General features: G+C 32.9%; 2 long non-coding RNA genes and 1 pseudogene across 2 annotated transcripts; 1 reads left to right on the top strand and 2 right to left on the bottom strand.

Annotated features, from left to right (window-relative positions):
- Nucleotides 1–20,897: 20,897 nt before the first annotated feature.
- Nucleotides 20,898–21,711, bottom strand: LOC18587260 (uncharacterized). The gene is made up of 2 exons (XR_016023115.1): nt 21,481–21,711; nt 20,898–21,145 (listed from the first exon to the last, which is right to left on the bottom strand). It is a non-coding gene; the product is annotated as an uncharacterized LOC18587260 (long non-coding RNA).
- A 6,923-nt stretch (nt 21,712–28,634) lies between these two features.
- LOC148760529 (uncharacterized) lies at nt 28,635–32,602 on the top strand. Its single transcript, XR_016023109.1, has 2 exons — nt 28,635–28,778; nt 32,168–32,602. It is a non-coding gene; the product is annotated as an uncharacterized LOC148760529 (long non-coding RNA).
- Nucleotides 32,603–39,039: 6,437 nt separating this feature from the next.
- Nucleotides 39,040–59,876, bottom strand: LOC148760528 (26S proteasome regulatory subunit 7-like; annotated as a pseudogene).
- Between the last annotated feature and the right edge of the window lie 12,213 nt (nt 59,877–72,089).

Here is a 72,089-nt window from a genome sequence, read left to right as displayed (position 1 = left end):
CACAGTTCAGGGATGACTCAAAATAGTAATTCGTAGTTCGAGGATCAATTTGGAGTCAAATCGAAATTTTCACTATCTAGGGGTAAAATGGTCATTTGTCACTTGAGGATAAAATGAAAATTTTTAGAAAAGATTTTTTTGGTCCATTTGACTTATTAGAGTATGATTTGAGGTTTAGAAGTGAAAAAGTTTAATTCTGATGATTTCTGGAGTGTAGGGGTAAAATCATATTTTTTCCAATCGCGGACAAAATTTGAGATTTTGAGAGAATTTAGATTACATTTGACAAATTGGAGAATGATATGAGTATAAGGGATGAAAAATATGTCTATAGGCAATTTTTCAGTTTTTGAGGTAAAAATGTAATTTTTCATTTTACGGGGGCAAAAGTGTAATTTTTAAAAATTTACTCCACCAAAACTTTGAAAAAGTCTAGAAATTTCATGGAAGACATGGATAAGTGAAGAGGATTGAGTGGTAGGAAAAGAAAGTCAAAAAGATGGCTAGAAAAAAATAAAATAATAAAATATTCAAAAGGTAAATAAAATAATAATATTTTATTAAGCCTATTACAAGGCTTGAAAATTCCAGAATTCTTCATTGGGATGGTTAGCCAAAACCAGCAGGAGAGAGAGAGAAATAAGAACAAACCCTAGAGTGAGAAAATTCAAAGAAAAAGTGTGATTTTTCAAGGAATCAAGTGTTTAAAGGTATGATTTTTCAAGCTTAGCTTAGGATTTATCATTTCCATGGTTGAATCATGTGATTTGAGGATGAATTCAATTCTGAAAAAATGGGTTAGGAGAGAGAAACTTGTTAGATTAATTTGAATTTAAGTTATGTTAGTGTTTTAAGTTAGTTTAGTATATTTAGGAACAAAACAACAAGAAAATAATTTATTTTCCTCCATTACCATTATTGGCCGAATTTTCTAGGGAAATATTGGCTGATGATCTTGATGTTTATTTGAGGAATTATGATGAATAATGATGAATTATGAGTCTAGAAAAATAATGGAAATTTTCGGAGTAAAAATACGAATTTTTACCCATTAGGTGTATTTTCGTAATTTACTATCGGGACTGATAATTTGCACCACACTGAGGGATATTAAGTCAATTTGGGTGCAATTGAGGTATAGAACAGAAAAAAATTAATTTGGAGTTTAAACAGACGCGTATATCGATTTAATCGGGTAATAGGCCGAATTAGGTCAGCACCGCATTTAAACAGTAGTCGGATAAGTTGCATGTCATATCATGCATATATACCGAGCCTGAATTGATTTTATAATGGTCAAGCATTGATGTGGTGAATTATGTATTGTACATTATGGATAGGTGGTGAGCAAATTACACTGGTAAAAGTACAGAGATTGTAATTGAAGACTGGGATTAGGAGTACATCGACTCCTAGAACTGTGAGTGGACAATTTATTGTCTTAAATATCTAGAGTAATTATACTTATTTGATGCTTTTATTAAATGGTGAGTTTAAATTATAAAATATTATGTTTTCCAATTAAAATATTTTTTTTAATAAAAATTAGATTTATACTGGTTTTGAAATCAAATATTGTTTTGGGAAAAATTGAGTATATGGAGACTGTGTTGAAATTTATGATTTTATATGTTATTGAAATTGTGGCTTATGACACTATGGTAGCATGATGGCTAAATTTTTTAGGTTGGCATGAAATATATGAACAGTTTTGGCTTGGTCTCGGTAGACTGGATTACATTTTATTCGCCATATTATGCTACTGAAATTTTTATGGGTCTGGTGGTATATTAAACGGTCACTGCAGTGGTAGGGGTTTCCGTGGACTGCCTATGAGAGGGGCACGGTAACTCAATTATATACTTACCTCCGGGGGGAGATGTTGGGTGAAGTATCTCCTGAGGTATGATTTGAGTGCACCTCACGTTCAAGCCACCACGTGAGAGTGAGACTCAGCCAACGCCAAGGAACGACTGTGTGTCAGATGTGAAAACATGTTTATGGGTATGGGTCATTGAACAGCCTTGGCGGTCTCAGTGGGATACATTGATGAAGGTACCCACGAGAATGATTCTGGCAAGAGCCAAGTTTAAGAAATTCATAAGCCGGGAAATTTTGATGAAAATAAATTGTTTGGTATAGATTGAAACAAATTTTGCGTTATGAACATTATTGATATATAATGTTTTTATATTGTCTCCATCTACTTGGCTTTAGATGCTTTTGATGGTAATTGTTTACTCACTGGGATTATTTAATCTCACCCCTCTTCCTATCCATTTTTCAGGCTCAGGACAGTTTGTTGATAGTTGATTAAGACGAGAATTAATCTCGGAGTTACATCATAGGAAGTAAGGGTTCGTAGCTCTACACCTTCTTGGTTAGTTGGGGGCCCACGTGTCACTGTAAACGAAATTTCATACTTTAATTATCTTTATTACTATATGAATAAATTTATTTTACTCTTACGCTACAAAAGTTATTTTAGGAAGACTTTAAAAATATTGTGTTTTAAGAAAATAGAATATTTTATTTAATGTTTTTATTATATTCAAATAGCTATAATTTTACTTTGAACGAATGTTTTAGACTTCAAAATTTAATTTAAATCATGAAATATGTGTTTCCACTTACATATTACATTTTTACAAATTTTGAAATTTCAAAAAAAAAATGACGAAAATGCCCCTATGAGCTAAAAAATAATATTTTATTATTTTGAGTTGGAAACAACTTATGATTTCTTGAAATACGAGATTTAATAACTGTTGCTCACCGGGGAGATGTGGAAGTTGATGCTAAGCCTTGCGGGGTTTCGATCGGCATTCGGGGTAATGAGTGCTTATCGAGACGTCGCGGCGGTTGTCACGGGTTCGATAGGAGTTCCAGGTCCTGACAATATGATTGTAAAAGCTCGCAAAACAGAGGATCATGCAACCAATCTTGAAAGATTATTCAAGAGGTTACGAAAATTTCAGTTCAGATTAAATCCAGTAAAGTACACTTTTGAAGTCACTTCAGGAAAGCTACTGGGTTTCATCGTCAGTGAAAGAGGAATAGAAGTTGACTCGGATAAGGTTCAAGCGATTCGTGATTTGCCTCCTCCCAAAACGCAAAAAGAAGTTAGAGGATTTTTGGGAAGATTAAATTATATAGCTCGGTTCATATCACAGCTCACACTCAAATGTGACCCGATCTTCGAACTCTTTTGCAAACATAATCCTGAGACGTGGAATGAGGAGTGCCAAGTTGCTTTTGACAAGGTTAAAGAATATCTGTTGAGTCCGCCAGTATTGGTACCACCTGTGGTCGGGAAACCCCTCCTTTTATACCTGACGGTAAATGAAGGATCCATGGGATGTGTGTTAGGACAACATGATGAAACTGGTAAGAAAGAAAGGGCAGTTTACTACTTGAGTAAAAAGTTCACTGAATACGAGTCCAAGTACTCCTTGTTGGAAAAGATGTGTTGTGCTTTAGCACGGACGGCGCATCGACTCAAGCAGTACATGCTATATCATACCACTTGGCTCATTGCGAAGTTGGATCCTATTAAATACATCTTCAAGAAACCTTCCTTATCAGGTAGAGTGGCAAGATGGCAAGTGTTATTGTCTAAATATGATATTGTATATGTGTCCCAAAAAGCTATCAAAGGAAGTGCAATCGCGGATTTTCTCACAGAAAGGGTGGAAAAGGATTATGAACCAATGGAGTTTGAGTTTTCGGATGAGGACTTGATGTCAATATGCCAAACAAGTGGGGAGAAATCAGAGAAAGAGAATTGGAAGATGTTTTTCGATGGAGCTTCGAATGCCTTGGGGCATGGCATAGGGGTCGTGTTAGTGTCACCAGAAGGAGATCATTATCCCGTCATAGCTAAACTCAACTTCTATTGCACCAATAATGTGGCTGAATATGAAGCTTGTGTCATGGGTCTTCAGGCAGCAATCGAGAGAAAAATTCACCTTTTGGAAGTGTATGGGGACTCTGCATTGGTTATTTATTAGTTGCGAGGAGAATGGGAGACACGTGACTCGAAGTTAGTCCGATATCACAAGTATGTTTCAAAGCTAATTGAAAATTTTGATAAGATTTGCTTTAACCATTTGCCCCGAGAGGAGAACCAAATGGCCGATGCATTAGCCACGCTGGCGGTAATGTTCAAAGTTGGTACCAATGTCAAGATTCAACCCATCATGATTAATCTTCGAGAGTCCCCTGCACACTGCTCCAGTGTAGAAGAAGAAATAGACGGGAAACCGTGGTACCATGATATTTTGCATTACCTCAAGTTTCAGTAGTACTTGGATCAAAACTTAGAAAATGATAAGAAAACCATTAGAAGGTTGGCAATGAATTTCTTCTTGGATGGGAACATCTTATATAAGAGAAGTAGGGATCAAACGCTTTTGAGATGCGTGGATTCAACCGAAGCTCGGAGAATAGTTGAGGAAGTTCACGAAGGAATTTGTGGAGCACATGCAAGTGGACATAAGTTGGCAAGACAGGTCATGAGAGCAGGGTATTACTGGCTCACGTTGGAAACATATTGTATAGATTTCGCTCGAAAGTGTCACAAGTGTCAGATATATGCGGACAGAATCCACACCCCTGCTAATTCACTACATGTATTGACATCACCATGGCCATTCTCAATGTGGGGCATGGATGTGATTGGGTTGATAACCCCGAAGGCATCAAATGGGCATCGGTTTATTCTGGTGGCAATTGACTACTTCAGTAGGTGGGTAGAAGCAGCATCTTATGCCAATGTGACCTAGAAAGTGGTATGTAAGTTCATCCAAAAAGAAATAATATGCCGCTATGGTCTCCCGGAAAAGATCATCACGGATAACGCTAGTAACCTTAATGGTTCGATGATGAAAGAGGTTTGTGCCAAGTTCAAGATCAAGCATCACAATTCAACGCCTTATCGCCCAAAGATGAATGGAGCGGTAGAAGCAGCCAACAAGAACATTAAAAAGATAATTGAAAAGATGACAGATGAAATACCCCATACTTTGATATGGTGATAAATAAAGTTGATCGAATGCAAATTGAGGTCAATTAAAATGTTTAAAAGTGATAAAAGATGAAAGGAATAGTTTAGGATAAAATATTCCGAAAGTGAGAAAATAACAATAAAATAATAATAATTTTATCGGAGGAGAATTTGTGAAATAAAAGGCTATTTGGAAGTCAAGTGAGGCATAATAAGATATTTTGGATACCAAGGAGACAAGATAAAATTTTTAAAATAAAATAATATTTTATTAATAAAATAATATTAAAATATTAATATTTAGCCGTATGTCGAAGTCAATCAAGAAGAAAGATCATATGGTTGATCCAAGTGGGGGAGAAGATGACAAGCCCGACTCTATAAAATATTTGTCATGACATACATGTGATGGATAGCATGTTTGCATGCTAAGAGAGTCTCGAAAAATTTACAAAAGTCGGTATTGTACCTAGACGTACAACAAAGTTGATTTAAGCCTCGAACTAGATCAAATAGAGAATTCACGATGAAATTAAAAATTTTAAAGTCCCAAAATGGTTTAATATGGTGATTCGAAGTTCAAGGATCAATTTGGAGTCAAACCGAAATTTTCGCTATCTAGGGGCAAAATGGTCATTTGCCACTTAAGGACAAAATGGGAATTTTAGAAAAGATTTTTTGTCCCCATTTGACTTATTGGAGTATAATTTGACTTATTGGAGTAAGATTTAAGGTTTAGAAGTGAAAAATTTTAATTTCGGTATAATTTAGAGTAAAAAGGTCAAATGATAATTTTGCCACCGCAGGGGCAAAATTGTAATTTTCCACCACCAGGACATTTTTTCAGCACATGGTCTTCCTTTATCCTCATTTTGACCATTGACTAATTGTGTGGTGGAGATAAAAAGGATTAAAAGTTTTAAAGTTTTAAAAACGGGCCAATGACATGATGCCACATGTCATGCCTTTATTAATTTATTATTTTCCTTTTTAAAAGGCACAAAAATCAGCTCATCTTCCACCCCATGGCCGGCCAAACCAGCAAGAAGAGAGAGAAAACAAAAACAAAACTCTAGAGAGAGAAAATCAAAGAAAAAGTGTGAATTTTCAAGAAAATTAAGTGAAAAAGGTGAGATTTTTTCTATTAAGCTTGAGTTTTCTTATTCCCAAGCATTTCTCTTTATTTTTCATGATTAAATTACATGTTTTCATGATGAATTCAATTCTGAAAAAATGGGTTAGGAGAGAGAAACTTGTTAGATTAATTTGATTTTAAGTTATGTTAGTGTTTTTAGTTAGTTTAGCATATTTAGGACCAAAACAATAAGAAAAGAATTTATTTTCCTCCATTACCATTATTGGCCGAATTTTCTAGGTGAATATTGGCTGATGATCTTGATGTTTATTTGAGGAATTATGATGAATAATGATGAATTATGAGCCTAGAAAAATAATGGAAATTTTCGGAGCAAAAATACGATTTTTACCCACTAGGGGTATTTCCGTAATTTGCTACTGAGATTGATAAATTGAATCTCATTCAAAGTCGTGGAGGTAATTTAGTTATAATTGGAGTGTAGAAAGTGAGAAGAATTGATTTAGAGTTAAATTGAAGATAATAGGTCGAATTAGGTCAACACCGCATTTAAGCGGTAGTCGGATAAGTTGTATATCCTATCATGCATATATACCGAACCTGAATTGATTTTATAATGGTCAAGCATTGATGTGATGAATTATGTATTGTACATTGTGGATAGGTGATGAGCAAAGTACACTGGTAAAAGTACAGAGATTGTGCTTGGAGATTGGGATTAGGAGTATATCGACTCCTAGAACTGTGAGTAAACTTATTATCGTCTTAATTATCTAGAGTAGATTTATACAATTGTGTGATTTTATGGAAAATGGGTTTAAAATGGTAAATTGCTATGTTTTAAGAGAAATTGTGATTTTATAAAATGATTTTATAAATTTTCTAGAAAATCAAATACTGATTTTGAAAATAAAGTAATTGGAGACTTCCTGCTTGTGTTGTAAATTTGTGGTTTTAAATTGAATGGCTTATGACAATAAATGAGCATGAATGGCTAAACTGATTTTGGTGTTAGAATTATTTATACTATGTATTCAGCCTTGAGAGGCTAGGTTGCGATAAATTGCCATGTCATGCTAGAATGAATTTTATTGATTGGCGGATTATATATTAATTATTTACTGCAGAGGGGGTTCCGTGAACCAACCTATTAGAGGGGCACGGTAAACTCCATTATATTATTACCTCGAACGGAGAGGCGCGTAGAGTATCTCCTGGGGTAAAGCTTAGGGTTCACTTCACGCCAAACCACCACGTGAAGGGGAACTCAGCCAACGCCAAGGAACGACTGTATTTTTCTCAAACTAAAAATATATTTTAAGTGTATACAAAAATTTTAATAGCCTTGGCGAACTCGGTTGGATGCCCTGCTCAAGGTATCACCGAGTATGAGTTTTGGCACGAGCCAAAGTTTTAAGAAATTCATAAGCCAAGTTGATTACTCGATTTTTATGGATTGATTTTATTTGGTTGAAATGAGTTGAAAGGTAATGAAATTACAGTATGATGATTTATTTTAATTGTCTCCATTTACTCGATTTTAGATAGTTTAGATGGTATCTGTTTACTCACTGGGATTTTATAATCTCACCACCCTAATTTCCTCATATTTCAGGCTTGGGGAATTCCATAGTTAACTGACTTTGACAAGGACCTTCATTTGGACTCGAATCGGTAAAAGCTGTAGGTTTCCAGCTTCCGATGCATTTTGGATAGATGTGGGCCCACGTGTCACTGTAAAAGAGATTTTATACTTTGGTTATTTGCTTTATAGTATATATAAATATAATTAACTTTTACGCTATAAGAATTATGTACCGATAGTTTTATGAAAATTATTTTATAAGAAAATAGTTTATTTTATTGAATATTTTTATTATATTCAAATGGTCAAATTTTCACTTCAAATGAACATTTTAGATATTTAATTTGTTTTTAAATCATTAAATATATATTTTCTGCTTACCTACTATATTTTTAGCAAGTTTCGAGATTTTTGACAAAAATGACGAAAATGCCTTTATGAGCTAGAAAACAATATGTTATGTTCTGATTTGAAAATGATTTGTAATCCCTTGAATTTTGATATTTGATAACTATTGCTCACCGGGGAAGTGCGAAAGTTGATACAAGAGCCTTGCGAGGTTTCGATTGACATTTGAGGTGAAGAATGTTTATCGAGGCCTCGCGGCGGTTGTCACGGGCCCGATGGGGAGTTCCGGGTCATGACAACAGATGTATATAAAGATTGGCATGAGAAGTTACCTTTTGCTTTGCATGCTTACCGCACAATAGTCCGAACTTCCACGGGAGCTACACCGTTCTCTTTAGTATATGGGATGGAAGCAGTTTTGCCAATTGAAGTAGAAATCCCTTCCCTTCGGGTCCTTAAAGAAGTACAGTTGGAAGAAGCCGAATGGGTTAATGCTCGTTATGAGCAATTGAATCTCATAGAAGAAAAAAGGTTGACGGTAATTTGCCATGGGCAGTTATATCAAAAGAGAATGATGAGGGCATATGAGAAGAAGGCACATCCTCAACAGTTCCGAGAAGGAGAATTAGTATTGAAAAGAATTCTCCTGAACCAACATGATCCTCGCAAGAAATGGACACCGAATTGGGAAGGACCATTTGTGGTAAAGAAAGCTTTTTCCAAGAGGAGCACTAATTTTGGCGAAGATGGACGGAAGAGAGTTTTCCAACCCGGTGAATGCCGATGCAGTCAAGAAATATTTTGCATAAAAAAAAAAGAAGAAGAAAATTTTCAAGTTGAAAACCTGAAAAGGCGGCTTGAATTTGGGAGATGTGTTTAGGGTGAAAACCCGAAAGGGCGGTCTCGATACGAAGGAGGTCCAAGTACTACAAAAGCTTAACACAGAAAGGGTGAAGATCATGATCCGAGATGTTCATACAAAAGACAAAAGAGCTGACAAACGTGCCTGTTTCAGAATAAAATTTCGAGACTATTGTTAATATCTATCGGAACAGTCATTAAGAAAGAACTATATCCCTTTTGTATTAATTAGTTTTCCCCTGATCCTTGTTATTATGCTTGATTGTAGAAACTTTTTTTAATGAAAAATAGCCTTTCTGCTCCCAACATTGTTATCATTCCCATTCTGCCAAGAGAGGAGATATGAGTACATTGCATTGCATTTGTCATAAAATCGGAATGATACTTAATAAAGAGCATGATAAAGTAAGAAATGTTTGCAATATTTTGAAAAAAGATCATAATTGACAGGGAATGAAATGGAGTCTGGTAATGTAAAAAAGAAAGAGAAAAGACTAAGAAAAGAGAGAAAGAAATGGAAATAGCAATAGAATGGAGCACAGTAAAAATGTGAAGGATGATTGGACCATGCATATGATAGAGAAAGAAAACAGTTGTGAGCAATGAATTGGGGAAGACGAGAGATCGGAAGCGTGATCGGTTCATCCCCCATTGATCAAAGTGAAGGCTCTAAAACACCCAAAAAAGGAAACCGATGAAGATGAATTGCCATATTCAAAATTTTAAAACAATTCAAAAAGAGGGAAATTCATCTTTAAAATCATAGAACCCCAGATGAGGAGTTGATTATTTTTCATCATTTCAAAAAAGGAAAAAAAGGTTTCGTTGCCTCAATTTTGAGGAATTCATTTTTAAAGGTACGTTGCCTCAGCTTTGAGGAGCTCATTTTTAAAAGTTCTCGTTGCCTCAGTTTTGAGGAGTTCATTTTTAAAGTCTTGGTGCCTTAGTTTTGAGGAGTTCATTTTTAAGTCTCGTTGCCTCAGTTTTGAGGAGTTCATTTTAAAGTCTCGGTGCCTCAATCTTGAGGAGTTCATTTTAAAGTCTTGGTGCCTCAAATTTGAGGAGTTCATTTTTTAAAATCTCGTTGCCTCAGTTTTTAGGAGTTCATTTTTAAAAGTCTCATTGCCTCAGTTTTGAGGAGTTCATTTTTAAAGTCTCGTTGCCTCAATTTTGAGAAGTTCATTTTTAAAGTCTTGTTGCCTCAGTTTTGAGAAGTTCATTTTTAAAAGTCTCGTTATCTCAGCTTCGAGGAGTTTATTTTTAATAGTCACATTGCCTCAGTTTTGAGGAATCCATTTTTAAAAGTTTCGTTGCCTCAGCTTTGAGGAATCTCCAAAAAAATATATATATAAAAAAAATAATAAAAATAAAAAGAGAAGAACCTTAGTAAGAGAATTAAAGAATTTAGTTAAAAATAGTGTCTAAGTCTTTGCACTATTTCAGATTTTCGAAATGCACAAAGAGGGGCAGCTGTAGACAGTAAAAAATAAATAAAATATATAAATAATTAAAAAAAATGAAAGATGAGTTTTGGCAGGGTAGTGGAGCGTGCCCCCTGCTAGTACCCAGACACCTCCCTCACCTTACCAGATGCGAAAAATCCACGTCTGGCAAGGTAGTGGAGCGTGCCCCCTCTAGAGCCCAAGAATCGGGTATAAAGGGGAGGGGGCATTGTAGCATTTGGGGGGATCCGGCAAGCCAAAGCAACAAGGCACAACCTGCAAGCCAAAGAAATTGAAACCAAAAAAACCCAAAAGAAATCCTAATCTCTAGCAACCAACAAATTCCTAGCCACAAGAACAAGCAATAAAAAAATCCCTAGCAAGCTTCCTAACAATCGAAAATCCACAATCAATACTGAAAAATCAACCAAAAAAAATAGGAGAAATAGGAATTGATTTTTTAGAGTGTGTTTTTTGATTTTTAAGGGAAGATCTAGATTTTTAGGAGAGGTTTTGAGTAACTGGAAGTGTTTCAGTTTTGGGTGAGATGTTGCCGGCTAGAAAGGAGGGGATGAGTTGGGTTTTTAGGGGAGAGCAAGGCTCGGTTATCACAGACAAGTAGAGAGAGGATCAGGTTCCCTAGCCTACGTCACCGGCGTGAATACCAGCTGCAGATTGGCGCCAATTATCTGCTGCCGGCGCAAAGGGAAAGAAGAGCTGAGCGGAGGAATAGAGAGAGGAGCGACTGCCAGCGTAAGGGAAGGAAGAGTGAGCCTAGTGCCGTGGCATCAGATTCGGTGAAAGGCGGACGGCAAGAGCCTTGGATCCCATCGCCGGTGGGGGTAGAGAGAAGAAAGAGAGCATGAGAGAACAAATGGAGATTATTTTTTAGAAAGAGGGCAACATAATAGTCAGGAACAAGAGAAATAGAGAGGAAAGGATGAAAACCATACCTCAGTGCAAAAAGAGGCTCCAAACGACACCGTTCAAGAGAGGATAAAGTCATTTCTTCAGCTACCCATGGTGCGCATGGCAAAAGGGTGCAGTGGGTTGTGATCCTTCCACCCGGGCTGCCATCTAATTCCAAGTGAGGTAAAAAAAAATCATATTTCTTTCATAATTTATTGTGTTTGGTATGAATTGGGTTTATTGTGGTGATTGATGATGTCACGACCCGGAACCTCCCTCAGGCCCATGACAATCGCCGCGACATCCCGATTGACACTCATTATCCGGAATGCCAACCGGAACCCCGCAAGGCTTACATATTAGTTTCTTTCCTTTCCTGTGAGCAATCATTGTTAAATATCGAGTTTTTAGAGAATATATACTATTTTAGATCAAAAACAAAAAAAATAAAATTTTCGCCGCATAGGGGTATTTTGGTAATTTTTTTCTCAAAAATTTCAAAACTGGCTAAAACGTAATATACAAGTACAAAATATATAATCATATTCAAAATGAGTTTAAAAGTCTAAAATCTTCATTTAAAACGAAATTACGGTTATTTGAATATAATAAGAAAATAAAAGAAATATTAAGGGAAATATTCTATTTTCTTATAAAACAATATTTATAGAGTTATACGTGAATAATTTTTATAGCGTAAAAGCTAAATAAATTTATACATACTGAAATACAGTAAGCCAAAATATTTAATTTAATTTACAATAACAAGAGGGCCCCCGAATAAACAAAAGTAAAGAGGACTGTGAACCTACGGTTTGGAAAATGCAGATCTAATGGTAGTCCTCGATGAGATCAGCTATCTACAGTCTATACTGAACCTGAAATGGGTGGAAAGGAGTTCGGTGAGATTTTGCAATCCCAATGAGTAAACAGACATTATCATAAATATGTAAAGGCGAGTGAAATGGAGGCAAGTTTAAACAACAAATTTCAACCCATTTCATAATGTTTTCAATTTATTTCTTAAACCATAAAATATTTTTAATTTACCAAAATAGTTGTTAAGGCTTATGTCTTTTATTAAAACAAGGCTCAAGCCAAAACTAATCCTCGGGGATACCTTGGCCGAGGCATCTAACCGAGTCCGCCAAGGGTGTTAAAATATTCACACGTGAAACACATTTTTATTTTTAAAACCAGCCGTTCCTTGACGTTGGCCGAGTTACACATTCACGTGGGGGTTCGACGTGAAGTGAGCTCTAATACTACCCCGGGAGTTACCCTCCTCACCTCTACAATCGAAGTAACTATATAACTGGATTTACCGTGCCCCTCTAATAGGCAGTCCACGGAAACCAGTCACTGCAGTGACTAACCCACCAATTTTAATAAAATTTCGACAGTATAACGTGGCTTTTATTTATTTATCCAGCCTGCATAGTAAAATCAACTTACATAAATTTCCCAAATGCACTCACAAAATATAGCCACATATACTCATTTCTCATAAGCCATTCCTAGGAAAATATATATTTTTCAAGTTAATTTGCAGCCTCCAATTACTCAATTTCATAATCAATACAATATATTTTTATTTATCACATTTATTCTTAAAACATTAAAAATCTCGTTTTAATCTCGTTTTCATTTCATAAAATACATAAAGGGCATTTAAAAATAAACTCTAGATAATTTACAATAATAATAAGTTTACTCACCGTTTGTACAAACTAAAAGCTTTCTAAGCGCCCCGATCACTACTCGTCGGGTACGACTTCTTTGCCTTTTTCGGAAGGCTCTCCTCCTAGACACATTACAAAAATTTACACAATTCATCACATTGATGCTAAATCACTATATAATTAACTTAAATCCTATACTAATGCATGGTATGAAATGCAATAGCCTAAAACGGCTTAAACGCGATATTAACCTATTTTTGGCACTTTGCCTGATAAATTGCTAACGCGTTCCATTTTAGCTCTAAATCATCCCATTCTCTCTCCAACATTTCTAACCATTAAATATCAGCCAATAACCTTCTAAAAACAACAAAATCAGCTCACTCCCTTCCTTGAAAAATTCGGCCAAAAATGGGACATTAAGTCGGTTAATTTTCTACTTTGTTTTTCTATCACGTTTAATCGTTTTTCATCATTTTCTCTTCATTTTCCTTAGAATAAAATCAATTCATCATCATTGTACAGCATTGAGCATCCAGCCAAGAGTGGGTATTGTGAAAATTTAATGATTTCTTGCCCAATTTAATTTCTAAACACATTTAACTAACTAAAACTATCAATTTAACTAAAAATCAAAACCTAAAAATTTCAATTTCTCTCCCCTAGAATTTCGTCCAGCCCTTGATATCACTTTTTGATCTCTCTCCTCAAGCATGCTAAATGGAAATAAAGGCATAGGAAAGGTAGAAATCAAGCCAAAATCGAAAAATCTTACCGTTAGACGCGTAAACGGTCGAAAACCGCGAATTCCCCTTTGAATTTTCTTGTTTCTCTTTGGTTTTTCTTTTTTTTCTTCCTTTCCTCTCTATTTCCTCTCTTGTTCTTCCTTTTGGCCGGCCAGCACTTAAAATTTGGGTTTAAATGGGCTGATTTTTCATTAAAATAATATTATATCATTAAAAAATGCCACATGTCACTTTCCCATTGGCCCATTTTTAAAATTTCATCCATTTGTTTTCAAATTTTCACCATACACTTGTCTCATATATTCATAGCTTAGATAAAATTCTCAAACTCATCCAAAGTCTCGGTGGAGTAATTTTTGAAATTTACACTTTTACCCTCGTAAAAGTGAAAAATTACATTTTTGCCCAAAAAACTGAAAAATTGCCCATAGACATATTTTTCATCCCTTATACTCATACCATTCTCCAATTTGTCAAATTTGATCTAAATTCTCTCAAAATCTCAAATTTTGTTCGTGGGTGGCAAAATTACGATTTTACCCCTACACTCCAAAAATCACCAGAATTAAACTTTTTCACTTCCTATCATTAAATTATACTCCAAATAGTTAATCTTGGTAAAAATTTCACTCCATGATCAAATTATTATCTTAGGTGGCAAAATGATGATTTTGCCCTTGAATATCAAAATTTCTAATTTTACCCCAAATGAACCCTCGAACTCCGAACAATCATTTTAGTCATTCCTGGACTATAAAATATTAAATTTCATCCTACAATTCCTATTTGAACTAGTTCGAGGTTAAATCAATTTAAGTGTACCGTTAGGTACAATATCGGGTTTCGTCTATTCTTAGGTGCTTTTCTAGCGTAATAACATACTACTCAATGCATGTATGTCATGACATGTATTTATAGGGTCGGGTTTTACAGATGATATATAGCAAAGTTAAATCATTTTAGTATAATGCTTTAAAATCTTGAAATAGCATTCTATAATTAGGGAAATTAGTGTGAGCAAAAGTGTAAAGATGCAAAGGGGTAGAATGACAAGAATTTCATTTTAAAGATGATTAGTTAAAAACAAAAACAAAAAAAATGAAATAGGTAAGAATAAAATAGAATGTTTCATAATATAAAAAATGTAAAAAATGGAGATAGATAAGAATATAGGAGTATATATATATATATATATATATATATATATATATATATATGTATAATAAGTAATAATAAAATTATGAAGAGATAGATATTTGGTTACAAAGGTAGATGAAAAAATAAATAAATATATAACAAAACAAAGAAATCCATCTAATTGCTAAAACTAAACATATAATATATATACACGTAAAATGTAATGGAATAAGATCGGTAGAATGACAAACAAATCAAAGGAGATAATTTTACGTAAAATGTAGAGTTGATAAAAATGGGATGAGATAATAGATTATTTAATATAAAAAATTTTGATTAATTTAAAACCGATGATGGGATGATCGGTCGGGACGCGAGAAGTCGCAATCCCGGGCTCATGTTCCCTAGGTTCGGAATCGGAATCAAAGCTCCACCAGTACGGTGGGAGAGTCTCGATTTCAAGATCCTAAAATTTTTAATAAATAAAGAATTTGACTATACAAAAATTACTCAATAAAAATGATAAATAAATAACAATAGATAAAAAAATGATGATAAAAATAATAATAATAATTCAAATATATATAGTAAATAATAAATTTGTAAAAATGCAATACACACGACAAAAATAAATAACAAAAAAAAAAATAATAATAAAAAAATCTAAGATAACAACTAATTTAAAATTAAGCATTAAATGGAATCATAACAATTTATCTCATTATAAAAGGAAAGTATAAGGGTAACTTAGAATAAAAAAAGTAAGGTGTAAAAAATAATAATTAGAAATAAAATAGAAAATAATAAAAAATATAATAAAATAAAAATAATAATTAATTAATAATAACTAAAAAATATAGATAATTGCATTAGCATAGCATATATACATTGCATCATACATATCATTGCATATAAATATTTCTATTTTCGAGTTTAAGCCCCGATGATGGGATCTTCCGAGGATCTTGCGAAGGTGGATATTCCTCCAAAAGTTCCTTAGGTGAAAAGGTGTTCCCGAGTCCCACCAGTATGATGGGAAGGCTGGAGAGACATCTTTAATAAAAGACTTTCGCCCAAATTAGGTTCATTATCCACGAAAACATTATTTTTAAAGAAAAACGTACGATAACTCCGATGATGGGAATTATTCGTCAAATTTGCGAAGGCGAATTTCTTGGATAATTCCCTAGGTGAGAGAATACCCCGAGTCCCACCAGTATGATGGGCGGATTCGAGAAAATATCCTCGATAAAAAGTTATTCGTCCGGCATTTTTTTCACGCCATGCATCTTGCCTCGTATTTGCATTCCATTTTAGGTCAAATAGGAGATAAAAAAAAGTGAACAATAACTAAGGAAATACAGCTAACTTAAAAATTAAAGCCTAATAGGATAATCTAAGAATGGTACCGTTTATGGAACTGGCGTCCCGGGGGTGCTAATCTTTCCCCAGGCGTGACCGTACTCCCGAGCCTAGATCTAGAAAATCGTAGATCAGTTTAAGGTTCTTTTCGGTGGGCTTAAAATTAATTTAAGTTTTCATCGATTAGAATCAAGTCAATAGGTGGCCAATCGCACCTAGTAAAAAAGATTGGTGGCGACTCTTAGTTTAATTTTTTAGTGAGTTTTCACATTCTGCGTTTGGCGGTCGGGTTCCCAGACCCACACGTTACGACACTCCTCTTAGTTCTAATTCATCATTTTCGAATTCGATAATTGAATATCTGTAAGATGATGCAAGTGTGCAACCCCATGTGTGCCCTTCTCAGTTCTAATTCGTCATTTTCGAATTGGAAAATTGAATATCTTTAAGATGATGTAAGTTTGCAACCCCATATGTGCTCTTCTCAGTTCTAATTCGTCCTTTTCGAATTGGACAATTGAATACCTTTAAAATAATGCAAGTGTGCAACCCCATGTGTGGTCTTCTCAGTTTTAATTCGTCATTTTCGAATTGGACAATTGAATATCTTTAAGTCATGACTTAATGTATTCAAACAAAAGATATTTGAAACCAACTCGTTGGTAATTTCTTGGTTGAAGCAATAGCTAGGTACCTCAGCTACTATAGTCTACAACAATTAAATATGTTAAACCCTCACATCCAATTTCATTAAGGTGTCTTCTTCGTAACTATCAATTTCTTTTATACATTTGAGGGAATTCCTAATGATCTATTTCTAAAATCATGTAGGGGGGATTTCTTTTCATGTTTTGAAGTACTCTTAAACCAAAGCTAAAAAGCAAAATCATGATTTATTATAAATGAAAAAATAATTGAAGTGTAACATCAATTATAACATAATTAATCTATATATAAGGAGAATGATATGTTTCGTTATCTTAAAAAATTAAAATTTTCCTATAATACTTCTAATATGTTGTTTGCTTTTGTCTTAACGTACTTTCTCACTATTTTGTTTTTAAAGTGATAAAAGTAACAATTAAATGAAGCCTAAATTATTATAAATAAGTGCTAATGATTGGTTTGATTGAAGTGTTATGTTTTTAATTTTCAAGTGTTATGCTTTTAATTTTTTGAGTGTTATGATTTTAATCTCAAGTATTATGCTTTTAATTTTCAAGTACTATGCTTTTTTTTTTTGAGTAGGGTTGTAGTATTATAGTTGGAAATCTCAAAGGAAGAGACGTAAATGATGATAGTGTATAAAAAATATAAATTTTACATATAAAGTTGTATCTTAGTCAAACTTAGTCAAACTATTTGGATGGTTTTATTATCAAACTCATTTATTTTTTTGATATTTTAGGATTCAGTGTGTATATATATAGAGAGAGAGTGAGCAAGTTTCGATTAAATCAGTTTGGTTAATTCAATTAATGAGTTCGATTAATTTGAGTAATTTATAAATGATCAATGAAAAATGTAAGAACTGAATTGATAAAAGCCAAGCGCTCTACCAATTGATTCTCTGTCTAAATTATTGTAGTTTAGACTTTATAATTAATTTAGCATCCAAATAATGTTTGCAATTAAGAAATAGTCAAAATTTAAAAACAAATATTTTTATAATTAATTAACCCTTAACTACAAATAACTATAACCCTATTACCTTCATTATGTAATTGAAATATTTGATAAATGACGTTTTTTACTTGGCATAATGCTCAAATAAGCCTCTAAATTATTGAAGAAAATTCAAATAAGCCTTTATTCTTTTTGTTGCATTCAATCAAGTCACTGTAATTTTGTTTTAGATCAAATAATCCCTTATAACTAATGATTGTCTAAAGCCAAGAAAATAATAAGAACAAAAACTCTTGAAAACTTTAAATTAAATTAAATAAAAAACTAAATCATTTGAAAATCTAAAGTATGTTATTGAGCATGATACCAAATTAAACACTAATATCTTAAATAACAAATTAGAATGAGTAATAATGAAAAGAAGAAGAAATTTCTTAATTAATTTGAACACATACAATAGATGATCTAGTAGATAAGTGTTGATGAAAATTATGAATGAAGTTTTAAAAATTCAATTATTACCATTTATATTTTGTGTATTAATTTTAGAGAAAATTATGTAGAAACTATTAATATTTTTTTTGAAAGGTAACTGTTCATAAATTTTATTAGTTGGGGATTAAAGAAAATGAAAAAGAGAGTGGGAGAGTGATGTTGGATTTACTACGCAAGTGCACGTATCATTAACAAATAATATAATGGTAAATAGAGTGTTGAATCTCATAGAAAATTGTATCAACTTTTGTTAAGTACTAAAATTATAACCTACTCTTATTCAAACAACCAAAATAAAGTGATTAATCGGAAGCAAAACCAAAACTAAACAACAACTAAAAACTAAATCTAGAAGCTGACAATAGCTACACTGAATTAAAAGTTGATGGCAAATCTTAACTAGAAAAATTAATCAATAAACAAGTCTAGGATTACAATATCCCTCAATACTTCCTTTGAATTTTCTCTCTCTCTCCCTTTCTCTCTTTCTCTCTTAACTTGCTAAATGGATTAAGTTGCTAACTTAGAGTTTCTAAATTATTTATAAGTCTCTTTTGATGTTCTTATAAAAATATTTATCTTAACCAATTTAGTATATTCCTATCAGAATTTAATTAAAGACAAACTCATTAAACTCAAACTCTAATCTTGGCTACATAAGACATATAGGTATATTTCTATCCTATACAAAATCAAATTACCCAATCAACTAAGTGAATTTGAACTAATGCTATTCCATCCATGGCCCACACTAAACTCTCTTTTCCAAGTAGCATTTAAGTTTCTAGATCAATCTAATTGATGATCAGGCAATCAAAAGCATTAAACACAAGATTGTGATAAACAACTCATATTCCATTGATCATAAGCAAAAGAGAAATTAAAAATCCAAACTACATGTTGAGTTCAATTGCAATCCTAGATAAAAACAATTAGTTCATGGTGAATAATAAAAACACAATTCAAAGAAGTTTAACCATCAATAACAATTCAATAAAATCAAAGAAGAAACAAAAAGGAAAAGAAAACTAAAGATTGTCAGGTCTTCGATCTTCAATCTTCCAAGTTTTTCTTCGCATTCTTGAGTACTTGATGGCTCTTTTTCTTCAGAGAAATCCTAGCTTAATTGTGTCTTTCAATTGCCTCAAAAGTGCCTTTTTATAGCCTCCCAAAAAAAATGAATTTTTATAAAGTTCGGAAGAGCCTTTTCCTGAGATGTTGGTGCGATGCTGCAACCTCACTTTCCAGGCACTATGGCACCAGCTCTGCTATATATATATATATATTGCATTTCATCCTTTTGGCACCACAGCGCCACACTTGCTGTTTCCACCATGCATTCTGTTGCAATCAATCAACTTGTGATGTGATTTTTCCTTGATCAAAGCTGAATTGGGAAAAGTAGTAAACATGGAAGTTGTGACTCTGTCTCTTAGCTTTCCATTAACTCAAGAATCACATCAATTGAACATCTAGAATGAGAATTATGCTCAAAATACTGAAACATGTATAGAAGAAGCACTTGCCATTTATGCACTCTTCTTCAACAATTGAAGCCTTTTTATTCGTATACCTGCAAAAGCATAAAACTAAATCAATATGAAACTAAACTAAAAGCAATTTAACATAAAACTAAAATAAAACAATTCAACATAAAACAACTCAACATGATTTAAACTAAACTAAGTAAAACAACTAAAAACACCTAATTTTGAACCTAATTTTCAACTAAAATTCCATTACCTTGACACTTGCTTAAAGCCATGCAAAGACCTGTGTAATTTGCACACCATTTGAACATTATTAGGACACCCTTAACTTGATTTCCTTCTGGCAGCTGCATAAAAATAGTTTCATCCAAATCATCAAATATCAAGTTGAGTGAGAAACCAACTTTTAACAGCAGCTAATGCCAAGAAAAGTCTTACGGTTGTGTGTTTTGCCACCGGACTAAAGCTTTCTTGATAATTAAAATCAGCTCTTTAATTATAACTTTCTCCTAGCAACCTTGCTTTATATTGTTCAACACTACCATTTTGTTTTTGAAAAAAGATAATATACTTTTATTAAGCTGAGAGTAAATTCCACAATCAAATCGATGGAAAAATACAACACTGGACAATATACCCACAATGTCCAGGTATATCCCACCAAACTAAAAAGACATCATCCACATAAGCCCAGGGACAATACAGAAAAAAACATTTACAAACTCCCTGATGAAAATCAACCCAGAAAATAAAAACAAATAACCAAACTATGTAAAAGCTTATGGATAAAAAATCAGCCAACTCTCACAGCAAACCCTGTAGGAAATTCCAACAGCTAAATAACGTAAAAAAGTCAGCAATAATCAGCAGAACTTATGTGTCATCCAGTCTTTCAAAAAGACATAATCACCGTATCACCAAAAAACAACCAGCTAATCAGAAAAACGAAACCTCATACATTATGTAAGAGTAGTATAAGGACCCCATATATCAACATGTATCAAATCAAAAGAATTTGTAGAAGCATTCACATGTATTGGAAATGACAACTTCCTTTGTTTAGCCAAAGGACACCCATCACATTGAATAGGTAAAGAAACATGACCAAATCTATGGTGCCAATTATCAAAATTTGATTTCAAAGAACTACAAGCATTTGAACAAACTGTTTTAGAGTACAATGAAAAATCAGAACTCAAATTTGCACAAGGAAAAACACAACTGAAATTTGTAGAATTATTAAACTGTCTAGTAAAAGCATTCTTGAAATCTGCTGGTATTTGTGCACTCAAGTATCTCTGCATGATGTAGAGCCCATTGGTAACTTTAGCATGACCAATCATTGTCCAGGTAAGAAGGTCCTGAATCAGACAGTATTTGTCAGAGAAAGCCGAGAAGTTTCTTTTATTTGCAGTGAGTTTACTAAAAGACACCAAGTTGAACTTAAAGGATGGAACAAAGAAAACATTTTCAAGAATCAACCCTTTAGACAAATGAATAGTACCTACATGAGGAACTAAGGCTCTCGTTTTATTGGGCATTTACACAAATAGATTTTGTAATTGTCTATATGACCTAAACTGATGCAAAGTACATGTAATATGATCAGTAGCTCCTGTGTCCAATATCCGAGTGTCATACTTCAATGTAGGAAAGGCATTTGTAATGGAAAAACAACTGTGTTTAGAGATGATACCTGCTAAAGCTGAGTTGACAAGAGAAGGTTTATTTTGTTGATTTGTTGACAAAGGGGAATCCTGATTCATTTCTATACCACCACGCTCAGTGACTAGAGCCATTAGTTTCTGAATCTGGCCCTGAATGTGAGAAAGCTGCACAGCTGAACTGACATCAACATCATCAAAGTGCTCATTCTCTTTGTCAACAGTAGCACTATTAACAGAAACATTTCCTCCTTTCTTAAAATTCCCCTTAGATTTTGTGAACTTGAAATCTTCTGGGAAATCTATAAGTCGAAAACATTTATCTTTCAAATGCCCTCTTTTACCACAGTGATTACATACCAAATACATATTCCTTTTCTTCTTACTATCATAAATCAAGGCCATAGCAGAAGCCTCAATTAGAGGTTGTGATTGAATGAATAATGACCTCTGTGATTCCTCTTGTAAAACCATATTATAGACTTCATTAAGAGATGGAAAGTGCTTGATCATCACTATGTGTGATCTCAAAGCAGAATAAGACTCATTTGGCCCATTCAGGAAATGAAAGACGGTGTCCTCATTATACTGATCTAGAAATCTCTTAAAACAGTTGTTATTGCAACTACCACACTCACAATAAGGTAGTGATCTATAATTTTTTAATTCCTCCCCATATAGATTTCAACTCGGTAAAATATGTAACCACTGACTTGGTACCCTGTGTGACATTGCTTAATGTAAACTGCAAGTTACAAATTCAAGACTCATCATCCTGTGAAAATTGCTCCTTGAAAGTCTCCAAATTTGCTATGCAGAGTCCATGTAAAAGAACATGGAAGCAATTTCTGAAGATAAGGAATCAAGCAACCAAGCAACTACCAATTTATTCCAACTATTCCATGGACGAAATAAGTCATTAGTCGACTTAGGTTTTTTGATGCTACCATCTACGAAGCCAGACTTGTTGTGAATGGCTAGTGCAAGTAGAAACGAATGACTCCATGCCAAGTAATTGGGTGAGGTCAACTTAGGGCTTGCCATAATTGATGCATGGTTGTCTAGATGATGGACATAATATGGTGATTAAGAGTCGGTGATACAGGAATTTGAGGCTTTTGAAGAAGAATTCGTCATTTAGGGTTTCAATCAAGAGGGATTTCAACAAAGAAATAATTCTTTGATTAATAAGATTGAAACAAGAAAAAAAATCAAGAAAACTCAAGATTCAACCGAAAACGAAGCTAACTTGCTCCGATACCATCTTAGTTTACTAAGTATCAAGAACGTGAAGAAGGCAAGAGCATTATGAGTATAAGAAAGGAAGCATCGTGACAAAACAGATTTTGTATCATGTTCTTCATACTGCGGCATTAGCAAAAAAAGAGTTCATATACACAGAGTTAATTAACTAAACAAAAGTCAACTAACTACTATAAAGCTAACTATAGGTAGTTAATTAATCTAACCACATATTCTAACATGCAATGCCACCAATAGTTTTTTTTTTTTGCATTAATAGTTTTATGTAATTGTTCAGGCTTTTCCTCTAAACCAAATTCTTATGTCATGAAAAGTCTCTTACCAAAATCGTGAGAGGCCTATAATGGCCAATTGATTATGGAAGTCAACAAATTTGCTTTTCAGAAAAAAAAAAAATTATACTCTACATTACCTATAGTTAGTATTAACTTAGACTAAAATAAATTTGCATTTATCAAGCATAAAAGTAATTACAAGTTGATGTAAGATATCTCATGAAAAATGACAATCTAGTAATTGAACACTATGTTATGTACTTCCTTATTTCGACAGTCAAGACAAATTAAAATATTAAATGTAATTAGAAATTGTCTTGTGATATTATCAATTGATAATTTAATATGTAAGAAACATTATTTCACATTAATCCAAAGTGTGAATTCATACATGAGACAACTTTTATTATTGTGTGGTATCTTAAATTATTGGATCTAAAAGACATATAATTAGAACCAATATAGTAATTCTACATTGATCTGAGAGTTTTGGCAGTATCTTTATATGCTTGTGTTTATTAGTTAATATTTATATATATATATATATTGCAGAATTAGAATAGATTATCCTAAATTTCATCTCATAGCAAGTCAAAGTCCGCAATTCTACTATATTATAGAGGCGATAATCTTCGTTTACTCTTATTAGCCATGGTTGGTTACAATTAAAAACAACAGTAGGGCTGAAATCAGTTGGAATCTCTTGCGGACAGGATCATTAACTTCAGTTGACATGCTCTAAATTAAAACAAGTGCCTTCGGATCTCACCAATAATTAAGCCACTATAATTATTGGCTTTAACAAAATTGAATAAATTACAAATTCATCTAAAAGTTCAACTCTCACAAACATAGATAAGTATCGACATATATTATAACAAAAGAAAAATACTAATATATGGAATCAATTTGACTAATGCCATGACATGTTTCCCAAATTAACATGTGGTTTTTTTTTTAAGTACAAATTAACGTGTAGTTAATAGTCAAAATATAATACTTCATATATTTATTCATAAGAAATCTACTATTGTATAGTGTGATAATTTTAAAGCTAGATTTATTGAATATCTTTAAGATAATGCAAGTGTGCAACCCCATGTGTGCTCCTCTCGGTTCTAATTCTTCATTTTTGAATTGGACAATTGAATATCTTTAAGATAATGCAAGTGTTCAACGCCATGTGCACTCTTCTCAGTTCTAATTCATCATTTTCGAATTAGACAACTATTGTATAGTGTGATAATTTTCAAATTGGACAATAGAATACCTTTAAAGTAATGCAAGTGTACAACCCCATGTGTGCTCTTGTCAATTCTATTTCGTCATATTTGAATTGGACAATTGAATACGTTTAAAATAATGCAAGTGTGCAACCCCATATGTGCTCTTCTCAGCTCTAATCATAGAACTGGATGAAATATTTGTTCAGAAATTTGTAGGATCCAAGGTGTCGGGCCTATTAGTTGCCATCAGAACTTAGATGTTTCCATGGGCATCAAACCCGTCAAGCTGATTGACAATCTCAAACATTGTTCTCTGCACCTCGTTATCTCCACCAACACCATCATCAAAACGTGCACCCCAACAGCATCAACTTCATCAAAGAACACGATGCATGCTTTTTTGGAACGTATAAATTTCAGAACTTGTAGGCATAAAATTTCCATTGAAAAAATATTTTAGACACGTATAAATTATGTTACACGATAAGAAGTAATTCTCTTTTTATTATAAATCATTTAGATCAATAATGTTATAAAGATTTAAGAACTTGTGCTCTCAAGGATCAAAATGGAGCCAAACTAGGCTAATATAATTGCATTTGAATTTCTTGTATTTGAGGGATTCTTTTTTTTTTTTTTTGAATTGAGATATTTGAAAGATTGACTTTTCCGAAGTGAAAAATTAAATAAATTACAAATTCATCTAACAGTTCAACTCTCACAAACATAGATAAGTATTGACATATTATAACAAAAGAAAAATACTAGTATATGGAATCAATTTGACTAATGCCATGACATGTTTCCCAAATTAACATGTGGTTTTTTTTTAAGTACAAATTAACGTGTAGTTAATAGTCAAAATATAAGACTTCATATATTTATTCATAAAAAATCTACTATTGTATAGTGTGATAATTTTAAAGCTAGATTTATTGAATATCTTTAAGATAATGCCAGTGTGCAACCCCATGTGTGCTCCTCTCGGTTCGAATTCTTCATTTTCGAATTGGACAATTGAATATTTTTAAGATAATGCAAGTGTGCAACCCCATGTGCACTCTTCTCAGCTCTAATTCATCATTTTCGAATTAGACAACTATTGTATAATGTGATAATTTTCGAATTGGACAATAGAATACGTTTAAAATAATGCAAGTGTGCAACCCCATATGTGCTCTTGTCAATTCTATTTCGTCATTTTCGAATTGGACAATTGAATGCGTTTAAAATAATGCAAGTGTGCAATCCCATATGTGCTCTTCTCAGTTCTAATCATAGAACTGGATGAAATATTTGTTCAGAAATTTGCAGGATCCAAGGTGTCGGGCCTGTTAGTTGCCATCAGAACTTTGATGGCTCCACGGGCATCAAACCCGTCAAGCTGATTGACAATCTCAAACATTGTTCTTTGCTCCTCATTATCTCCACCAACACCATCATCAAACGTGCACCCCAACAGCGTCAACTTCATCAAAGAACACGATGCATGCTTTTTTGGAACGTGCCATCTGGAAAACTTCTCGCACCAACCTAGCCCCTCACCAACATGCTTCTAAACAAGCTCACTTCCAATAACACGGAAGAACGTGAAGAATTTGATGAAGAAGACAACTTGCTCCTCACCTCATTATCACCAACTTGCTCCGATACCATATTAGTTTACTAAGTATCAAGAACGTGAAGAAGACAAGAGGATTATGAGAATAAGAAAGGAAGCATCGTGACAAAACAGATTTTGTATTATGTTCTTTATACTGCGGCATTAGCACAAAAAAGAGTTCATATACACAGGTTTAATTCACTAAACAAAAGTCAACTAACTACAGTAAAGCTAACTATAGGTGGTTAATTAATCTAATCACATATTCTAACATGCAATGCCACCAATACTTTTTTTTTGCAGTAATAGTTTTATGTAATTGTTCAGGCTTTTCTTCTAAACCAAATTCTCATGTCATGAAAAGTCTCTTACCAAAATTGTGAGAGGCTTATAATGGCCAATTGATTATGGAAATCAACAAATTTGCTTTTCAAAAACAAAAAATTATACTCTACATTACCTATAGTTAGTATTAACTGAGACTAAAATTAATTTGCATTTATCAAGCATAAAAATAATTACAAGTTGATGTAAAGTATCTCATGAAAAATGGCAATCTAGTCACCGAACACTGTGTTATGTACTTCCTTCTTATTTCGACGGTCAAGCCAAATTAAAATATTAAATGTAAGTAGAAATTGTCTTGTCATATCATGAATTGATAATTCAATATGTAAAAAACATTATTTCACATTAATCCAAAGTGTGAATTCATACATGAGACAACTTTTATTATTGTGTGGTACCTTAAATTATTGGATCTGAAAGACATATGATTAGAACCAATACAGTAATGCTACGTTGATATGAGAGTTTTGGCAGTATCTCCATATGCTTGTGCTTATTAGTTACATATAAATATATATATATATATATATATATATATATTTCAGAATTAGAATAGATTATCCTAAATTTCATCTTGTAGCAAGTCAAAGTCCGCAATTCTACTATATTATAGAGGTGATAATCTTCTTTTACTCTTATTAGCCATGGATGGTTACAATTAAAAACAACAGTAGGGCTGAAATCACTTGGAATCTCTTGCGGACAGGATCATTAACTTCAGTTGACTTGCTCGAAATTAAAACGACAAGTGCCTTCGGATCTCACCAATAATTAAGTCACTATAATTATTGGCTTTAACAAAATTGTGGGCACAAAATTTCCATTGAAAAAATATTTTGGATACGTATAAATTAAGTTACACGATAAGAAGTAATTCTCTTTTTATTATAAATCATTTATGTCAATAATATAATAAAGATTTAAGAACTTGTGCTCTCAAGGATCAAAACGGAGCCAAACTAGGCTAATACAATTTGCATTTGAATTTCTTGTATTTGAGGGATTTCTTTTTTTTTTTTTTTGAATTGAGATATTTGAAAGATTGACTTTTGCGAAATGAAAAATTAAATAAATTACAAATTCATCTAACAGTTCAACTCTCAAAAACATAGATCAGTATCAACATATATCATAACAAAAAATACTACCAATAGATGGAATCAATTTGACTAATGCCATGACATGCTTCCCAAATTAACATGTGATTTTTTTTTTTTTAAGTACAAACTAATGTGTAGTTAATAGTCAAAATATAATACTTCAATATTTATTCATAAAAAATCTACTATTGTATAGTGTGATAATTTTAAAGCAAGATTTATTGAATATCTTTAAGTTAATGCAAGTGTACAACCTCACATGTGCTCTTCTCAGTTCTAATTCATCATTTTCGAATTAGACAACTGAATATATTGAAGATAATGCAAGTGTGCAACCCCACATTTACTCCTCTCAATTCTAATTTGTCATTTTTGAATTGGGCAATTGAATATCTTTAAATCAACAAATTTACTTTTCACAAAAAAAAATTATACTATAGATTACCTCTAGTTAGTATTAACTTAGACTAAAATAAATTTCCATTTATCAAACATAAAAATAATTACAATTGAATACCTCTAAAATAATGGAAGTGTGCAACCCCATGCGTGCTCTTCTCAGTTCTAATTCGTCATTTTCGAATTAATGCATTAAAACAAAAGATATTTGAAACCAACTTGTTGGAAATTTCTTGGTTGAACCGATTGCTAGGTACCTAAGCTACTACAGTCTACAACAATTAAATATGGCAAACCTTCACATCCAATTTCATTAAGGTGTCTTCTTCGTAACTATCAATTTCTTTTATACGTTTGGAAGCAATTCCTAATGATCTATTTCTAAAATCATGTAGGAGGGATTTCTTTTCATGTTTTGAAGTACACTTAAACTAAAGCTAGAAAGCAAAATCATGATTGATTATAAATGAAAAACTAATTGAAGTATAACATCAATTATGACATAATTAATCTATATATAAGTAGAATTATGTGTTTCGCTATCTTAAAAAATTAAATATTTCCTACAATACTTCATATAAGTTGTTTGCTTTTGTCTTAACGTATTTTCTCACTATTTTGTTTCTTAAAGTCATAAAAGTAACAATTAAACGAAGCCTAAATTATTATAAATAAGTGCTAATGATTGGTTTTAGTGAAAATTTATGACATGTGAGAATGTAGCTTTAATCCGATAAGCTATCACATGTATAAGAAAACATTATAATGAAATTCGCCGAAGAGACGAAAATGAATTTAATTTATTTGTTATGTTCTACATATGTATCGTGTTTTTCTATACTATAGTTGATTATTATTTAAAAATAAATGAGTTATTCAAAGTTAAAACGTTTTTGCATATTTTATATACACACGTAAGTGAAGAGAATTTCCAACTTTCCCTATAAATTGCCAAGGTATTAAGGTAAGTTTAGGTATCCTCATTTGATATCAAGAGAGACGAAAGCCTAGCTACTGTGTGTGACAATGAGCCAGAAGCCGAAAATCCTCAGCTCATCTCAGCCAGAGCAGTTAAAACTTATGGACGGGGAAGGAGGGCCTCCACCAGCCACAACGGTATCCACCTTTATTCTATTGTTTCTATACATATAAAACTTTTGCAATGCTTTAACATAAAAGACATGAAAGAAAGCTACCAGCAAACTTCAAAGTTATGTTTTCTAAGATTTAAGCAGGTGCTCATATTTTTTGCTTTGTATTTCGAACAGAAGGAGCTCAAACTCATCCCCCTCTATAAACGTTTGGAGATATTTTTTTTATTTCACTCAACCAATCAAGTCTTTTCATTAAAATCAAAAGAAATTACAGCAACTGCAAGCGACAGATGAAGAGAACAATCTGTTTCAAAAAGAAGAAAACACAAAATGAAGGCATGGGACAGCACTTGCTAGCAAGAACTTAATAAGGAAACTGCAGGAAAGAGAACCAAGAGCTGTAGTAATGACTTAAATATATGACACAGTATTAAGCAACACCATATCACAGCATATCATTGCAGCATCCACAAAATAGTAGCATTGCAAAACTGAGTGTGAAGTGAACACATCCACCTCTATAAACGTGAACACAACAAAGACTCATTCACTTCTTGTCATAGGTACTTTCGTTTTTGTTTTTTCCTCTAGGTTTGCTAGAATATTTCATATTCCCAATCTGACAGGCAAACTGAAGGAATGGCTTGTCTTTCATATTCCTAGGTCTGCTAATAGTGTTGCGTAGGGGTGAGTAAAATCAAACTAGACTAATTACTCACCTAAATCAAATGTGATATATTAACATGAAATTACAAGTTATATATTTTAAGTTATATAACTTATATATTAACATTATAATATATGATAGTAAATATCCTACATATTAATATGTTATAATTATCACACCTTGATAATATTTCGTAATATAAAATGTTACAAATATATATATACTTGTATAAATATATTATACATATACATATATTTAATTTATATATAAGTATTACTATAACTTATAATAAACTTTATTTATATGATTACACTTAATAACTTTATCAGTTATCACATTAGTTTTTACAACATATTGTTTATAATTAGTTATTATTAACACAAACTTTGATATAAAACATTAAAACATTATAGTTTATTTTGTGGATGTTAATTTTATTATCTTGGACTTTTTGTTATGTTGAATCTTTGATGTTAATTTCATGGTTTATGTAAAAAGACATAATTATTTGAGTAAAGGAACAAATGTATGTTGTTTTATGTTTAGATTATTTGTATATTTTATAATTATGGATGAAGTTTATAAGTTTTAACATTGTAATTTAAAAAAAAAAAGTGACAAAATTTTAGTCTATTGGTCCAAAACCGAACCAATTCTATGTTTGGTAGGTTTGGTCTTCTTTATATTTGGTTAGTTCTCTAAAAATGTTTGGTCCATTTAGTCCTTAGGTATGATGGACCAAACCACCCAATTCACCCATTTGCTCACTCTAGTGTTGTGGATTTATTTGCTAAGGTTGTGGTGGGGAGAGAAACTGATATGCTAATGATTAATTAATTTTGGTGGTGTCTGGAAATTTCTTGATCCTGAGATTGATCTTACCTTATTTTTTAAATTTTCTTTTTTGATTCTCTACTTTTCTCCACTGGTGCAATAAATATGAATTTGTTCTAAGGGTCTGTTTTCTGTTCTCATGACCATGGTTACAATTGTTGGTGGATTCGTTTCTGAGTAAGGTGGGTTGGGACATGTTTTGCTATGATGTTTGTCACGTGGAGTGATCTTTGAGTTGAATGATGCAGGCTTTTGTGCTGACTTAATTTCTGGTGGATGAAATGTATCCAAGTCATGTTAATTAGGGCTCTCTTTTTGATCTGCCTCCCACCCTTCTCTTTCTAAGCAAGTTTGCAACTACCCTCCTCCACCGTCATCCTCCGTCGTCCTCTGCCATCGTCATCACCAAGTTCTCCGTCGTCGGCCATAAACGGCAAAAATGTTGGAGTGCCAATCCGGTGATGTTGCGGCCAGATTTGGCCGTTGGAGCTCCATATCTGGCAATGCCATTGGCTAGATCGGCGCTTCAACGGACAGATCTAGCTGTGGCCAAAGCCAAATTGGCGCTCCGACGTCGCCGGTGGTTGCTCCTATGAGCGGCGATAGATGAGAAAAAGGGAAGAATAAAAGAAAAAGGAAGAAAAAAGTAAAAATAAAAAATTATATTAATTAATAAATTATTGATATTTAATGAAAATAGAAATTAAAAGATTAAAAAATAAAAAATATAAATAGAGAAAAATATTTAAATAATTAAAATGAAAATTATATAATTAATTTTCTATAAATTATTTAAGAATTTAATAATGAATTATTGATATTTAATGAAAATAAAAATTAAAAGATTAAGATATGAAAAATATAAATAGAGAAAAGTGATTCAAATAATTAAAATTAAAAATCCTATAACTAATTTAATGATAAATTATTTAACAATTTAATAATAAATTAAAAATATTAATAATTTAATAATAAATTATTGATGTTTAATGAAAATATAATTTTATTTTATTTTTTATGAAAATAAATTTTTCCATAATAAAGGTTAATTTTGTCATTTTATCATTTATTCCTTAATTATTCCAAAATTATTCCAAAATTATTCCCACCAACCAAACATTAGAATAAGTCATAATAAAAATTCCTACTCTATTCTATTCCATGAACTAAACTACATAATAATAATTCCATTCTATTTCTCTCTTATTCTATTCCCATAGAATAATTATTCTATTTCATTCCTTGAACCAAATATGCTATTAGATCATGTTTGCTTGCTTCAAATTTTTTATCAATTTTAGTTGTGTAAAACTTTGAATGTGTCTTTTTTTTCTCTTTTACTAATAGATGATAGGGGTGTGATTGATGGAGCTTAATTACGGACGGATTTAGAGTATGGGGACAGCTATATTGTGTTTTTTTTTTTTCTGAAAATCGTAAAATTAATGGAATCCTTTTAATTAATTAAGAGACTTAGGTCATGTTTGCTTGCTTCAATTTCTTTTAACATTTTTAGTTGTGTAGAACTTCTTGTCACATGTGGATTCCTATTCTACTTGGGCTTCTCATTACAAAAATGATTCTTTAAGTTTTGGAAGACGACGGCACTTTTGGAATCTCTATAGAGTTAAACACCTCACAACTGGGTTTTTTTCTCTATATTTGCTAGAATTTGTGGGTGCGAGTAAATATTTTTAGGAGGCTATTGAGAGAGTGTCCAATCAATCTGAATTGGCTTAACACATAAAAACAAGATTTTTACTTTAATTTTTCAATAATACTATAAATGTTTCACTTAGCGTATGGTGAAAATTAATCAATTAATTTAAATTGCTTTATATTTTCTGTTCGCCTAATTATTTTTTTCTTTTTTCGAATGATTTTCTAAGATGGATGAAATATTTGTTCAGAAATCGGAGCTGACTGGTGAAGAAATGGTCAACCAAATCATAGATGGGTTACGAAAGTTGGCTGACAAAACAGGGCAACGAAAAGAAACCATAAAGCAACAAGAAAAGGCACTGCAGCTCCTTAATCAAATGATGGAATTTCTGATTATTGCTGTAGGGACAAAGACTTCAGTTAAAGAACCAACAGCAAACGAAGCTCGGGCAAATGATAAGGGAAAAACTAATGCAGAAAAGACAAAGGAAAAGAAAGCTGGTGAAAATTAGAAATGAACCTTCTTTCTCCAGCTGGCTGAATTAATAAGTTTAACCTTGGGGTTTGTACTTTCAAGTGTTATGTTAAGCTTTTAATTTTCCTCTAGAATGTATCTGCGCATGGATGCATGTGCATCTGGTTTGACCGAAATGCAATAAAATGTTATATTTCCTTCGAATGCATTTACCAATCTACATAACCGGCAAGAGTCTTGCATAAAAGGCATTAAAAATCAAACTAGACTAATTACTCACCTAAATCAAATGTGATATATTAACATGAAATTACAAGTTATATATTTTAAATTATATAACTTATATATTAACAGTATAATATATGATAGTAAATATCCTACATATTCATATGTTATAATTATTACACCTTAATAATATTTCGTAATATAAAATGTTACAAATATATATATATATACTTGTATAAATATATTATACATATACATACTTTTAATATATACAAAATCATTACTATAACTTATAATAAACTTTATTTATATGATTACACTTAATAACTTTTTTAGTTATCACATTAGTTTTTACAACATATTGTTTATAATTAGTTATTATTTATACAAATTCTGATATAAAACATTATAGTTTGTCTTGTGGATGTTAATTTTATTATCTTGGACATTTTGTTATGTTGAATCTTTGATGCTAATTTGATGGTTTATGTAAAAAGACATAATTATATGAGTGAAGGAACAAATGTATGTTTTTTTATGTTTAGATTATTTGTATATTTTATAATTATGGATGAAGTTTATAAGTTTTAACATTGTAATTTGCAAAAAAAAAAGTGATAAAATATTAATATATTGGTCCAAAACCAAACCAATTCTACGTTTGGTCGATTTTGTCTTCTTTTATATTTGGTCGGTTTGATCTTCTTTTATATTTGGCTAGGTTTCTAAAAATGTTTGATCCATTTAGTCATTAGGTATGATGAACCAAACCACCCAATCCACCCATTTGCTCACTCTAGTGTTACGGATTTATTTGCGAAGGTTTTGGTGGGGAGAGAAACTGATATGCCAATGATTAATTAATTTTGGTGGTGCCTGGAAATTTGTTGATCCTGAGAGTGATCTTACCTTATTTTTGAAATTTTCTTTTTTGATTCTCAATCTTTTCTCCACTGGTGCAATAAATATGAATTTGTTCTATGGGTCTGTTTTTTGTTCTCATGACCATGGTTACAATTGTTGGTGGATTCGTTTCTGAGTGAGGTGGGTTGGTGTAAAACCCGACCCTATAAATACATGTCATGACATACATGCATTGAGTAGCATGTTATTACGCTAGAAAAGCACCTAAGAATAGACGAAACCCGATATTGTACCTAACGATACACTTAAATTGATTCAACCTCGAACTAGTTCAAATAGGAATTGTAGGATGAAATTTAATATTTTATAGTCCAGGAATGACTAAAAATGATTATTCGGAGTTCGAGGGTTCATTTGGGGTAAAATTAGAAATTTTGATATTCAAGGGCAAAATCGTCATTTTGCCACCTAAGATAATAATTTGATCATGGAGTGAAATTTTTGATCAAGATTAACTATTTGGAGTATAATTTAATGATAGGAAGTGAAAAAGTTTAATTCTGGTGATTTTTGGAGTGTAGGGGAAAAATCGTAATTTTGCCACCCGCGGACAAAATTTGGGATTTTGAGAGAATTTAGATCAAATTTGACAAATTGGAGAATGGTATGAGTATAAGGGATGAAAAATATGTCTATGGGAAATTTTTCAGTTTTTTGGGCAAAAATGTAATTTTTTACTTTTACGGGGGTAAAAGTGTAAATTTCAAAAAATTACTCCACCGAGACTTTGGATAAGTCTGAGAAATTTATCTAAGCTATGGATATGTGGGACAAGTGTATGGTGAAAATTTGGAAACAAATGGATGAAATTTTAAAAATGGGCCAATGGGAAAGTGACACGTGGCATTTTTAAAAATGAAATAATATTATTTTAATGAAAAGTCAGCCATTTAAACCCAAATTTTGAGTGCTGGCCGGCCATAAGGAAGAACAAGAGAGGAAATAGAGAGGAAAGGAAAAAAAAAAGAAAAACCAAAGAGAAACAAGAAAATTCAAAGAGAAATTCGTGATTTTCGACTGTTTACGCGTCTAACGGTAAGATTTTTCGATTTTAGCTTGATTTCTACCTTTCCTATGCCTTTATTTCCATTTACCATGCTTGAGGAGAGAGATCAAAAAGTGATATCAAGGGCTGGACGAAATTCTAGGGGAGAGAAATTGAAATTTTTAGGTTTTGATTTTTAGTTAAATTGATAGTTTTAGTTAGTTAAATGTGTTTAGAAATTAAATTGGGCAAGAAATCATTAAATTTTCACAATACCCACTCTTGGCTGGATGCTCAATGCTGTACAATGATGATGAATTGATTTTATTCTAAGGGAAATGAAGAGAAAATGATGAAAAACGATTAAACGTGATAGAAAAACAAAGTAGAAAATTAACCGAGTTAATGTCCCATTTTTGGCCGAATTTTCCAAGGAAGGGAGTGAGCTGATTTTGTTGTTTTTAGAAGGCTATTGGCTGATATTTAATGGTTAGAAATGTTGGAGAGAGAATGGGATGATTTAGAGCTAAAATGGAGCGCGTTAGCAATTTATCGAGCAAAGTGTCAAAAATAGGTTAATACTGCGTTTAAGCCGTTTTAGGCTATTGCATTTCATACCATGCATTAGTATAGGATTTAAGTTAATTATATAGTGATTTAGCATCAATGTGATGAATTGTGTAAATTTTTGTAATGTGTCTAGGAGGAGAGCCTTCCGGAAAAGGCAAAGAAGTCGTACCCGACGAGTAGTGATCGGGGCGCTTAGAAAGCTTTTAGTTTGTACAAACGGTGAGTAAACTTATTATTATTGTAAATTATCTAGAGTTTATTTTAAATGCCCTTTATGTATTTTATGAAATGAGAACGAGATTAAAACGGGATTTTTGATGTTCTAGGAATAAATGTGATAAATAAAAATATATTGTATTGATTATGAAATTGAGTAATTGGAGGCTACAAATTGACTTGAAAAATATATATTTTCCTAGGAATGGCTTATGAGAAATGAGTATATGTGGCTATATTTTGTGAGTGCATTTGGGAAATTTATGTAAGTTGATTTTACTATGCAGGCTGGATAAATAAATAAAAACCACGTTATACTGTCGAAATTTTATTAAAATTGGTGGGTTAGTCACTACAGTGACGGGTTTTCGTGGACTGCCTATTAGAGGGGCACGGTAAACCCAGTTATATAGTTACTCCGGTTGTAGAGGCGAGGAGGGTAACTCCCGGGGTAGTATTAGAGCTCACTTCACGTCGAACCCCCACGTGAATGTGTAACTCGGCCAACGCCAAGGGACGGCTTGTTTTAAAAATAAAAATGTGTTTCACATGTGAATATTTTAACACCCTTGGCGGACTCGGTTAGATGCCTCGGCCAAGGTATCCCCGAGGATTAGTTTTGGCTTGAGCCTTGTTTTAATAAAAGACAAAAGCCTTAACAACTGTTTTGGTAAATTACAAATATTTTATGGTTTAAGAAACAAATTGAAAACATTATGAAATGGGTTGAAATTTGTTGTTTAAACTTGCCTCCATTTTACTCGCCTTTAGATATTTATGATAATGTCTGTTTACTCATTGGGATTGCAAAATCTCACCCAACTCCTTTCCACCCATTTCAGGTTCAGTATAGATTGTAGATAGCTGATCTCATCGAGGACTACCATTGGATCTGCATTTTTCAAACCGTAGGTTCACAGTCCTCTTTACTTTTGTTTATTCGGGGGCCCTCTTGTTATTGTAAATTAAATTAAATATTTTAGCTTACTGTATTTCAGTATGTATAAATTTATTTAGCTTTTACGCTACAAAAATTATTCACGTATAACTCTATAAATATTGTTTTATAAGAAAATAGAATATTTTCCTTAATATTTCTTTTATTTTCTTATTATATTCAAATAACCGTAATTTCGTTTTAAATGAAGATTTTAGACTTTTAAACTCATTTTGAATATGAATTATGTGTTTTGTACTTGTATATTACGTTTTAGCCAGTTTCGAAATTTTTGAGAAAAAAATGACCAAAATACCCCTGTGTGGCGAAAATTTTATTTTGATTGTTTTTGATCTAAAATAGTGTATATTCTCTAAAAACTTGATATTTAACAACGATTGCTCACAGAAAAGGAAAGAAACTGATATGTAAGCCTTGCGGGGTTCCGGTTGGCATTCCGGATAATGAGTGTCAATCAGGGACGTCGCTGCGATTGTCATGGGCCTGAGGGAGGTTCCGGGTCGTGACAGTTGGGACATGTTTTGCTGTGATGTTTGTCACGTGGAGTGATCTTTGAGTTGAATGATGCAGGCTTTTGCGGTGACTTAATTCCTGGTGGATGAAAATTTTATAATTAATTTTCCATAAATTATTTAATAATTTAATAATGAATTATTGATATTTAATGAAAATAAAAATTAAAAGATTAAGATATGAAAAATATAAATAGAGAAAAATTATTCAAATAATTAAAATTAAAAATCCTATAACTAATTTAATGATAAATTATTTAACAATTTTAATAACAAATTAAAAATATTAATAATTTAATAATAAATTATTGATGTTTAATGAAAATATAATTTTATTTTATTTTGTATAAAAATAAATTTTATTATAATAAAGGTTAATTTTATCATTTTATCATTTATTCTAAAATTATTCTTACGAACCAAACATTAGAATAAGTCATAATAATAATTCCTACTCTATTCTATTCCATGAATTAAACTACATAATAATAATTTCATTCTATTTCTCTCTTATTTTATCCTTACAAAATAATTATTCTATTTCATTCCGTGAACCAAACATGCTGTTAGGACATGTTTGCTTGCTTCAAATTTTTTATCGATTTTAGTTGTGTAAAACTTCACATGTGTCTTTTTTTCTTCTTTTACAAATAGATGATAGGGGTGTGATTGATGGAGCTTAATTACGGATGGATTTAGAGAATGGGGACAGCTAAATTGTGTTTTTTTTTTCTGAAAATCATAAAATTAATGGAATCCTTTTAATTAATTAAGAGACTTAGGTCATGTTTGCTTGCTTCAAAATCTTTTAACATTTTTAGTTGTGCAGAACTTCTTGTCACATGTGGATTCCTATTCTACTAAGGCTTCTCATTACAAAAATGATTCTTTAAGTTTTGGAAGACTATGGTGCTTTTGGAATCTCAACAGAGTTAAACACCTCGCAACTGGGTTTTCTCTCTAGATTTGCTAGAATTTGTGGGTGTGAGTAAATATTATTAAGAGGCTATTGAGAGAGAGTGTCCAATCAATCTGAATTGGCTTGACACATAAATTAAAAATCATATAACTAATTTAATGATAAATTATTTAATAATTTAATAATAAATTATTGATGTTTAATGAAATATAATTTTATTTTATTTTTGTTGAAAATAAATTTTATTATAATAAAAGGTAATTTTGTTATTTTATCATTTATTCGTTGATTATAATTAGTCATAACAACAATTCTTACTCTATTCTATTCTATGAACTAAACTATATAATAATAATTTTATTCTATTTTTCTTTTATTCTATTCCATTCCGTGAACCAAATATACTGTTAGATAATGTTTGCTTGCTTCATATTGTTTATCAATTTTAATTGTGTAAAACTTTAAATCTGAATTGGCTTGGCACATAAAAAAAAGATTTTATTTTACTTTAATTTTTCAATAATATTATAAATGTTTCACTTCGTGTATGGTGAAAATTAATCAAATTATTTAAATTGCTTTATATTTTCTGTTTGCTGAATTATTTTTTCTTTTTTTTCAAAAGATTTTCTAAGATGGATGAAATATTTGTTCAGGAATCGGAGGTTGAAGAAATGGACATCCAAATCATAGAAGGGTTACGAAAGTTGGCTGACAAAATAGAGCAACGAAAAGAAACTATAAAGCAACAAGAAAAGGCACTGAAGCTCCTTAATAAAATGATAGAATTTCTGCTTCTTGCTGTAGAGACAATAACTTAAGTTGGAGAACCAACAGGAAACAATGCTCGGGCCAATGATAAGGGAAAACCTAATGCAGAAAAGAAATAGAAAAAGAAAGCTGGTGAAAATTAGAAACGAAACCTTTTTCTCCAGCTGGCTGAATTAATAAGTTTAACCTTAGGGTTTTTACTTTCAAGTGTTATGTTAAGCTTTTAATTTTCCTCTAGAATGTATCTGCGCTTGGATGCATGTGCATCTGGTTTGACTGAAATGCAATAAAATAATATATTTCCTTTGAATGCCTTTACCAATCTACATAACCGGTAAGAGTCTTGCATAAAAGGCATTAAAAATGTTTTTTTTCTGCTTAAAAGACACAAGGAATGTACTTATAGGTTATGTTATAACAGTTCAAAGATGAAGAAGAGAATCTTAATTTATCAAAGATGAAGTTCTAATACTATATTAGAAGAAGGTAAAATCTTGTACAATATAAAACTGTAAATTGAACATTGATAAATGTTATATATATATATATAACAATGCCTTCAGACCTAATTGTCTACGATATATTTTGGAGCTGCACTAAACTTCTCGTAACCTTAATGACTCTGTTTACGACATTGAGAAAATCTTTTTCAGTTTTCATCTTCCTTGTTGCTCATATTGCAAACAGTCCAGCCTCTGCATACAGTCCTTATATTAGCACCTGTAGAATTAGGACCAAGTCGAGCAAGAAGTTCAAATCTAATGTACCTTTCACAATTCATAATTCTTGTACGGATTTTGAAGATTTGAGTCCGACTCTCCATATCAGGAAGACCAAACTCAACCTTACGGTCCAATCATCCGGGACGTAAAAATGCAGGATCTAAGGTGTCTGGCCTGTTAGTTGCCATCAGAACTTTGATGTTTCCACGGGCATCAAACCCGTCAAGCTGATTGACAATCTCAAGCATTGTTCGCTGCACCTCGTTATCTCCACCAAAACCATCATCAAAAAGTGCACCCCCAATAGCATCTACTTCATAAAACAACACGATACATGCTTTTTTGGAACGTGCCAACTAGACAATGGCATTGTGTAATAACTCTAACTAAATTATTTGTATAACTATCTTAATAATAAAAAAATTGAAGAGGTTGGTTGTCAATACAAATGAAGAAGAAATGGCACTGGTGTTACTTGCATCACTTACTGACTCTTTTACTAATGAGGTGGAACATCTGATTCGTGCTGAAAAGATGAAAACTCTAGTTGAAGCACGAGAAGAGTTGAAGGGAACCAAGAAAGAGAATATTCCAGACAGCAATTCGGTCAGCAAAAATTCCAAGAAACTATCCTAGGGATCAAGACTCCGGTGCCTAGTTGATCTGAAAGCACCGTGTCTCTGGGTGGCTCAATTAATAATTTTAACCTTAGGCCTTTTAATTTCAATTGTTATGCTTTCAATTTTGAAGTGTTATGCTTTTAATTTTCAAGTGTTATGCTTTTAATTTTTTAGTTGGATAACTACAGTATAGTGTGATAATTTCAATTCTCGAGTCTCTTACCAAAATTCTTATGTAATTCGTCATTTTATAATTGGACAACTATTGTATATGGTGATCATTTTAAGGCTAGATTTATTGAATATTTTAAGATAATGCAAGTGTGCAACCCGACATATGCTCTTCTCAGTTCTAATTCGTCATTTTTGAATTGGACAATTGAATACCTTCAAGATGATGCGAGTGTGCAACCCCATGTGTGCTTTTTCAGTTCTAATTCGTTATTTTCGAATTGGACAATTGAATACCTTTAAAATAATGCAAGTGTGCAACCCCATGTGTGCTCTTCTTAGTTTGCAACCCATGTGTGCTCTTCTCAGTTCTAATTCATCATTTTCGAATTGGACAATCGAATACCTTTAAAATAATGCAAGTGTACAACCACATTTGTGCTCTTCTCAGTTTTAAATTGTCATTTTTGAATTGGACAATTGAATATTTTTAACTCATGACTTAATGCATTAAAACAAAAGATATTTGAAACCAACTCGTTGGAAATTTCTTGGTTGAAGCGATTGCTAGGTACCTAATCTACTACAGTCTACAACAATTAACATGTCAAACCGTCACATCCAATTTCATTAAGGTGTCTTGTTCATAACTATCAATTTCTTTTATACGTTTGGAAGGAATTCCTAATGATCTATTTCTACAATCAAATAGGAGGGATTTCTTTTCATGTTTTGAAGTACTCTTAAACTAAAGCTAAAACGCAAAATCATAGCTGATTATAAATGAAAAAATAATTGAAGTATAACATCAATTATGACATAATTAATCTATATGTAAGTAGAATTATGTGTTTCGTTATCTTAAAAAATTAAATTTTTCCTATAATACTTCAAATAAGTTGTTTGCTTTTGTCTTAACGTACTTTCTCACTATTTGTTTTTTAAAGTGATAAAAGTAACAATTAAATGAAGCCTAAATTATTATAACTAAGTGCCAATGATTGGTTTGATTGAAGTGTTATGTTTTTAATTTTCAAGTGTTATGGCTTTATTTTTGAGTAGGGTTGGAGTATAATAGTTCGAAATCTCAAAGGAAGAGACATAAATAATGATAATGTATAAAAAATATAAAATTTACATATAAAAGTTGTATCTTAGTCAAACAATTTGGATGGTTTTATTATCAAACTCATTTATTTTTATGATATTTTAGGATTAAGTGTATATATATATATAGAGAGAGAGAGAGAGTGAGCAAGTTTCGATTAAATTAATTTGGTTAATTCAATTAATGAGGTTGATTAATTTGAGTAATTTATAAATGATCAATGAAAAATACAAGAACCGAATTGATAAAAGCCAAGTGCTCTACCATTTGATTCTTTGTTTAAATTATTGTAGTTTAGACTTTATAATTAATTTAGCATCCAAACAACATTTGCAATTAAGAAATAGTCAAAATTTAAAAACAAATCTTTTTATAATGTCTTGACTACACCTAGACCAGGAGAGGGTGAAAATGAATCTGTTGCTGCAATCAGAGAGAGGCAGAAATGGGACAATGCCAATTATATGTGCAAAGGCCACATCTTGAATGGTTTGGCTGATGACTTATTTGTAGACCTGTCAATATGGGCTAGCTTGGCTCAACCCATTGTGGGTTGAAAAAATATGGGCTGGGTTGGGCTAGCCCATTTTTTAAATGGGTTGTTAAACTCCCAATCCAGCCCACCCCTTGCTAGCCCATGGGTTGGGCTAGGCTAGCCCACTTTTTTTTAAAAAAAAATTATTTTTAAAAATTTACCTAACAAACTCCCTATCAATAAATTGTTTTATAATTTAATCCATAGATTGAATAATAAAAACATGTTAAAATAAATAAATTACACCAAAGATAAATAAGAAAATAAATTACACTAAACATAAATAAAGTTTCGATCATTAACATAAATTACAATCCCATCAACATAAGTACACAACCAAATAAATAGAAACTTCAAGATTTGTCCTCCTCAATCCTCATCATCAAGCAAATCATTTGAATCTTGGTTGGACAGCAATGATGTCTCAAGGTCTGAATCATTGTCATCTAATATTGATTGTCATAAAAGAAAAAGAGATAGTGAGTTTCAATCTTAACTAAAATTATTAATCTGACAAGCAAAAATTAAAGATATTAAAATATATAAGATAAACAATACCATCAGTAGCTAAAGAAAAGCCATGCAACCAATCTTTCGTGCAAACAAGCATTTGAACATTTTCATGGTGGAGGGAACTTCTAAACTTGATGGCCACCAATACTAAAAGTAGACTCTGATGCTACCGTAGTAATCGAAATGCTCAATACATCTCGTGCCATAATAGAAAGATTAGGAAAGCGCTTAGTATTATTCTTCTAATAACTAAGCACATCCAAGTCTTCAAATACTTCATGATCAAGCTTTGCCTCATCTAAATAAACATCCAACTCAAACTTTCCAGCAATAGAAACTGTTTCATTTTGAAACATTTTGAACTCCTACAATTTTTACATACATAAACAAAATAAAGCAATTATCAAAATATAAGTAAAGTAACATAAATTCTCATGTAATAAAATGTTAGAAAGACATAAAACTTACATTAAAGATCTTTGATCCTTTAGGTTTAGTTCCCCCTCCAGTTTGCTTAGGCAAATTACTTATTGAGTGAGAAGAAATACTTGATGATGCACAGGTGTTCCTTGCATATTCTTCAAAGGGCTTGTACAACTTTGTCTTCAGATCTCTTAACTTTCCATGACAAGTAGAAGTGTCAATCTTAGAATAGCAAAATTTTAAGAAATCAAGCTTTAACCTTGGGTCAAGAATAGCTCCAAATGCAAGCACTACACTATAATCCTTCCAATACTTGTCAAATTTCATTTTCATCCTTTGAGACATATCTTTGATAACCTAATCTTCGCTATGCAAATTCTCATTTAAAATAGATTCAATTTTCCAAACTTGCATGAAATACATGTTAGAAGTTAGATAAGATGAACCGGATATGAAGTTTGTGGTCTCATAAAAGGGCTCCAAGAATTCACAAATTATCATTGCTCTCCCCCATTCCTTATCGGATGGATTATATTTATAAGTTCTATCAACAAATTGAAGACTAGCAAAAGCTTTTTGATATTTGATTGTACTTTCAAGCATCAAATATGTTGAATTCCATCTAGTCGACACATCTAAACGTAACCCAACACCTACATCAATGCCAACTTGTTGAACACATTCTTGAAACTTTTTCATCCTCCCATCTGATGCCTTTACATATTTCACACTCTCTAATTTTAAATAATGCTTCATTGATTGCTTTCAAGCCCTCTTGAACAATAAGATTTAATATATGACCACAACAACGCATATTAAAAAATTCACCATCACAAATCAAGCTATTTTGCAAATGAAGGTGGCCTTTCAAGATAGCTTGCATGTTATCATTAGCAGAAGCATTATCTAAAGTAAGGGAGAAAACTTTTTTATCTATTCCCCATTCTTTCAAACAATCAAACATGTGGTAGCTAATTCAACTCTAGTGCGTGGAGGAGGCATATGACAAAAGTTAAGTAACTTGCTACATAAATTCCAATTTTCATTGACAAAATGAGCAGTCAAACAAATATAACCCTCAGAAGTAGATGTTGTCCATACATCAGAAGTTAAACAAATTCTATTAGGTACCTTGACCATAACTTGTTAAAGTTTCTCTTTCTCTGTCAAATAAATCCTTCGAACATCAAATACAGTAGTGTTTCTAGAATGCATCACCACATCTGGATTTACATATTGAGCCCAAGCTCTAATCTTATCATATTCAACAAAAGCATAAGGCAAGTCATGCTTAATTATAGCTTCAACAAGCGTGCCATGTGAAATCCTTGGATCAAATTTTCTAGCCCTTACTTTCCCTTCATGATCCATAAGCATTTGATGTGGATTAAAATATGAAATAAATTTACAAGTATCAATGTGACGACGCAAATGTGAAGTGCCATAATTAGAGCCATCGGGTTTAGGACCAACCTTATACTCCATTTTACAACCATTACAAGTTGTCCTTTCTATTCCATATTCCTTTTTGCCTATTTTAGTGAAATAACTCCAAACATTCGAAGTTTCTTTTTTCGCCCTCGTATTTAATTGTTTAGATTCAGATATATGGGAGTGGGAGGGAATTTCATCCTCATTTAAAATTTTCACATCATCATCCAAATTTACACAATTTTCAACTGATTGATCCATCATCATTACCTTCAAATAACATAAACATGAATAATAAATATTAAAAATTTACACCAATGAACAACAATATTTATTTATATATGATTAAATAAAATATAAATAAAATAAACCTTATATACAACATAAAACTATTAATTTCTAAAACAATGAAAGAAGACAATATTTCAACAAAAAAATAAAATTGAGCCGTAGTTTGCAAAATAAATTGTAGCAGGATCGAAGCATCATGAATTAATTCATACCTTTTCGGTGTACAACCTTCAAGCTAGGACAATTAATCACAATTAAGTCTTTCAAGGATGGAAACGTGCAGGTTTGATTCCCTAGACAAAAGATTATGAGACTTAGTAAATGATTGAGTTCTAAATATTTCAACTTGCTGAAAGTGATCTTTGAACAAGGCATTAATTTGTTAGTTGTACATTCTCAACAAGGCATTAATTTGTTGACTAGACTTTTGAACAATTAACTTGTTGTTTTCACACACAAATCTGGGTAAAAATGAGACCTATGCACAAGACCAAAAACACCCCATAGGACTTGTAACAAAACTAGATAAAGATCATCCAACCCAGCCATCACTTTACACAGACCACATTATACTACAACCTTAACACAATTATTAATTATAATTATTAATTTATTTTTTCAAAAAAAAACATGTGAAATAATGATAATATACAACAAATTCCAATAGGTAATTAGAATTTCTTTTGAAAGGCAATTAATATAAAGGAGAAAACAAAAAAAATATTGAATCATAAAGAGAGAAAGAAACATACCTCAAAATAACATTTTTGGCAAAGAAATCAAAGAGAGGAACAAAAGATAGATAAATAGCAAGAAAGAAAAAAAAGGAAAAGAAAAGAAAGAGAAAAGAAATGAGATGCAGACATACAGATGTAGTGGTGAGGAATTGAAGATGGTAGTAAACTTGCAGCAAGTGAAAGAAGAAAAGGGAAATAATGGGGCGGTAGGGTAGAGTGAATAAAAAAAGGAAAGGGAGCTAGAAGGTTGGACCAATTGGTGAACTAGGCCATTAATTTTTTTTTTCTTTTGGCCTAATGGGTTGGCCTGGCCTAGCCCGAAATTACCCAATATTTAAATAGGTTGGCCCATCTAGGCTCGGTTTTAATATGAGCTTGAAAAATATAAACCCAACCCATCCCATTTTTAATAAAAAATGGGTCTGCCCAATGGGCCAAGCCCATTTTGACAGGTCTACTTATTTAACACATACCAGAATGAAGCTACTGCAAAAGAATTATGGGACAAACTGGAAACCAGGTATATGACAGAAGATGCAACAAGTAAGAAATTTCTTGTCAGTCGCTTTAATAATTATCAAATGGTCGATGGGCATTCTGTTATAAAACAACTGCGAGAAATTGAAAGAATGCTTAATCAGTTTAAACAATATAAAATGAAAATGGATGAAACTATAGTTGCATCCTCCATTATAGACAAACTTCCTCCATCATGGAAAGAGTTTAAAAGAAGTCTGAAACACAAAAAAAAAAAGATATAACTCTTGAGGCTTTGGCAAATTATCTTCGAATTGAAGAGGAATACAGAAAACAAGAACAAGTTGCTATTTTTGGATAAGCCAAAGTAAACATTGTGGAGGATGGACAGACCACTAAACTTGCCAAAAGGAAGTTCAAACAGATTGCTAATAGTCTGAAATTCAAAAGAAAGAACAAAAGTGCATGTTTCCATTGTGGAAAACTAGGACATTTCAAAGAGGAATGTTGATTATTGAAGAAGAAAATTACTTCTTCAAATGATGTTGCTTTTGAAAATTTTGCAGCTATGATTTCTGAAATCCATATGGTTGACGAAAATGATGATTGGTGGATTGATTCAGGAGCAATAAAACATGTGTGCAATGAAAAGAATCTATTCAAGAATTTCACTCCAAGTGACCATGGAAATTTCCTATACATGGGAAATTCTTCTACAACAACCATTAAAAGCAAAGGGACTATTGAGCTTGAGTTCATCTCTGGAAAAATTCTAACTTTGTAAGATGTTTATTATGTTCCAAAAGTTAGAAAAATTTAGTGTCTAGAAGTCTATTAAATAAGTTTGGTTTCAAGCTTGTATTAGAGGCAGATAAATTCTTTCTGTCCAAGAGGGGAATATTTATTGGGAAAGGTTATATGTGTGAGGGAATGTTCCAACTAAATAATATTAATAATAATAAGAATAAGATTGTTGTTTCTACTTATATAATTGAATCCTCTTATTTATGGCATTATAGATTAGGACATTTAAATTATAAAAGATTAGATGATATGTATAAAATGGACTTAATTTCAAATTTTAATCAAAATATTGATAAATGCAATGCATGCATGCTAACAAAAATAACTAGAAATCCTTTTTCTAAAGTTAAAAGAAACACTAAATTACTTGAACTAATACATAGTGATGTGTGTGATATGCAAAGTATACGTACATTAGCTGGAAAGAAATATTTTGTCACATTTATTGATGATTTCTCTAGATATTGCTATGTATATTTGCTGCATTCTAAAGATGAAGTGCTTGATAAATTTAAGGTTTATAAAATAGAAAGAGAATTACAATGTGAATCTTTTATCAAGTGCTTAAGATTGGATAGAGGTGGAGAATATGACAGTCCAATTTATTTTGCCTCCGTCAGAATAATCCATCATATTTCAACACCTTATACACCACAACATAATGGTGTGGTAGAAAGGAAAAATAGGGTCTTGACCGAAATGGTAAATGCTATGTTATCATACTTATGTCATGGAAAAGGTTTTGGAGGAGAAGCTTTATTAACAGCTAATCACATATTAAATAGAGTTCCTAAAAAGGAAAATAAAATAATCCCATATGAGCAATGGAAGAGAATAAGACCTAACCTTAGCTATTTAAAGGTTTAGGGTTGTAGAGCTGTAGTTAAAGTTATAGAACCCAAAGGAAAAAAACTGGGTGAAAGAGGAATAAAATGCATATTCATAGGACATGCGCAATATAGTAAAGCATATAGGTTCATGGTAATTGAACCAAATGATTCAATTCCAGTTAACACTGTTATTGAATGAAGAGATGCAATTTTTGATGAAAATATATTCAAATTTGTGTCAAGAAAACTACAACCACAACAATCAATACAATAAAATGACATTCCATTGGAACAAAATGAAAATAATGATGAATCTAGTCCAAAAAAAAGAAAAAGAAAAAGGGCTAGAAAGGTAAAAGATTTTACTCCAGACTTTTATATGTTCCTTGTAGAAGGAACAGGAGAAAATATAGATAATAAAATACTTTATTGTTTTAATTTGGAATTGGACTTTATTACATATGATGAGGCAATGAAGTCTCAAGATTTTACATGTTGGAAAGAAGCAATCAATGATGAGATGGACTCAATAATGGGAAACAACACTTGGATTTTGGTTGATCTTCCACTAGGTTCCAAACTAATAGGTTGTAAATGGATTTTCAAAAAGAAAATGAATGTGGATGGAACCATAGACAAATTCAAAGCAAGATTAGTAACCAAAGGTTTTAAACAAAAGCAAGGGATTAACTACTTTGATACTTGTGCTCCAGTAGCTAGAATTACTACAATTAGATTTCTAATTTTTCTTGAATCAATTTATAAGTTGGTGATTCATCAAATGGATGTCAAGACAGCATTCTTAAATGGTGAATTAGAAGAAAAAGTCTACATGACACAACCGGAAGGGTTTATTGTTCCAAGACAAGAGCATAGGGTTTGTAAGCATGTCAAGTCATTGTATGGGCCTAAACAATCATCAAAACAATGGCATCAAAAATTTGATGAAGTTTTTTTAGCCAATGGCTATAACATAAATGAATTCGATAAATGCACATATAGCAAATTCCAAAATGGCAAAGGTGTTATAATTTGCTTAAATGTGGATGACATGTTAATTTCTTGCACGAATTTAGAACAAGTAGAGGAAACAAAAATGTTTTTGTCAAATAACTTTGCAATAAATGATATGGGTATAGCAGATATCATTTTAGTAATTAAAATATTCCAAGATGAAAATACTATAACTTTCTCATAATCGCATTGCATTGAAAATGTACTTAAGAAGTTTGATCTTAGTGATTGTATACCAGAATCTACACCTATAGATCTTCAAATCAAATTAGTACATAATGCTGGTAGGGCTATTAATCAATTACAATATGAAAGAGTGATTGGTTGCGTAATATATGCAATGACATGTATAAGGCTAGATATAGCATTTGTTGTTGGAAAGTTAAGTAGGTATACAAGTAATCTAGGTATTTTGCATTGGCAGGCCATAATCGAGTACTAAGGTATTTAAAGAAAACAATCAACTATGGTCTTTGCTATAATGGATATCCATCAGTATTGGAAGGATATTCGAAAGCTAGCTAGATTACAAATTTAGAAGATCATGCTTCCACTAGTGGATGGGTCTTCATGCTTGGTGAGGGTGCCATTTATTGGGAGTCCAAGAAACAAACATGTAAAGTAGATTCTACCATGTCAGCCGAATTTATTGCATAGGTTGCTACCACTAAAGAAGCCGAATGACTAAGAAATTTACTCTATGATATACCTTTGTGGCCAAAACCAATTTCACCAATGTCTATCCATTGTGATAGTGAAGTAGCTTTAGCAAGAGCATATAGCCAAGTGTATAATGGAAAGTCTAGACACATTAGATTAAGATATAGCTATGTCCAACAGTTAATTTCTGATGGAGTGATCACTATAACTTTTGTGAGGTCTAGTTAAAACTTGACGGATCCTTGAACAAAACTCTTGCTAGAGATCTTGTAGATAAGACCTTAAAGGGGATGGGGCTCAAGCTCATAAATTGAAAGTCAGCTATAATGGAAACTCGACTCAGCGCTTGGTATAACGTCAAGTCTTGAAGTTTTATGAGACAAAGTTCATCATTTGTATATGGCTGCTAGCACTATATTATAATATATATATATATATATATATATATTATATTCCATCCAAAGCAAAAATGCTAGGTACTCTTAATAGACCTATAACATAAAGTTTGTTAGAATGCTTTAGTTACAGGGGCATTTTTTATGGGATCTACCTATGTGAATTGGAAGTGTGGCTGCTTCTAGAAGCTCAAGAGCTTGGCTTTAACAGCACTCATGAAAAGAGGATGCTAACGCATGGCCATAAAAGCATCATTAGATACTATGCATTCACTGGTGATGAAATCATTGTGTGAAATGTGTTCGGTTAACCAAATGCAATAGTTGGTTCAAAGCATAGTCTACCATGCAATTTTGGTTAACTTTAACTCGTTTTCACTAAGTGAAGGTTTAATCAGAAGACACATTCATTTATGCAATCGATTTCCAAGATTAAAAAAAAAAAATTATTTTGAAAATAGTGGTGGATTGTTGGATATTTTCAACAATAATAAATGTGGGACAAAATCCCACATTGGAAAAAGAAAAGGAAACAGAGTTACTTAAATAGAGAGGAGTATAAGTCCATTGCAATTGGACTTTAATAGGCAATGGACCATGGATGGGCTTTCTGGGCCTGGATGGGCTTGAAATTAATTAAATTTAATATTTAATTATTTATAATGGCACTTGCCACTTGCAGAAAAAAATAATATATGTATTTTTAATTTTATTTTCAATAGATAATAACTATTGGAAACAGACAGAAACAGATTCTGTCTGAAACAAAATACAATTGTGCATGTTGGTTTAATTGTTAAAAACAGGAAGAAACCGTTTCTGTCTAAAATAGACACAATTGTGTCTATTGAAAAACTGCCTCAGTTGCCTATAAATAGGACCCTCCTCCGAAATAGAAAATACATAGAAATAATAAAAACAAAACACTCCCTCCTTTCCTTTCAAAATTCTTTAGATTTTCTTCTGTATTATTTTACTATAGAAAATTATACAAAAGAATAGATAGTTGTGTTATTCATTAGTGAATGCTCAGTGGATCGACTTTGTCAATGCAGAACGCAGTTAATCACTAGACTTCATTGTATCCTTGAGGTTTATCACCTGTAACCCTTTTGCATACTATTTGTGGGGGCGAATATAACCTTAAGAACAGTGGCACTATAACATGCCTTGAAGCCATTTCGGTATTTTCTAGTCCCTCCGCTAAAACAGAAAATACACAGAAATACTAAAAATAAAACACTCCCTCTTTTCCTTTCAAAATTCTTTAAATTTTCTTCTGTATTATTTTATTGTAGAAAATTATACAAAAGACTAGATAATCGTGTTATTCATCAATGAATGCTTAGTGGATCGACTTCGTTAGTGCAGAACACAGTCAATCACTAGGCTTCATTGTATCCTTGAGGTTTATCGCCTGTAACACTTTTGCACACTATCAGTGGGGGCGAATAAAACCTTAAGGACAGTGCCACTGTTATATGCCTTGAAGCCATTTCGGTATTTTCTAGTTCGATGTTTTAACACTTGCTACCCCAAACCCAAGAAAATATTTAAGTTTCCCTAAGTCCTTGAGTTTAAAATTAGAATTTAGGTTAGTCTTTAACTTCAGTACCAAGCTCTATGGAAGTACTACCAATCACAATATCAACATAGTTTGACAAAGCAATATATCCTCCACTGTTTGTGCTTTTGGTGAACAAAGAATAATTAGCTTTAGATTGCTGAAAACCATAGGTTAACAAATAGCAGGTAAACTTCAAATTCCATTACCTTGACACTTGCTTAAAGCCATACAAAGACCTGTGTAATTTGCACACCATTTGAACATTATTAGGACACCCTTAACATGATTTCCTTCAGGCGTCTCCATAAAAATAGTTTCATCCAAATCATCATTCAAGAAAGCATTATTTATATCAAGTTGAGTGAGAAACCAACCTTTAACAGCAGCTAATGCCAAGAAAAGTCTTACGGTTGTGTGTTTTGCCACCGGACTAAAGTTTTCTTGATAATTAAAACCAGCTTTCTAATTATAGCTTTTTCCTAGCAACCTTGCTTTATATTGTTCAACACTACCATTTTTTTTTTGAAAAATGATAATATACTTTTATTTAGCTAAGGGAAAATTCCACAATCAAATCGACGGAAAAACACAAAACTAGACAATATACCCATAATGTCCAGGTATATCCCACCAAACTAAAAAGAAATCATCCCAATAAGCCCAGGGACAATACCCAAAAAAAACGTTACAAACTCCCAGATGAAAATCAACCCAGAAAATAAAAACAAATAACCAAACTAAGTAAAAGCTTATGGATTAAAAATTAGCCAACTCTCACAACAAACCCTGTAAGAAATTCCAACAGCTATATAACGTAAAAAAGTCAGCAATAATCAGTAGAACGTATGTGTCATCCAGTCTTTCAAAAAGACATAAACACCGCATTACCAAAAAACAACCAGCTAATCAGAAAAACGAAACCTCATACATTATGTAAGAGTAGTATAAGGACCCCATATATCAACATGTATCAAATCAAAAGAATTTGTAGAAGAATTCACATGTATTGGAAATGACAACTTCCTTTGTTTAGCCAAAGGACACCCATCACATTGAAACATGACCAAATCTATAGTGCCAAATATCAAAATTTGATTTCAAAGAACTACAAGCATTTGAACAAACTTTTTTTAGAGTACAATGAAAAATCAGAACTCAAATTTGCACAAGGAAAAACACAACTGAAATTTGTAGAATTATTAAACTGTCTAGTAAAAGCATTCTTGAAATCTGCTGGTATTTGTGCACTCAAGTATCTCTGCATGATGCAGAGCCCATTGGTAACTTTAGCATGACCAATCATTGTCTAGGTAAGAAGGTCCTGAATCAGACAGTATTTGTCAGAGAAAGCCAAGAAGTTTCTTTTATTTGCATTGAGTCTACTAACAGACACCAAGTTGAACTTAAAGGATGGAACAAACAAAACATTTTCAAGAATCAACCCTTTTGACAAATGAATAGTACCTACATGAGTAACTAAGGCTCTCATTTTATTGGGCATTTGCACAAATAGATTTTGTAATTGTCTATATGACCTAAACTGATGCAAAATACGTGTAAGATGATCTGTAGCTCCTGTGTCTAATATCTAAGTGTCATACTTCAATGTAGGAAAGGCATTTTTAATGGAAAAACAACTGTGTTTAGAGATGATACCTACTAGAGCTGAGTTGACAAGAGAAGGTTTATTTTGTTGATTTGTTGACAAAGGGGAATCCTGATTCATTTCTATACCACCACGCTTAGTGACTAGAACCATTAGTTTCTGAATCTGGTCTTGAATGTGAGAAAGCTACCCAGCTGAGCTGACATCTACATCATCAAAGTGCTCATTCTCTTTGTCAACAGTAGCACTATTAACAGAAACATTTCCTCCTTTCTTAAAATTCCCCTTAGATTTTGTGAACTTGAAATCTTCGGGGAAATCTATAAATCGAAAACATTTATCTTTCGAATGTCCTCTTTTACCATAGTGATTACATATCAAATTCATATTCCTTTTCTTCTTACCATCAGAAATTGAGGCCATAGCAGAAGCCCCAATTAGAGGTTGTGATTGAATGAATAATGACCTCTATGATTCCTCTCGTAAAACCATATTATAGAATTCCTTAAGAGATGGAAAGGGCTTGATCATCACTATGTGTGATCTCAAAGCAGAATAAGACTTGTTTAGCCCATTCAAGAAACGAAAGACTGTGCTTTTATTATACAGATCCACAAATCTCTTAAAACAATTGTTATTGCAACTACCACACTCACAATAAGGTAGTGGTCTATAATTTTTCAATTCCTCCCCATATAGATTTAAACTCGGTAAAATATGTAACCATTGACCTGGTACCCTATGTGACATTACTTAATGTAAACTCCAAGTTACAAATTCGAGGCTCATCATCTTGTGAAAATTGCTCCTTCAAACTCTCCAAATTTGCTATGTATAATCCAAGTAAAAGACCATGGAAGCAATTTCTGGAGAAAAGGAATCAAGCAACCAAGCAACTACCAATTTATTACATCTATTCCATGGACGAAATAAGTCATCAGTCGACTTAAGTTTTTTGATGCTACCATCTACGAAGCCAGACTTGTTATGAATGGCTAGTGCAAGTAGAAACGAACGACTCCATGCCAAGTAATTGGGTGAGGTCAACTTAGGGCTCGCCATAATTGATGCACGGTTGTCCGGATGATGGACATAATATGGTGATTAAGAGTCGGTGATAGAGGAATTTGAGGCTTTTGAAGAAGAATTTTTCATTTATGGTTTCAATTGAAGAACTAAAATTACAAAAGGATTTTCTGATAATCAAGAGGGATTTCAACAAAGACATAACTCTTTGATTTATAAGATTGAAACAAGAAAATAAAATCAAGAAAACTCAAGATTGAACCGAAAACGAAGCTAACTTGCTCCGATACCATATTAGTTTACTAAGTATCAAGAACGTGAAGAAAACAAGAGCATTATGAGAATAAGAAAGGAATCATCGTGACAAAACAGATTTTGTATTATGTTCTTCATACTGCGGCATTAGCAAAAAAAGAGTTCATATACACAGGGTTAATTAACTAAACAAAAGTCAACTAACTACTATAAAGCTAACTATAGGTAGTTAATTAATCTAACCACATATTCTAACATGCAATGCCACCAATAGTTTTTTTTTGCAAAAATAGTTTTATGTAATTGTTCAGGCTTTTCCTCTAAACCAAATTCTTATGTCATGAAAAGTCTCTTACCAAAATCGTGAGAGGCTTATAATGGCCAATTGATTATGGAAGTCAACAAATTTGCTTTTCAAAAAAAAAATTATACTCTACATTACCTATAGTTAGTATTAACTTAGACCAAAATAAATTTGCATTTATCAAACAAAAAAGTAATTACAAGTTGATGTAAGATATCTCATGAAAAATGACAATCTAGTCACTGAACACTATGTTATGTACTTCCTTATTTCGACAGTCAAGACAAATTAAAATATTAAATGTAATTAGAAATTGTCTTGTGATATTATCAATTGATAATTTAATATGTAAAAAACATTATTTCACATTAATCCAAAGTGTGAATTCATACATGAGACAACTTTTATTATTGTGTGGTATCTTAAATTATTGGATCTAAAAGACATATAATTAGAACCAATATAGTAATTCTACATTGATCTGAGAGTTTTGACAGTATCTTTATATGCTTGTGTTTATTAGTTAATATATATATATATATATATATATATATATATATATATATATTTCAGAATTAGAATAGATTATCCTAAATTTCATCTCATAGCAAGTCAAAGTCCGCAATTCTACTATATTATAGAGGCGATAATCTTCTTTTACTCTTATTAGCCATGGTTGGTTACAATTAAAAACAACAGTAGGGCTGAAATCAGTTGGAATCTCTTGCGGACAGGATCATTAACTTCAGTTGACATGCTCGAAAGTAAAACAAGTGCCTCCGGATCTCACCAATAATTAAGTCACTATAATTATTGGCTTTAACAAAATTAAATAAATTACAAATTCATCTAACAGTTCAACTCTCACAAACATAGATATGTATCGACATATATTATAACAAAAGAAAAATACTAATATATGGAATCAATTTGACTAATGCCATGACATGTTTCCCAAATTAACATGTGGTTTTTTTTTTAAGTACAAATTAACGTGTAGTTAATAGTCAAAATATAATACTTCATATATTTATTCATAAGAAATCTACTATTGTATAGTATGATAATTTTAAAGCTAGATTTATTGAATATCTTTAAGATAATGCAAGTCTGCAACCCCACGTGTGCTCCTCTCGATTCTAATTCTTCATTTTCGAATTGGACAATTGAATATCTTTAAGATAATGCAAGTGTGTAACGCCATGTGCACTCTTCTCAGTTCTAATTCATCATTTTCGAATTAGACAACTATTGTATAGTGTGATAATTTTCAAATTGGACAATAAAATACCTTTAAAGTAATGCAAGTGTGCAACCCCATGTGTGCTCTTGTCAATTCTATTTCGTCATTTTCGAATTGGACAATTGAATACGTTTAAAATAATGTAAATGTGCAACCCCATATGTGCTCTTCTCAGTTCTAATCATAGAACTGGATGAAATATTTGTTCAGAAATTTGTAGGATCCAAGGTGTCGGGCCTATTAGTTGCCATCAGAACTTAGATGTTTCCACGGGCATCAAACCCGTCAAGCTGATTGACAATCTCAAACATTGTTCTCTGCACCTCGTTATCTCCACCAACACCATCATCAAAACGTGCACCCCAACAGCATCAACTTCATCAAAGAACACGATGCATACTTTTTCTGAACGTATAAATTTCAGAACTTGTGGGCATAAAATTTTCATTGAAAAAATATTTTAGATATGTATAAATTATGTTACACGATAAGAAGAAATTCTCTTTTTGTTATAAATATTTAAGAACTTGTGCTCTCAAAGATCAAAATGGAGCCAAACTAGGCTAACATAATTGCATTTGAATTTCTTGTATTTGAGGGATTCTTTTTTTTTTTTTTTTGAATTGAGATATTTGAAAGATTGACTTTTGCGAAATGAAAAATTAAATAAATTACAAATTCATATAATAGTTCAACTCTCACAAACATAGATAAGTATCGACATATTATAACAAAAGAAAAATACTAATATATGGAATCAATTTGACTAATGCCATGACATGTTTCCCAAATTAACATGTGGTTTTTTTTTATAAGTACAAATTAACGTGTAGTTAATAGTCAAAATATAATAGTTCATATATTTATTCATAAAAAATCAACTATTGTATAGTGTGATAATTTTAAAGCTAGATTTATTGAATATCTTTAAGATAATGCCAGTGTGCAACCCCATGTGTGCTCCTCTCGGTTCTAATTCTTCATTTTTGAATTGGACAATTGAATATCTTTAAGATAATGCAAGTGTGCAACGCCATGTGCAGTCTTCTCAGTTCTAATTCATCATTTTCGAATTAGACAACTATTGTATAATGTGTTAATTTTCGAATTGGACAATAGAATACGTTTAAAATAATGCAAGTGTGCAACCCCATGTGTGCTCTTGTCAATTCTATTTCGTCATTTTCGAATTGGACATTTGAATACGTTTAAAATAATGCAAGTGTACAACCCCATATGTGCTCTTCTCAGTTCTAATCATAGAACTGGATGAAATATTTGTTCAGAAATTTGCAGGATCCAAGGTGCCGGGCCTGTTAGTTGCCATCAGAACTTTGATGGCTCCACGGGCATCAAACCCGTCAAGCTGATTGAAAATCTCAAACATTGTTCTCTGCACCTCATTATCTCCACCAACACCATCATCAAAACGTGCACCCCAACAGCATCAACTTCATCAAAGAACACGATGCATGCTTTTTTGGAACGTGCCATCTGGAAAACTTCTCGCACCAACCTCGCCCCTCACCAACATGCTTCTAAACAAGCTCACTTCCAATAACAAGGAAGAATGTGAAGAATTTGGTGAAGAAGACAACTTGCTCCTCACCTCATTATCACCAACTTGCTCCGATACCATATTAGTTTACTAAGTATCAAGAACGTGAAGAAGACAAGAGGATTATGAGAATAAGAAAGGAAGCATCGTGACAAAACAGATTTTGTATTATGTTCTTCATACTGCGGCATTAGCAAAAAAAAGAGTTCATATACACAGGGTTAATTAACTAAACAAAAGTCAACTAACTACGATAAAGCTAGCTATAGGTGGTTAATTAATTTAATCACATATTCTAACATGCAATGCCACCAATACTTTTTTTTGCAATAATAGTTTTATGTAATTGTTTGGGCTTTTCGTCTAAACCAAAATTCTTATGTCATGAAAAGTCTGTTACCAAAATCGTGAGAGACTTATAATGGCCAATTGATTATGGAAGTGAACAAATTTGCTTTTCAAAAGAAAAAAAATTATACTCTACATTACCTATAGTTAGTATTAACTTAGACTCAAATAAATTTGCATTTATCAAGCATAAAAGTAATTACAAGTTGATGTAAGATATCTCATGAAAAATGACAATCTAGTCACTGAACACTGTGTTATGTACTTCCTTCTTATTTCAACAGTCAAGACAAATTAAAATATTAAATGTAACTAGAAATTGTCTTGTCATATTATGAATCGATAATTTAATATGTAAAAAACATTATTCCACATTAATCCAAAGTGTGAATTCATACATGTGACAACTTTTATTACTGTGTGGTACCTTAAATTATTGGATCTAAAAGACATATAACTAGAACCGATATAGTAACTCTACGTTGATATGAGAGTTTTGGCAGTATCTTCATATGCTTGTGTTTGTTAGTTACATATATATATATTTCAGAATTAGAATTGATTATCCTAAATTTCATCTTGTAGCAAGTCAAAGTCCGCAATTCTACTATAATATAGAGGCGATAATCTTCTTTTACTCTTATTAGCCATGGTTGGTTACAATTGAAAACAACAGTAGGGCTGAAATCACTTGGAATCTCTTGCGGACAGGATCATTAACTTCAGTTGACTTGCTCAAAATTAAAATGACAAGTGCCTTTGGATCTCACCAATAATTAAGTCACTATAATTGTTGGCTTTAACAAAATTGTAGGCATAAAATTTCTATTGAAAAAATATTTTAGATACGTATAAATTAAGTTACACGATAAGAAGTAATTCTCTTTTTATTATAAATCATTTATATCAATAATATAATAAAAATTTAAGAACTTGTGCTCTCAAGGATCAAAATGGAGCCAAACTAGGCTAATATAATTTGCATTTGAATTTCTTGTATTTGAGGGATTTCCTTTTTTTTTTTAATTGAGATACTTGAAAGATTCACTTTTGCGAAATCAGAAATTAAATAACTTACAAATTCATCTAACAGTTCAACTCTCACAAACATAGATAAGTATCCACATATATTATAGGAAAAAAGAAACTAATATATGGAATCAATTTGACTAATGCCATGACATGTTACCCAAATTAACATGTAGTTTTTTTTAAGTACAAATTAACGTGTAGTTAATAGTCAAAATATTATACTTCATATATTTATTCATAAAAAATCTACTATTATATAGTGTGCTAAATTTAAAGCTAGATTTATTGAATATCTTTAAGATAATGCAAGTGTGCAACCTCACATGTGCTCCTCTCAATTCTAATTCGTCATTTTCGAATTGGACAATTGAATATATTGAAGATAATGCAAGTGTGCAACCCCACGTTTACTCCTCTCAATTCTAATTTGTCATTTTCAAATTGGACAATTGAATATCTTTAAATCAACAAATTTGCTTGTCACAAAAAAAAATTATACTCTAGATTACCTCTAGTTAGTATTAACTTAGACTAAAATAAATTTCCATTTATCAAACATAAAAGTAATTACAATTGAATACCTCTAAAATAATGGAAGTGTGCAACCCCATGAGTGCTCTTCTCAGTTCTAATTCATCATTTTCGAATTAATGCATTAAAACAAAAGATATTTGAAATCAACTTGTTGGAAATTTCTTGGTTGAACCGATTGCTAGGTACCTAAGCTACTACAGTCTACAACAATTAAATATGTCAAACCCCCACATCCAATTTCATTAAGGTGTCTTCTTCATAACTATCAGTTTCTATTATATTTTTGGAAGGAATTCCTAATGATCTATTTCTAAAATCATGTAGGAGTTTCATGTTTTGAAGAATTCTTAAACTAAAGCTAGAAAGCAAAATCATGATTGATTATAAATGAAAAACTAATTGAAGTATAACATCAATTATGACATAATTAATCTATATATAAGTAGAATTATGTGTTTCACTATCTTAAAAAATTAAATTTTTCCTATAATACTTCATATAAGTTGTTTGCTTTTGTCTTAACGTACTTTCTTACTATTTTGTTTTTTAAAGTCATAAAATTAACAATTAAACGAAGCCTAAATTATTATAAATAAGTGCTAATGATTGGTTTTAGTGAAAATTTATGACATTTGAGAATGTAGCTTGAATCCGATAAGCTATCACATGTATAAGAAAACATTATAATAAATTCACCGAAGAGACAAAAATGAATTTAATTTTGCTAAGGTTGTGGTGGGGAGAGAAACTGATATGCTAATGATTAATTAATTTTGGTGGTGTCTGGAATTTCTTGATCCTGAGATTGATCTTACCTTATTTTTGAAATTTTCTTTTTTGATTCGCTATCTTTTCTCCACTAGTGCAATAAATATAAATTTGTTCTAAGGGTCTGTTTTCTGTTCTCATGACCATGGTTACAATTGTTGGTGGATTCGTTTCTGAGTAAGGTGGGTTGGGACATGTTTTGCTATGATGTTTGTCACGTGGAGTGATCTTTGAGTTGAATGATGCAGGCTTTTGTGGTGACTTAGTTCCTGGTGGATGAAATGTATCGAAGTCATGTTAATTAGGGCTCTCTCTTTTTTATCTGCCTCCCACCCTTCTCTTTCTAAGCAAGTTTGCAACTACCCTCCTCCACCATCGTCCTCTGTTGTCCTTTGCTGTCGTCATCACCAAGTTCTCCGTCGTCGGCCATAAACGGCAAAAATGGTGGAGTGCCAATCCGGTGATGTTGCGGCCAGATTTGGCCGTTGGAGCTCCATATCTAGCAATGCCATTGGCTAGATCAGCGCTTCAACGGATAGATCTGGTTGTGGCCAACGCCAAATTGGTGCTCCGACGTCGCCGGTGGTTGCTCCTATAAGTGGCGACAGATGAGAAAAATGAAAGAATAAAAGAAAAAAGGAAGAAAAAAAGCAAAAATAAAAAATTATATTAATTAATAAATTATTGATATTTAATGAAAATAGAAATTAAAAGATTAAAAAATAAAAAATATAAATAGAGAAAAATATTTAAATACTTAAAATGAAAATTGTATAATTAATTTTCTATAAATTATTTAATAATTTAATAATGAATTATTGATATTTAATGAAAATAAAAATTAAAAGATTAAGATATGAAAAACATAAATAGAGAAAAATGATTCAAATAATTAAAATTAAAAATCCTATAACTAATTTAATGATAAATTATTTAACAATTTAATAATAAATTAAAAATATTAATAATTTAATAATAAATTATTGATGTTTAATGAAAATATAATTTTATTATAATAAAGGTTAATTTTGTCACTTTATCATTTATTCCTTAGTTATTTCAAAATTATTCCCACCAACCAAACATTAGAATAAGTCACAATAAAAGTTCCTACTCTATTGTATTCCATGAACTAAACTACATAATAATAATTCCATTCAATTTCTCTCTTATTCTATTCCTACAGAATAATTATTCTATTTCATTCTGTGAATCAAACATGCTGTTAGGTCATGTTTGCTTGCTTCAGATTTTTTATCAATTTTAGTTATGTAAAACTTCAAATGTGTCTTTTTTTTTCTTTTACAAATAGATGATAGGGTGTGATTGATGGAGTTTAATTATGGACAGATTTAGAGTATGGGGACAGCTAAATTGTGTTTTTTTTTTTTCTGAAAATCGTAAAATTAGTGGAATCCTTTTAATTAATTAAGAGACTTAGGTCATGTGCGCTTGCTTCAAATTCTTTTTAACATTTTTAGTTGTGTAGAACTTCTTGTCACATGTGGATTCCTATTCTACTTAGGCTTCTCATTACAAAAATGATTCTTTAAGTTTTGGAAGACTACGGTACTTCTGGAATCTCTACAGAGTTAAACACCTCGCAACTAGATTTTTTTCTCTATATTTGCTAGAATTTGTGGGCGTAAGTAAATATTTTTAGGAGGCTATTGAGAGAGAGTGTCCAATCAATCTGAATTGGCTTAGCACATAAAAAAAATTTATTTTACTTTAATTTTTCAATAATCCTATAAATGTTTCACTTAGCGTATGGTGAAAATTAATCAATTAATTTCAATTGCTTTATATTTTCTGTTTGCTTAATTTTTTTTCTTTTTTTTCGAATGATTTTCTAAGATGGATGAAATATTTGTTCAGAAATCGGAGCTGACGGGTGAAGAGATGGTCGAGCCAATCATAGATGAGTTACGAAAGTTGGCTGAGAAAATAGGGCAACGAAAAGAAACCATAAAGCAACAAGAACAGGCACTGAAACTGAAGCTCCTTAATCAAATCATGAAATTTCTGATTATTGCTGTAGAGACAATAACTTCAGTTGAAGAAACAACAGCAAACAAAGCTCGGGCCAATGATAAGGGAAAACCTAATGTAGAAAAGAAATAGAAAAAGAAAGCTGGTGAAAATTAGAAATGAACCCTCTTTCTCCAGCTGGCTGAATTAATAAGTTTCAAGTGTTCTGTTAAGCTTTTAATAAGTTTGAACGCCTTTACCAATCTACATAACCGGAAAGAGTCTTGCATAAAAGGCATTAAAAATGTTTATTTTTTGCTTAAAAGACACAAGGAATGTACATATAGGTTATATTATAACAGTTCAAAGATGAAGAAGAGAATCTTAATTTATCAAAGATGAAGTTCTAATGCCATATTAGAAGAAGGTAAAATCTTGTATAATGAAAGAGAGGGTTAGCCGGTGGCATAGCTGGTTTTGGATGTCCGCCGGTCAGAAGGGAAGCCGATGAAAGAGTAGAGAGAAGGGAGAGAGAGAGAAAGAAAAAAAGAAAATGAAAGAGAAGGAAGGAAAGGAGGTTTTTATAGCTAGGGTTCAGAGGGCTTAAACGACATCGTCCAGTAACCCATCCAAAGTCCGCTTTATTCTCTCCAAACGGCGTTGTATTGGGCGCACCAAGGGCTGCTGAACAAGACACCGAAACGGTGCGTTTTGGGAGTGGTCTGAAAGCCTTGGGAAGCAGATCAGTGGGAGTGATCCGGTTATCGTGGGCCACTCTAGCCCATAAAAGGTAAATATTTTCTTTTGATTTGGACTTTGTGGTTGTCTTTGGCCCAATGTTTGATAGATGGATAAATTAGTCATAGTATGTTGTTAGGTAAAATAAAAAGATAAAATACTTTTAAAATGATTAGATGCTAAGAGAAAATAGAAATAATAATAAATAAAAAAAAATAATAAAGAAGGAAAATATAAAAGAATCAAGGAGGATAAAAATAGAATGTTTAACGATATATGAAAAAATGATGATAAAAAAAAATGGTGAGAGTAGATAAAAAATATAAGAATATACCTATATATTTGTTTATATAATAAATAATAATAAATCGAGTGAAATAGCTATTTAACTAAAAAATACCCAAGCATAATACATATAAAGAAATAAATAAGCATTTAATTATTAAAAGATTAATGAATTTATTTAAGTAGTAAATATGGGGAAAAGTAAACATTTAATGATAAAAATAGATTTATATAGATTGATAATGTACGTACATATTTGGATTTAGAATGTTTGTTTAAAAAATACATAAACGTGGGAAAAGATGAAATGTGGAACATATTTATGAGATTCATAGTCATGAAAATTTATGTAGAGATAATAAGAGTGAAAATAAATTAGGAAGAACTAGAATTAAAATATGATAAAACAAAAATGTGGAAAAATCAAATTAGGTAAAAAGGTAGTTCTATATAAATGGAGAGAGAATAAAAATAGGAAAAGATAAAGAACTATTTAATATAGATAAGATAACTGCTCAATTTGATACCGATGATGGGATGATTGGTCGGGGCACGAGGAGTCGCAATCCCGGGCCGATATTCCTTAGGTTCAGAATCCGAATCAAGGCCCCACCAGTACGATGGGAGGGCCTCGATTTTAAGGTTCCGAAATTCTTAATAAATGAAAAGTTTGACTATACCAAAAAAATTACTTGATAAAAATAATTAATAAATAATAATAATTCAAACATATAATAAATAATTAATTTGTGAAAATACAATATACATGACATTAAATAAATAAAATAATAAAATAAAAAAAAACAACTAATTTAAAATTAAGCATTGAATATTAAATGGCACAAACTATAAAAAATGTAAAAAAAAAAATAGTAATAAATATATGTATATAATAAGATATTAGACATTAGGTTTGAATAAAAGATTGCTTATGAAAAATATAATAAAAAATATAAAAATATATAAAATAAAAATAGTATAATAAAAAATATATAATTTTTGTTCACTAAAATAACATAGAATTATAAGCAAAATTGTCTAAGCATAAATGGAAAACATAAGAACTTAGAACAAAAATGTAAAGTATAAAAAAAATAATAATAATAAGAAATAAGAATAGAAAATATGATAATAAAATATATAATAAAATAAAAATAATTAATAATAACAAAAAATATAGATAATTGCATTAGCATGGCATATATGTATTGCATCATACATATCATTGCATATAAATATTTCTGTTCCCGAGTTTAAGCCCCGATGATGGGATCTTTCGGAGATCCTGCGAAGGCGGGTATTTCTCAAAAAGTTCCTTAGGTGAAAAGATATCCTCGGGTCCCACCAGTATGATGGGAGGGCTCGAGAACCATCTTTAATAAAAGGCTTTTGCCCGAATTGGGTTCATTATGCACAAAAATATTATTTTAAAAGGAAAACGTACGATGACCCCGATGACGGGAATTATTCGTCGAATTTGCGAATGCGAGTTTCTTGAATAATTCCCTAGGTGAGAGAATATCCCGAGTCCCACCAGTATGATGGGCGAATTCGAAAAATATCCTCAATAAAAAGTTATTTGTCCGGCATTTTTATCTCACGCCATGCATTTCATCTCGCCACCCATTTGCATTCCATTTTAGGTTAAATAGGAGATAAAATAAAAAATAATAATTAAGGAAATCTAGTGAAATTAAAAATTAAAGCCCAATAGGATAATCTAAAAATGGTACCGTTTATGGAACGGGCGTCCGAGGGGTGCTAATCCTTCCCCGGGCGTAACCGTACTCTCGAACCTAGATCCAGAAAATTGTAGACCGATTTAAGGTTCTTTTCGGTGGGCTTAAAATTAATTTAAGTTTTCATCGATTAGAATCGAGTCAATAGGTGGCCAATCGCACCTAGTAAAAAAAAAAGATTGGTGGCGACTCCTAATTTAATTTTTAGTGAGTTTTCACATTCACGTCTAGCGATCGGGTTCCCGGACCCGCACGTTACGACAGCTGGCGACTCCACTGGGGACTACTTGAGAGTCGAGCCATTAAAAAATAATAGGTTATCCAAGGCTTTAAATAATCCACTGTTTCCTTAATATTAATGATTTGTACTGCATATTTTGTTTGGTACATTAGTTTATTTCGCATTTATTACTTTATTGCTTCTAATACTTGTGGGGATTTAGGGTAGAGGGATGTGAGATTGTTACTTTGAACTCATGATTTCCTTCACACACACAGCACATTTTACATTAATGCATAAACCCTCCACCCGGGTTATGTCCTTTTTAGGAGGAAGTTTAGTAGCTACGCTCTCGTGAGGTGATAACCTCCGCACGGGCTAGTGAAGACTCCCACTCAAACCGAACTTAGTCCGTTTGAAGCCTGTAATGGGTGAGGACCGGGGTGCCTTACTAGTCCGTGTGGATGACAGTGAGGAACGATTTGGGAACCTTAGCTCTGTTTATAAACCCCGCTCAGCATATAGAGTACCGAGAGCAGCTTAACCTTAGAAAGGGCCATACCCGTGAGAATATACCTTATAAGTAGGTACACATGAAGGAATTTCTTCCACTCCCTCTATTTTAAATTATGCCCCGAGATAATAAAGTATCGTGGAGTAGACAATAATACCCATGATATTGCTTGTTATTCTCTCATTATTTTTAACATTCCATTATTTCTTTTTACCATACTAACTTAAGTTTATTTTGCTTGTCATGCGCATGTTACATGTTCATTTGCATACATCGTAATTGCATATAGGAAAAATATTGGCTACACAACATTCAACCTAAGAGATCCCAGTTATATCCATGGCATCGTCATCAGCAGGCCCGCTCAACATATACAGAAATGACTATGAGATAGAGTTACAGATGAGGCAGATTCAACAAGAAAAAGGAGACTGTTTGACCCAAGGACATATCTCAATTTTACCATAGAGAGTTCACTTGGATCTTCAGCAGAATGACTTTACGGAGATGGTAGGAATTTGGGAACAATGGAGACGTGCTCACCGAGACAATTTTTAGAACAAGTATGGACACATTGCATGGCTCCTATATGTACCAGTCGATGACCAGATGCTCCGAGCCATTATCCAGTTTTGGGATCCCTCATATCGTTGCTTTGTCTTTAACAAGGTGGACATGACCCCTACCATAGAAGAGTACTCCTCTCTGCTTCGGATAGACCATATGCAGCCTGACAAGATCTATTGGAGGGCCCAGAAGACGGGACACCAACGAAAGTTGGCCAAGTTGTTAGGAATGACTACGGTAGAAGTGGATCAGCATTTGAAGAAGAAAGGAGACACAGAATGCCTTCCGTGGAGTTTCTTGAACGGATATATTAAAAAACACATGGAGGATGAACAAGGTCTCTTGGCTTTTGCGATGGCAATTTACGGCTTAGTGGTCTTCCCGAAGGTTCTAGGTCATGTGGAGGTGTCAGTCATAGACTTTTTTGATCAGGTGACAAGGAGCATCAACCCGGCCCCATCCATCTTAGCCGAAACCTTCAGATCCTTGAATTTCTGTCGACGCAAGGGTGAGGGACGATTCATCAGATGTGCTCAACTCCTAACCATATGGATCAAAAGCCACTTCGAATGCAAAGAGAGCAAATTTCGAAAGCTTTATCTGTCTGCGAGTTGTCCTATCCGTGAGTTCTGCGAAAGTGAATGGCCCGACTACAAAAGGAAAGAAGAGTGGGTCGCAAGGCTCCGGAGGTTAATGAGCATTGAAGTGACTTGGAGAGCTCCATGGATGCCACGAATGCAAGTAATGTATAAATGTGGGGATAAGCCGTGGGTACCACTGATGGGACCTTGGGGAGCCATCAGCTATGCCCCAATAATGGTGCGGAGACAGTTCGAAAATGAGCAATTCGTGCCCATGACTCACCAGCTCGACCAGTTAGAGTTTACATATGGAGAGCCAGAAACGCTAAAGAGAATTGAGGAAATTGCTCAGGACTGGAAGAAAACTTGCCGAGTAGATCAGGGAAGGGTTACCGATGAAGTCACCACAGGATATCATACTTGGCATGACCAAAGGGTGAAAAATGTCATACATCCCCCGAAGAATCCATCCAAACATCCCATAAACCCAGAACCTCAAGACGTCCTGCTGGAGAGTGAGTTAACGAGAAAAAGACTTGAAAAGGAGATGATGAATATGAAGCGAAGACATGAGGATGAGCTAGAAGAAGTGAAGAAAGAGACTGCAAGAAAGGTACGGGTGGCTTTGAAAGAGCGGGATGAGTGGCAAAGCAAGTTTGAGGAAGTGAGCGTGGCAAATTCTTCTCTGTTAGCCAGAATACAAGAACTCCAAAGTGCCAATAACGCTTTGCAGCACGAGGTACGAAGACAAGGACAAACCATCCAAGAGTTGAAAAATGACTGCGACATGTTGGAAACTGCCATGGAGGGCTATAAGGCACAGTATGAAGCAATAAGGCAAGAATATTTCCAAATGAGGGAAAGAAACAATTCATGCACACAAAGCCTTCAAAGGAAAGAAGCTGAAATGCAATGGATATTGAGACAGATGAGAGAAGTGGCATTTAGAGCTCGAGTAATGGCAGACAAGACCGAAGAACTCAGGCGAGAGATCCTTCCCAAGGATGAATTGAGTGAGCGGTTGATCAATCACCTCAAGATGGTTAGGGACCAATATGACAAAGTCGGTTTTTCTTTTTGATAGTTATGTATGGTTTTAGACAATGATGTAATTGGATATTTAAGTTTTATGGATGCGGATTTTCTTATGGTAAATGTTGGATGGCCAATATTTTTCCTATTCAAATACATTTCATTTGCATCATAATGCATGATTCAGATAAAAGTAATAAATAATAATGCACTCAACATAAAATTCTAACTTATTCCTTGAACTAATAGAACAAAATTCCAGAAAAAGAAATTCTCCACAGATACAATACAAGAGCCCGTTCTAAGATCATGGGGGACGAGCATTCAGAGAGGATGGATAAGATTGAGAAGAAGCAAGAAGAAATCATGGGTCAGTTATCAAAAATTTTGGAGTTAATATCTACAGATAAAGGAAAGAAAGCGGCAGGGAGTTCTGGTACACCAGAAGACGTTCAACAGACAGAAACCAATACAGACCCCGTGTATCCACCAGGATTTACACCTCCACCTGCAAGGAATGCTTCTATTCCCATGCCATCCGTGGGTCAATATCCATTTTTTGGGATGCCAATAGGACCACCACCGACTTATGCTCAACAAAGGCCAATTTGAGGGGCAAGTCCTTCAGATCCCATCTCTGTACCTGATCTGGATGATCCAAAGGAACAAGAGAAGCTCAAATGTGGATCCGTTGAATCGAAAGATAATCCCGATACCCATCAAAAATTTGACCTTTTTGAGGAAAGACTGCGCATGGTAGAAGGAATGGGAATGTATTGTTCTATGGATGCAATTGAGCTTTGTCTGGTTCCAGATGTGGTTATACCCCCAAAGTTCAAAGTTCCAGACTTTGAGAAGTATGATGGAACCAAGTGCCCGGTCACACATATCACCATGTATTGTAGAAGGATGGCTGCATATGCTCATGATGACAAACTCTTGATACATTGCTTCCAAGATAGCCTTACTGGTGCTGCAGCAAAATGGTACGTCCAACTGGACCGCAATCGAATCCACACGTGGAAAGACCTTGCTCGAGCGTTTGTAGCTCAGTATAAGCACATTACAGATATGGCTCCGGATCGCCTTTCTTTACAAAACATGGAGAAGAAAACCACTGAAAGCTTTAAAGAGTACGCTCAAAGATGGAGGAATGTGGCCTCTCAAGTTCAACCACCATTGACTGAGAAAGAAACCACTGTAATGTTTGTTAACACCTTGCGAGCCCCTTACTATGAACGATTGGTTGGTAGTGCCACAAAGAACTTTGCTGATATGGTGATTTCGGGAGAAATGATAGAAACTGCCATTAAGCAAGGGAAGATAGAAGGAGGTGATATGGCAAACACAAGGAAAGGGGGAACTTTCAAGAGGAAAGAGGGAGAAGCCCAAGCCATCACTTCAGGACAACACCAAGGAGGAACATACAACCCTTACCAGCCATACCTACCATACCCCTATTACCCAGCTGTGAACAACACTTCACAAAGCCCATACCCATACCCGCCTATGCCAAACGCCTTCCCTAACCCGTACCCATATAATCCCATCCAGCGGACACTCTACCCCACAAATATTCACCCACCTACTTCCACACCTGTTACAGCTTCAACCACACAACAAACAACACCTTCATACAACCATACTACCGGTGAATCAAGAGGATGGCGAAACAAGCAAGAGAAAGTGCAATTTGACCCAATCTCGATCCCTTATGCTGAACTCTTCACTCAGTTAGTTGCAAACCATCTAGTAGCACCCTTATACATAGAGCCATTAAAACCTCCGTTCCCGAGATGGTATGACACTTCCGCCCACTGTGATTATCATTATGGAATAGAAGGTCACTCGATCGAGAATTGCACGACATTCAAGCATAAGGTGCAAGGGTTGATCAAGGCAGGAATCCTGAACTTTGAAAAAAAGTCAGAACAGAATGTTAACAACAACCCACTGCCAAATCATGCTGGGGCAGGGGTAAATGCAATCGAAAGGGAGGTGTATGTTAAAAAGAACATTCGGGAAGTGGAAACCTCCATGGAGAAAGTATTTGAAGCTTTGGTAAAAGCTGACATGCTCGAGGTGTGGCCTGAATGTCCTAATGTGAATGACTCACGAGATATCCAAAGACTATGTTGCTTGTATCACAAAGGATGTGTGGGGCATTCAATCTAGGATTGTAGTTCTTTCCGGAAGGAAGTGCAAAGAATGATGGACGAATCAAAGATCGAGTTTTATACGGAAGCTTCAGAGTCAGCAGTAAACATGATATCCAAGGAGTCCACTCACCCAATGAAGATAAAACCTTTAACCATTTTCTACGAACCAAAAGGAGAGTTTGTGGAGGACAAAACCCATGCCAAGATGATCATCGAAGTCCCTAAACCCTTCCCCTACAAAGACAACAAAGCTGTCCCATGGAATTACAACTGCAGTGTACAAGTTTCAAAAGCGAAGAAATGGATAGCTGAATCTCAAGATGATGCTGCGAATATAACTGGTGTTGGAGGGATTACCCGCAGCGGACGCTGCTATTCACCGGAAGCATATGAGAATCTCAAGAATGAGAAGGGAAGGGAAAAAGAGCAAAGTCCTAGAGAAGAAAAAGAACAACCTTCGGAATCAACAGATAACTCAAAAAGATCGGTGACAGAAAAAGAAGCTGCCGAGTTCCTCAAGTTCATCAAACATAGTGAGTACAATGTAGTCGAGCAATTGAACCAGTTGCCTGCTCGTATTTCACTACTATCTTTGCTCCTCAGCTCAAAACCACATAGGAACTCTCTGATGAAGATTCTGAACCAAGCATATGTGGATCATGATATCTCAATTGAAAATTTGGACTACATCGTTGGGAACATTTCGGTGGGTAACATAATATCCTTTAGCGATGAAGAAATCCCTTCTCGAGGTAGAGGAAATTACAAAGCCTTGCATATCACCACCAAGTGTAAAGGTTGTACCGTCGCAAAGGTACTGCTTGACAACGGATCATCCTTAAATATGATGCCCATGAGGACCTTGGCCCGTTTACCCATCAACATGTCCTACATGCGAAAGAGTCAGATGATCGTGAGAGCTTTCGATGGAACAAGGAGAGAAGTAGTAGGGGACATTGAGATACCGGTAGAAATTGGCCCATGTACCTTTACCATTGAATTCCAGGTTATGGATATTGCTCCTTCATACAATTATTTGTTGGGAAGACCTTGGATACACATGGCTGGGGCCATACCTTCATCTCTTCATCAGAAGGTCAAGTTCATCGTGGAAGGGAAGATTGTCCGTGTTAACGGGGAAGAGGACTTACTCATAAGCAAGCCAGCAGATACGCCTTACGTGGAAGCGACGGAAGAAGTGCCTGAATGTTCCTTTCGATCCTTCGAGTTCGTTAACACCACGTATGTGGAAGAAGGGACCACACCGCCTATTCCTAGGCTTTCCAAAACCACCAAGATGGTTGTCAGTCAGATATTAGGAAAAGGATACCGAGCGGGGGCAGGATTGGGAAAAGAACTACAAGGCATTAGAAGTCCCATACGTACTACCAAAAATGAAGAAAGGTTTGGCTTGGGGTACAAGCCAACTAAGAAGGAAAGAGAAGAAATGATAGCCGAAAGAAGAAAGGAAAGGTTGGCTCGCTTTAAGGGGCATGAGTTGGAAATCCAAGGAATGACATATCCTCATCTTTACGAGACATTCCGATCTGGAGGTTGCATCTTTCCTGAATCACTCACCGTTGGGAATCGAGAATCAGTGTCAGCTTTAGGAGGAACCTTTTCTGATTTATCAATATGTGCAACGGAGGAAGGTGAAGAACAGTCAGGAAATGGGGATGAGATTCCTACTACATACCTTGGGCCACCGAATCTAAAGTTGAGCAACTGGACCACCATGAGTTTACCAGTCACTTGTGATTCAATTTCAAAGTAATGCAAACTAAACATCCATGCTTATGCCCAAAAGCATTGGAATTTTATGTATCGGGCTTTTTATCATTTATCATTTTAATAAATTGACATGCGTAGTGCATTTCTCATATCTCTTCTCATAATTAATCATTTCCATTAGTGTCATTTCATCCCTTTATTTTAACTATTTACCTATACAATAGCTCTACATATTTCAATTCCCTTTACCTTCCAGGATTCCAAATAATGAATGCGAAGATGATAATGACAGTGGTTTTGAAGTTGATTTTGAAAAAGGTACAAGTGTCAGTGAATTTGACAATACAGAAAACGTGGAGGATTATGATTTAACTCCGGACTTGTTAAGACTAGTAGAACAGGAGGGGAGACAAATTGTCCCACATCAAGAGACACTTGAAACGATTAATTTGGGAAATGAAGAAAATAAGAAAGAAGTTAGAATTGGTATGACGTTGGTGTCAATGGAAAAAGAAAAACTAATAAAGCTACTTCATGAATATGTAGATGTGTTCGCATGGTCTTATCAAGATATGCCAGGACTCAATACAGACATTGTAGCCCATAAACTACCTTTGAAACCTGAATGCAAACCGATTAAGCAAAAGTTGAGAAGAATGAAACCTGAAATGTTGTTGAAAATTAAAGAAGAGGTGAAAAAGCAGTTCGATGCAGGATTCTTGGAAGTAGCTAAGTACCCTGAATGGGTTGCAAATATTGTCCCAGTTCCTAAGAAAGATGGGAAGGTGAGAATGTGTGTGGATTATCGAGACTTGAATAGAGCTAGCCCAAAAGATAATTTTCCTCTTCCCCACATTGACACCCTTGTTGACAATACTGCCCGCCATTCCATGTTTTCCTTTATGGATGGCTTTTCAGGGTATAACCAAATTAAAATGGTACCAGAGGATAGAGAGAAAACTACCTTCATAACTATGTGGGGGACCTTTTGTTATAAGGTAATGCCATTTGGTTTGAAGAATGCCGGGGCAACTTATCAGCGAGCTATGGTGACTCTCTTCCATGATATGATGCACAAGAGGTTGAGGTGTATGTGGATGATATCA

Source organism: Theobroma cacao, chromosome 10 (assembly GCF_053813885.1).
Source record: "Theobroma cacao isolate CCN51 chromosome 10, ASM5381388v1, whole genome shotgun sequence".
Taxonomy (NCBI): Eukaryota; Viridiplantae; Streptophyta; class Magnoliopsida; order Malvales; family Malvaceae; genus Theobroma; species Theobroma cacao.
The sequence above is the reverse complement of the archived record's forward strand: the minus strand, read 5'-3'. Positions and strand labels throughout refer to the sequence as shown.